At 36.2% G+C, this 54,279-nt stretch overlaps 1 long non-coding RNA gene across 1 annotated transcript; it reads left to right on the forward strand.

Annotated features, from left to right (window-relative positions):
- Positions 1 to 36,881: 36,881 nt before the first annotated feature.
- LOC116419984 lies at positions 36,882 to 51,743 on the forward strand. Its single transcript, XR_004230305.1, has 4 exons — positions 36,882 to 37,022; positions 47,956 to 48,027; positions 48,669 to 48,847; positions 50,936 to 51,743. It is a non-coding gene; the product is annotated as an uncharacterized LOC116419984 (long non-coding RNA).
- Positions 51,744 to 54,279: the final 2,536 nt, after the last annotated feature.

The raw sequence follows: 54,279 nt of genomic DNA on the forward strand, positions 1-54,279 counted from the left end.
GAAATTTGTATTCTATAATGACTCTCCCATTTGTCTACAAATTTGCTCCAATCTCCCTTACTTAAAAGTATTCTTTTGACTCTCTGACCTCCTCAAACAACACTTTTTCTTTCTCCTCACTTTCTTTTTTTAAAAAAAAAAACTTTCTTTTAAAAATTTTAAAAGTATTTTATTTTTCCAAATACATTTACCTTTGCAAAACCTGGTATTCCAAATTTTTCTTTCTCTCCTCTTCCCTCCTCTCTCTCCAAGACAAAAAGCAATCTGATACAGATTAAACACATGAAGTTCTTCTACACATATTTCCATATTCATCTTGCTGCACACACACAAAAAAATCAGATGAAAAGGGGGGAAAAAAAAAACAGAAGGCAAAAAAAAAAAAAACCCCAAACAAACAAACAATAAAAGGTGAAAATACTATGCTTTGATCCACATTCCATCTCCATAGTTCTCTCTCTGGATGTGGATGGCACTTTCCATCCCAAATGTATTAGAATTTTGGCATTTGATTCTTAAAGATGTCTTTTTAAGAATCTCCCTCCTACATCTTCATCTAAACTTTTTCCTTCTTTCTTCAGAATCATTTGCTTCTCTTTAGAGTTCCATAAACTGAACACAACTGCTTGCCATTGGATTAAAAAAATAGGGTGGACCGCCTGCAGTAGATAGTTTTTAGGCTGACTTTGTTTAGAGAACTATCTAAAAATGCCTATAACAAGCATGCATATGTACCAGTAGGCATTTATCCAACCTAGGAAGCTATGGTAACTGAAAAATAACTCCTCACAGGGATAAAAGCACAGATGTCAGCAGAAGAACAACAATACAATGTCATGCCTTGTGGAAAGGTCTTTTTCCGAGGTTGGGAGTTTAGGAGGAGAATTCTGAGCCACACACAGCTGTAATATATAAGACCTTGGCTTCCTAGCTGCCATCCAGATGGTCTTGACTGCCTTGATTCACTTTCCTGCCTCCAGAAATCACTAGACCAGTCCGATCTGTGATCCTTCAACAATAGTCCAAAAGTATGATTGAAGCTTTAAAAACTTTTAAATTTTTAAATGCCTGTTAAAAACCTTATAGGCAAAGTTAATAAATAAAACCTAGTTTGCTTTGGAAGGACAAATGGAATCAAGCCAGACTGACTAAGATAATTTGTATATATGTGGGATGCCAATAGCTAGAGGATCTAGTTCTCGAGAAAGCTAGAGAAATGACCTCCAGGACATTGAATGGATCTTTATCCCCTTTACTTCTTTGGGGATCCTTTTCCTTTTCTTTTTCATTCTCCTGCAGAGAAAATCCTCTTTTATTATTAAGAAGCATAATGATTAATCCCTTCTCACAATTGATGGTGGTGAGGTTTTGGGGAGGATGTTCAGGATAAAATAACATTATATAAGAAAAGTTCTTTTAAATGTTAGTCATGATGATTATGATGGCAAGGATGAATATTAGGGTTAATGTTTCACCCCTGTCTTTCATATAAGCCATTATCCAATCCAGAGCCTTTGTCAACTTGGTATATCCTCCCCAGTAATGCTGAAATAATGGTGGACATCAAGACGTTCAGGAAGCAAGCCTTCTTTCGGGCCTCTGCCCAACAATCTTTGACAATAATTCTGAGTGAGGATGATGAAGATAAAAGTAAGTTGCCCTTGACTAGTCTTCACCATGGGAAAAGATATTATTAGGAAAATCAGTTATCACATTTGCTTTGGGGTATGCTGGACTGACAAAGTCAGAACCCTTAATAAATGAATTAGGTTTCAAGGTTTTTTTTACCTCTTCTCCAACATTTGCCATTTTCCCCTTCTATTGTTTTAGCCAATCTGCTAGGTATAAAATGATCCCTCGAGGTTGTTTTAATCTTCATTTCTCTAATTAATAATGATTTAGAACTTTTAATGTAACTATAAACTATTTTGAGTTTTTCATTGGAAAATTGACTGTTCATATTCTTTGACCATTTATCAATTTAAAAAGTTTTCTTTTTAAAAAAATATATAAAATATAATTTTGTTTTAATTATCTGTATGGGATAAACTGAATGAAGATACTCTCATAAGGATGTGACTTCAACCCATGTCCTAATTATGAGTTGAGACTTTGCTATAACAAGTTAAGCTATAGCTAAAAAGCTGCAGGAGTTCAATAATAAACATTCTCCTCCTGTTTCCCACCACTTTTTAATGAACATTGAAGTACTTCTTTTAAAGGCAATTTATTCTTTTGTTTCTGGAATAGATTTCCATGTTTAGAATATAAGTTTGGACGACCAAAGAAAAGGTCAAAGGTGGGGGCAAGCTTTTGTTCTATTTAATCTTGTGTTTTGCAGTTTGTGCTTTGCACTCCTTTACTGACAAACACCTTGTCAGATGGGAGTTGCCCATTCTCACGAGTTCATAATAAACCCCTTTTTGCTTTTTCTTACTCTGAAAGTCTCTGATTTTAACTTGGGTTCCTGTCTCAGACATTAGCTAAGGACTCTCTTCTCCCTCTCCCATCTCAAGCTCACCCCCATTCCCACAATGAGGAAAAAAACTAAAAATGATGATATTTACTAGACATAGGGATTTTATTTACAATATTTCATTACCCTGATCTAGGGTAAAGTCTGATGGCTGCTGTGGACTAAACTCTAGGAATTGTTAACCTGGGTTTGAATCTGAGCAATAGTAGATGGCTGCTGGATTCTATTCCTGAGTTGCAGAATAAAAGTTACCCTTTAGTTAAGTTCTGGGATCTGGGTTAGACACTGGCAGTGAGATCCTGCTTTGTCCCTGAGGTCTGAGCTTGGACACTGTTGTTCTTGCTGCTTCAGCTGCTGCTCTTGTTGTGTCTTCCGAACTTCCTCCTTTCTCTGTACATAGCCCAAGGGATGCAGCATCCCTTCTCATTCCTCTCTAGATCTGCCACCCATGACGAGCTTGTGAGCCACAAAACTGCCAGGTGGCACCTGTTCCTGTTGCAGTGTGCCAATGTGGATCTGGGGTTGCCCTGGGACCCCCTCTGATGCACAGCCTCTCCTTGGGCACTGGAGTACTCTAGGTCTGACCCCAAAAGACATACTTGACTGCCTTCCTCAGATAGACTGGCCTGGACAAAGGACTCATTGGGACTTTTTCTGGATTTCACATCAAAATTTGGTCTGGGGCATTTTCTAGATCTGTTAGGAAGTCTGGAAAGAGGATCATTATTCCTACATTAATTCCTATTGCTTCTCCATCTTAGCTTTGTCTCTCAGGACAGTAAAACCTTAGCTATGTGCATAGAATGCCAGGGTCCTGTCCAGGCCATCCAAAGTTCCATTTATTCCACATTACTCTTCCCCTCCTTTTGCAATGAATTTAATTATGAGGTCATTGCAAACAGTCCCTGCCAACCATGACAAATATTCTGGGACAAGTCTAACTCAGGGTTGTCCAGTGATTTAGGCTCATGACCGGAATGCAATGAGACTCTTATGGACCATAAAATAAAATAGAAATGACTTTACTGACAGCAAAGTATAAAAGGTTACAATTCCTAAGTTTAAAAAAGAGAGAAATAATTCAAATAAAACCACTACTTATCCCTCTTCCACTTTTACTTTCTCTATGGCAAGGTCACACTGGGTTGAAAAAGTATTTCTGAAGAGTAGTAAGGATTCTCCAGTCCTATTGATATCAGTTCTGATTTTTTCAGCCTTTTATACCTCAGGTGACAAGGAACCCAAACCAATGACCTTCCTAACTCACTAAAAGGAAACTAACCCAAGCTGTATAAAACAGGTACTGTTCCTCCCATAGTCCAGGACAAAATATCTAGCTATATCCATAGTTAGGGTGTGATATAAATGATCACCTAACAAAAGAGATTGAGCAGGATTGAGCAGATGGGGGAGCAGAGATGCAAGAGAAAAGCACCAAACGTCACAACAACTTCTAGGGGAGAGTGAGTACCAGGATAGGAGAGTGGAAAGAAAAGACTGGCTTTGGTTTTGTGTGCCCCTCCTTGAGAAGACCCGGTGACATCACCAGTGATATCTTGGCTGGGACTGTAATGAGGCAGAGTTGCACAAAGTCAACAGTCTCTCTCTTGTAGAGTCATCAGCATCCAGTGACAGGACAAAAGTCAGGATGATTGGTGATGGCCCTGGATGCAGTGGATAACCTTCCGACTCTTTTAGCTGCTTTTATGGCCCCTGGAACAAATTCCACAGGGAAGGGGATGGGGGGAAGGGACTCTTCACAGAGGTAAAGACAGGGAGGGAGGGAGAAAACAAGCCATTAGCTTTGGCAATTTAGAAATCATCCACGTCTTTGAAGAATTAATTATTTCAATTAAATTAGGACTCAAAGGAAGAGGTTGATGATCAGGGGAAGATAATGGCAACCCCAAGAAAGTAAGATAGTTTGGAAGAGGGGTAGGTTTGGGAAGAAAGGTAATATAACTAAAAGTCATAATTATTTGATTATCTTGTGTTACAAGAGTAGGAAGTGCCTCACTGGGTACCCAACTGGACTTGGACAGTTGAGAAAAACAGCTATTTTCTTTTCTCTTCTCTTCTTTTCTTTTCCCTCTATCCACATAAGATATTTCTTTACTTGAGGGTGCTCTCCCTAAAGGAATGTAAATTTTGATTACTGAAATCTCTAAAGATATCTTGGGGTTTACAGGTTAGATTTTTTTCTTCTTTTCTTAAGAACTATGTCTTACAAGATAATTGTATAAATATGTATGCATATATTGGATTTAACATATATTTCTATCATGTTTAACATATATCAGACTGCTTGCCATCATGGAGGAAGGGGAGGTGGAAATTGGAACACAAGATTTTGCAAGGGCTAACGTTGAAGAATTGTTCATGTGAATGTTTTGAAAAATAAAAAAGCTTTAATAAAGAAAAAAAATAATAATAAAAGAAATATGCCTTAAACTCAAATCACTGGTTCTCATTGATTGGCCAAAAATAGACCAAGCCTCCGCCTTATTTCTTAGCTACCCTTAGACATTGATTGCATGGTTGCCTCAGTCAAAGTGAGACCTGTTCAGAGACCTTAGTTTAAAAAGCTCAAGGTCTCCCATTGCTTCCCAAACAATCTCCAATCATCTTGATCTACATCTTGCACTGGACTCAGATGATGATCAGAGGAGAAAGGGAGGCAGGTGACCTTGCACAGCCCCTCCTCCCCTAAATCTAATTCACCTGCATATCATGACATCACCTCCCAAAGCCATGGTTCTCTTTGAGAATGAAGGACAAAAGACAACATTGCCATGCCCAGGAATTATTGATTAGGATCAGATCTTAGGAATAAAATGTTGTTTTCTGTGTGAAAAAATGGATTAGAGAAGGGAGTGTCATAAATAATGGCACAGCTTTTCTACCTAAAGACAGAAAATATTGCATGGAAACTACCAGATGATTTGTTCATCACACTTTCATTCTATAACTCTACACAATACATCCTTTCTAGGATACCCTTCCTAAAACAAAACTTTCACCAGGTCAGTTTTTTGTCAAGACACTTAGTGACTTCTCATTTTAGAAAGATAGCATGGTATAATGGCTGGAATGCTGGATTTGGAATAAAGGAGGCCTGGATTGGATCCTATCTTGAATACTTTCCATACTACGTGATTATAAACAAATTACTTAGTTTCTCTGAACCTTTTCCCTTGTGAACTGAAAGAAACTTTTTCCTAATAACCAGGTCTTACTCTTAGCCAGGTCCCTAAGCAAGCCTTAATCTCCCCATCAAGATTGTAGGGGTATTCCTAAAAGATTAGGGATAATTTTCTAATACTAATAATTTTCTAATAATAATTTTCTAATACTAATAATTTTCTAATAATAATGACTCAACTCCCATTTCTGATTTATGTTCCCAGTTATTAACTGCCAGTGATTAATGCCTCAATTTCATTTATCCAATTATTATCACTCAACTTTTACAAAGCAAATTTCACTAAAAATGTATAGAAAGAACAAGCATCCCCAAAATTGGATCAAATGGGATAACATATATATTATAAGGTTTGCAAACTTCAAACAAAAAAATACTTTCCCTCAGCACTTAGGGGCCCTCTATCCCTTATACCATCACAATCCCTGGAGAAAATAGGTTCAAAATTAAAAGTTTCTACATATCATTCTCTTTTTTTCTTTTTAAAAAAATGATAATAGCTTTTTATTTTTTTAATTATTTTTCAGAATACATAGAAAGATAGTTTTCAACATTTACTCTTGCAAAATGTTGTGTTCCAAACTTTTCTCTTTCCCTTCCTCACCACCATATAGCAAGTAATCCACTATAGGTTAAACATATGCAATTCTTCTAATCATATTTTTACATGTATCCTGCTGCACAAGAAAAATCAGATCAAAAAGGGAAAAAAATGAGAAAAAACAAGCAAATCAACACAACAACAACAAAAGTGAAAATACTAGGCTATGATCCACATTCAGTCTCCATAGTTCTTTCTGGATGCAGATGACTCTCTCCATCACATATCTATTGGAATTGCCTTGAATCACCTCATTGTTGAGAAGAGTCAAGTCCATCACAATTGATTGTCACATTATCTTGCTCTGTACAATGTTCTCTTAGTTCTATTCACTTCACTAAGCATCAGTTCGTGTAAGTTACATATCATCCTCTTCATCATGTTCACTTCTAAATCCAGCATAATTGACGAATGAATCTCAGTATCTCCACTTGACTGACAGGTTGCTCATGACTTTCTTTTCTGTCTCAGCTTTTGGCAAACCCTAGCATAGAATCTAAGTCTCAGATTTCTAGTACTCATCATTTTGACCTTTGGAAGCTCACAAGGTCATAGTTGATTCCAATACTCCTTCAATCAACCACTAGCATTTATTAAGTGCCTTCTTTTTGCCCTAAAGGACCATGTAGGGTATAGTGGATAGGACAGGATAGAAAATCAAGAAGACTCATCTTCCTGAGTTCAAATCTGGCCTCAGACACTTACTATCTGGGTGACCCTGGCTAAGTCACCTAATTATGTTTCCTTAGTCTCCTTATCTATAAAACAAGCTGGAGAAGGAAATGGCCAACTACTCGAGGATCTTTGTCAAGAAAACCCCAGATTGGGTCTAGAAGAGTTGCTCACAGCTGAACAACAAAATATACCCTAAAATAAGGTTGAGAAAAATACCCAACAGGTCAAGCACAGATGTCTGTATTCAGAGACCACATCTCTTACATCAGAAAAGAAGAGCCTTTTTCTCTTTTCAAGCTTATACATGACTTTCATTCAGAAATGAGAACAAGCAAGAGTCTCTCTTTGGTCTTTTGCATTCACTCTGGTTTTGGTTCAGCAGCCAATCAACAGTCAATGTCTTCACCACATGGGTAGGAAATCTTCAGCATCATTTCTAGAATTTCTGCATGTGCTCCAAATCAAGAAGCAGGACTCTTCCATTAAGTTTCAAAAGCAGGCTCCCTTGCCTCTTCCACATGGGGACTTCCTAGAATACCACACATCTTCACCAGCCCTCTTATATTCTCTTCTATAAAAACGGGATAATTAAGCAAGTCTTTTGGCTTCTCTGAATCATGGTTTTCTCATCTATAAAACTGTTATATAAAAATAGGTCTGGCATATACTTGTGGTGAGGGACAAATGTGCCATATATCAAATATATGTAAATATTTTAAAATATTTAGACACTATTGAAACCTTAGTTGTTAATACTATTATTTCCTACGACAAGGATAGCCAATCCTTTAGGAGTGGGGGTGCCATCTTCTTGATTCCTCCCAAGGAAGAACCTTGAGAAGGAAAAAATCAAACAAGCAAAAAGGTGAAAATACTAGGCTTTAATCTATAGTCAGTCTCCACAGTTCTCTCTTTGGATGACGATGGCATTTTCTAGGCCAAGTCTATTGAAATTGCCTTAAATCACCACATTGTTGAAAAGAGCCAAGTGCATCACAGGTGATCATCACATAATCTTGTTACTGTGTAAAATATTCTCTTGGTTCTGCTTAGTTCACTCAGCATCATTTCATATAAGTCTTTCCAGGCTTTTCTGAAATCAACCTGCTCTTCATTTCTTCTGGCACAATAATATTCCATTATATTCATGTATCTTAAATTTATTCAGCCATTCTCCCACTGATGGGTATCCATTCAGTTTCCAATTCCTTGCCACTACAAAAAGGCTTCTACAAATATTTTTGTAATGTGGATTCTTTTCCCTCTTTTATGATCTCTTTAGGATGTAGACTTTGTCTTGACACTGCTGGATCAAAGGATCAGCACAGTTTTATAGCCCTTTGGGCATAGTTCCAAATTGTAGAGACTAGTTTTTTAATTGAAAAGTGAAAAAAAAGCTCATTCACTCATTTAAATTCTCTCAATAGCAAAAAATAATGTTTTCAGATATTGTGTCGAGCAAAGTCAAATCTTTAAAAATGGTTCTTTATTGCCTTTTATGTGTGTGGGAAAACCACCATTTCCTTATCTGATTTATGTTTATCCATTGATAACCTTTCTTAAAAAAACAAACAAACAAAAAAAAAAAAAAAACTTTCCTTCTTTCTGAGAACAGACTTCAAGCCCCTAAGCATTTCAATAATTAGCCATTCTCTAAGCACCAACTCTCCCTAGTAGCTGAAGTAGGGGTGAAGAGCCAATAATATAAGAATTGGGGAAATTACTTCCCTTGTTGAGAAGTTAGGTAAGTCCAGAGCAGGTGTAGGTAAACGACAAGGATCAATAGTTCCAATGACTTCAGCCAAATGTTGCCTAGCTAGTTACGCACTAGAAGTATTGTTTAATAAAGGTTAAGTTAATGAATTATATATCCTTTATTAAAAGTGTACTACATTCAAGTGAAAAGTATTGTGCTAAATGTTGGGAATTCAAATAGAAAGCAAACTCATGTCTTCCTATAAAATAAGAAATATTTTTGGACAATGTCAGTATGGAAATTTGCTTGATTATGCAAAGTCATTATTAGAATTTTATTGCTCTAACACTGGAGGCTAGGGACGGACAGACAGAAAAGTAAGTATTTGTTTGTTGAAAATATAAAAAATGAAATTAATGACAAATAGAAAAGCAAGATAGTTCTTGATCTCAAGGAATTCAGATTTTAATGGGGGAGACAATGCATATAGTTTGCAATTGCCAGTGAAATGGAAGGGTCCCAAAGGTCTGAAGATTCAGGGGCAAAACAAATGGTGCAGAATCTTTTTTTAATGTTGGTTTTATTGAATAAATCATATCTAAATCTGGAGTTGAATCATTTGGAAGTGTCGATGACCTTGATGAGAAGTTTCTTTTCTGGGTCTTCAGTAGTTGTGAAGTCTAGAAGGGCTACAGCACCTGCAGAAACCCTTTCCAGGTTGAATCTTCATTGGGGATGCTTCCCAAGATGATGGTTATGGGAACTTGGCTAGAACAAGATTTATGCTTTGGAGGGTGTTGCTGCTCTTAAAGGTCTTGGATCCTGAGCTTGGTCAGGCCATGAGTGACCAGAAAGACCCTTTCTCCATTCTCTCCTCAATGATGGCTCTAGAATCTAGGTGGAAGCAGGGAATACATTCTCAAGGCTCTTGAGTTTAAAGCCTGGGGCCATCTCCATCAAGATCTGAGAGAAATGTTGCTTTAACTTGCCTGTTAGACACATGCAGTCTCCTGCCTTTTCCTCAAGGTTTCTTGCTATTTCAGCTTGCCTATCATCACATGGCTAAGAAGTATAATATAAGATTTGAAGGCAGATCTTTCTGGTTCCAAATCCAGGACTCTATCCACTATACTCTACCACAATGTCTCTTGAAATAAGAATTCTAAAAAAATTAAAATTAAACAAAGTTGAAAGTAGGAAGGAAGTATAATATGAATGTCTGAATCTTGCTGTTAAGAAAGATTTCCTTATTTTTTCCCTTCTTTAAAGTTCACTTCTCTCAAAACGCCATGCCTGATTTGTTTTCAGAGATTTTATTTCTGGTGGTAATTTCTTGGCATCATTCCCCAAATTCAGGGCAAGGTTCTCATGTTCACTTCAGGTCCAGATATATCTCCTTTGGCTGCTGTTAACTAGTTAGGATTTTGACAATGCTCTCTCTGACCTTATAACTCTAACTGATTGCTGGTAGAGATGCACTTTTTATGCCTCCTTTTCCTGGAGATTATGAGCAAGAATTAGTTAAATAATTGATGACATTCATCAAATTCTGGAAAACTTCTTCCTTCCTTTTCCTACTCTTTCTCTTCCTCCCTTTCTGCTAAGAACTCCATCAGAGAGGAAATCCCTCCAGGAAGGGGTTCTTTCCAAAAGGAACCTTTCTTTCCAAATTGGGCAGCCCAGTGAAACTTTGAATCTCATCTGAAAGAATGTAGACAAACAGGGAAGCATTCCAAGTTAGGGCAGCCAGAGCCAGGGTAGCTACCTAGGGAAATACCTTATGGGGATCAGAAAGACAGCCTACCACAATGTCTCTTGAAATAAGAATTCTAAAAGAATTGTGATTCTAAATGCATGTGATTATGATGGAATAATATTGTGTTATAAGAAATGACAAGGGTGGGCAGAAAAACCTGCCAAGACCTATCTGAACTGATGCAAAGTGAAGTTAGAGGAACCAGGAGATCATTGTGCACAGAAAGAGCAATACTGTAATGATGATCAATTGTGAAAGACTTGGCTACTTCAATGAATACAGTGTTCCAAGACAATACCAAAGGACTCATGAAGAAAAAAATGCTATCCAACTCTAGAGAAAGAAGTAATGAACTCTGAGTATAAATTGAAGTCTATTTTCTTGCTTCTTTCCTTTAAAAAATGACTAATGTGGAAATATTTTGCATGATTTCACATGTATAATTGATTTCATTTTGCTTGCTAACTAGGAGAGGGAGGTGTGGGAGGGAAGGAGAGAATTTGGAACTCAAAATTTGAAAAAGAAAAGAATATTTAGAGCCATCTGCATCCAGAAAGAGGATTATGGGGACTGAATTTGAGCACAACATAATATTTTCATCATTTTTGTTGTTGGCTTGCTTTTTTTCTTTCTCATTTTTTCTTTTTTGATCTGATTTTTCTTGTGTAGCATAATAAATATGGAAATAAATATAGAAGAATTGCACATGTTTAACATATATTAGATTACTTGCTGTTTGGGGGAGGGGCTGGGTAAGGGAGAGAGAAAAATTTAGAATGCAGAGTTTTGCAAAAGCGAGTGTTGAACTCTATCTTTGCATGTATTTTGAAAGTAAAAAGCTATTATTTTAAAAAAGGGGGAAAATGTTTAAAATAAATAAGTAAATGTGTGCCTTTTTTTTTAAGGCAACCTAGCAGAGTGATTAGATCACATGGCTTGAAATCAAGAAGATCTGGATTCAAATTCTACCTTAGATATTTACTATCCTTAAACAAGTCATTAACCTGCTCTAAACTTTTCTCACCTGTGCAATAGGAATAATGATAGCACCTGCCTCACAAGATTGTTTTTAGGAATAAATGAGATGATGACTATAAAACCTATATGATTATGAGCTGCTATTATCATCACCATTTTACAAATTCACAAGATGTAACCAGAATTGCAATTTGTAGTTGAAAAATCTAGTGAATCTCAAGATTACCTCATCTGTGAAATGGATGGGGGAGAGGGAAGGTGGAAGGAAAAACTAAAAGTTCTCCTTAAAAAGTGGAATTCTGGGCAATTATGATAAGTAGTCTTGGTCTGAGAGGAAAAATGATGAAACATACCTTCCTTACCCAGCAGAGAGATAGGGGTCTATGAGGACCAAGTGTTGTCCTTTAGAATCCCCGAGCTCCCTTCAAGGCTCTGCTCAAACAACACTGTCTACAAAGACAGTGTTTTGATCCTCCCTCCATACTGTTTTTTATAAATGAATGAATTAATAAGGCATCTATTAAAAGCTCACTCTGTGCCAAGCATTGAAAATACAAATAGAAAAGTCACAATGCCTGCTTTCTTTTATTATTATTATTATTATAGGTTTTTATATACAAAACATATGAATGAGTAATTTTTCAACACTGACCCTTGCAAAAACTTCTGTTTCATCTTTTCCCCTCCTTTCCTCCACCTCCTCCCCAGATGGCAGATAATCTAATACATGTTAAATATGTTAAAGTATGTGTTAAATACAATATAAATATACATATTTATACAGTTACTTTGTTGCATAAGAAAGATTGACAATCCCTGCTTTTAAGGAACTCAAATTAAAAAAAAAATTTAATACACATTGCTTTATGAATCATGTTGGGAGAGAAAAATCAGAACAAAAGGGAAAAATCATGGGAGAGAAAAAAAATGGTAAAAAGAAGTGAACATAGTATGTGTTAGGAGCTTATCTTTTTAAACAAATTTTATTTTAATACATATTGCCTTATGAATCATATTGGAAGAGAAAAATCAGAACAAAAGGGAAAAACCGTGGGAGAGAAAAAATGGAAAAAAGAAGTGAAAAGTAGCTTACATTTTAATGGGGAAGACAACATATATCGAAGCTCAGTCAATCCATAAACACATATTAAGTAATTATTTTGTGCCAGGCACTGTGCTAAACTCTGGGATACAAATTTTTTAAAAAAATTACTTCTCTCAAGAAACTCTTGTCTAATAGAAGAGACAATATACAAACAACTATATTCAAACTATATACAAGATAAATTGAAAATAATTGGCAGAGGGAAGGAACTAGAATTAAGAGGGGGATCAGAAAAGTCTTGCTGTAGAAAGCAGCATTTTAGCTGGGATTTGAAGGCGATAAAGACAAAGAGGAGAGCATTTTAGGCATGGGGCAGTTAGTGAAAATGCCTGGAGTTTGGAAACCAAATATCTTGTTCAAGGAACAATAAGGAGGCTCGTGCCTCCAGTATCACTAGATCTCAGGATATGTGGGGTAGTATAAAACGTAAAAAGACTGGAAAGTTATGGTAGTGGGGTTTTGAACAATAAACAAAGGGTTTTATATTTGTTCCTAAAGATGATAGGAAGCTATTGGAATTTATGGAGTAGGAGGTTGAGAAGGTCAGATCTGTGATTTTGGAAAATAGCTTTGACAGCTGAGGGAAGGTTTCAGCTACCAGTTAGATAAAAAAAAAACCCAAAACCCGTGGACCTAAGGTACAATGACAAAGTAAATAGCAAAAGAGTGACCTCTTCTTTAAGGTCTTTTCCAGTGATTAAATCATATCAGTTGACTTAGGTGGCTCAGTGGATAGAGTGCTAGGCTGGGAGTCAGGAAGACCCGATTTCAAATCCTCTCTCACACAGTTACTACTGGACCAGTCATTTAACCTTGTTTGCCTCAGTTCCTCATCTGTAAAATGTGAATTAGAATAGCACTTACCTCTTAGTAAGGATGAAGTGAGGTAACATTTGTCAACACCCTTTAGAGTACCTGGCTGGCCCATAATGGGTACTTAAGTGCTTGTTTCCTTCCCTCCCTGACCCATTTGTCTCTGCCAAGGACTTTGATGGAGATCTTTTTTTTCTGTCTTCAGTGATTATAGCACCTGCAGGAACTGTTATGAGACTTCATCTTCTCATACATTGCTTCTCAGAATGGTGGCTGAGGACATTAGACTGGCGCAATGGCTATTCCCTAGGCTGTTGGGCTTAAAATCCATCGGAGTCTGAGGGGAAATGGTGGTCAAGGTAATAACCTGGTTGGACTGAGCAGCATGTGCTGCCTCCACTCTCTCCCTCAGGGTTCCTTGCTGCCTCACATAAACTGGCTTGTGTGTCTATCTCCTACCTATTTTATTCATTCCTACAAGTTCTCTTCCTCCCTAGACTGTATGAGCTCCTTAAAGGCAGGAACCATTTAACCTTTGTCTTTATACCTTTGGCATTTAGCATCCACACCCCTGCCTGAATAAAAGTCCAATTGATAGGTTTTATATGTTGTCATAATACAAGTCATTAATAAAACAGTTTTTTAATTTAAAAAAGTGATTGGACTAATGACCCCCAAGGTACCTTCTAACACAAAATGTCTGATTTACGACTTTCTAATCTTCTCTCTACAAATCTCTCCCACCTGTGGCTAGCACTAAGTGGGTGGGAAGGAACCTTTCAGCTCTTCCTCTTTCCACTTTTGTACTTTTTACTTCCCTCTCCTACCAGAAATCCCCATGTGTCATGGAAATGCTTTCTGCCCTCATTTCCCTTCCCCTCAGTTTTACATTGCCTGTTCCTCAATGCTACCAAATTCTCTTCCCCCATCATCCCAGTTCTGCTTCTCCAGGCCCCAGGTATCCTGTGTGTTTCTGCTTGGGCCAACCCTGAACATTTCCACCCTGATATTATGCTTTTCTTGGCAGTCACAGCTGCCCACTCCAGGCAATTGTTCACACCACAGCTGGCGAGCCCCAAAGGTGGAAACTGCTTTTCCCCAGCTTCCCTCCCTAATTGACAACAGGCCTTTAAGGTGGACGGATGAGACTGAGCGTAAGACCCCCGTGTACATCACATCTGCCGCCTCCCAGAGCCAGGGCCTGTCAGGGAGTAGTTTGGCTGGAAGGCTGTACCGCCTACAGTTTTCCCGGAGCAATTGGCTCCATTTTAGTTCAACAGTTTCTTTTGGCAAACTTTAAATGAAACATAGTTTTATTGAGTTAGGCCACCACTGGAGATGAAGCCTTGCTACTTTCTGGGTTTGAAACTTCAGACCCTCTGAGCTACTTGTCAAAAGTTTCTATCCCCCCTAAAACTACCAGATTGTATTCTCTTTTGTTTTAGAATCTAAAATCCCCCTAAACCTTCTTTAAGTTTACTAGTTTGGGGTTTATGGAGCTCACATGACCAACACAATGGCCAAATAGTTGTTTTCTAGAAACTTTTGCAACTCCCCAAATCTTAGAAAAATGGGATTATATGCCAGGTATAGCCTGGCCATGTTTGGGCATTCCCAGTTTGGCTTACATGGAACCTGGTTGAATCCCCTGCCATATGGGTGAGAGGGAGCCTCTTTTCTTTCTTTTTTTAAAATAATAGTTTTTTATTTTCAAAACACATGCAGACATAGTTTTCAATATTCCCCCTTGCAAAATCTTGCATTCCCAATTTTTCTCTCTCCCCCATTCCCCTTCCCTAGAAAACAAATAATTCAATATGCTACCTATATCTTTAAAAGTGGGGAGCCTGAGTTCTTTTCTGTCATCTTTTGGCAATGTGGTTTTTGGCTACACTTCTCAGTGCTGTGTCCAACATGGATATCATGAACTGAATTTACCTCAGCTCCAAGAAACCTATGGGGGTGGGTACCCCAGCTCCCAGAAATAGGCTTGGAGGTGTTTGTTTCAGCTCTGTATTGTTTGCTGGTTTCTGGTGCTAGAGTTGATCCCCCACCTACCGAGAATCCAAACCATGGTGATCTTGGAACTGAGATTATAGATTAGGGGTAGGGGTGGGGGATGGAGGGGTGGGGTGAGGTACAGCCAGCCTGGAAGCCAGGGTGCCTGGGACTCAAGCCCAAGGTAGGTTTTCCATTTAGACCTGCATTAGAACTCTATGGGAACTGAGCTAAGCAATGAACGTAATCCCCTTCCTTTCCCCAGAGAGTGGGAGGGGGATAATGTCTCCCATATAAATTATATCTCTATATTTGTGATTATACCTTTGGAAGTAAAAATTCTTTGAAAAAGGTTCGTTGTTACATAACGTATAGTTATAGTCAAATCTACAAGAAAAGACAAAAACTCCCTCCCTTTCCAGAGAATAAAAACCTTATTAATTAACAATAAAGAATTTTAATACTTAGAATTCTTCAATGGCCCTCCCTTCAGTTAACTCATGTGCTCTGGTCATAGCATAGTGACCAAGTGCAAGCTTATAACGTTACAAAAAACAGCAGACATTTATTTTACCTGGCAATGAAAAGAAAGAGCAAGGGAAGAAGTGGGAAGGATTGAAGCTAGAGGAAAAAAGGGGGACTCAAGCAGAAATTATATTCAGGGCCACATACTATAAAGGAAATAGTCATCAGACTTAGGAAAAGGGGACTAGAAAGTCTCTTTTTTCTTCTTAGTGATTATTCAGAACCCAGATTCAAGCAAGACAAAGAGGCAGTGGAAGGAATACCATGGGGAGAATTCAAAGAGGAAGGATTCCTAGCTATGAGTCATTGATGGGAAATATAACAGAAAAACAAAAATACCAAATTTTCAGAAGAAAAAGCCTACCTAAAATATAGGCTAGAAGCTGATAGATAAATCATCAGAGGGAATCATAAAAATATAAGGAAGGAGTGAAAAACCTCAAAAAGAAAATAAAGCACTATGAAAGAATATTCTAACATAAAGGAAAATGAACCAGTGTTATTGATTAAAAGGAATCATAGAGCAAGAAGTGCCAGAATAGTTTAGTAGAAAAACAAGACTCTTAAAGGAAGAAATCAGAAATAATTTAGAATAAAAATCAGAGTTTTGATGTAGAATTTTTTAAAAATTGAAGAGTAGGAAAAATGGAATGGATGGTAGAAGATATCTTTAAAGATGTAAAGAAAGAGAACAGCATTAAAATAATACATTAATTATTATGTGATCTGGGAGTTAAAAAGAGGGACGGGGTGAAAGGGAGAAAGGAGAGAGGAAGGGAGAGAGAGAGAGACCGAGACAGAGAGACAGAAAGACAGAGACAGCCAGACAGACAGAGACAGAGACAGAGAGACAGACAGACAGACAGAGAGGGAGACAGATACAGAGAGACAGAGATAGAGACAAAGACACAGAGAGAGATTGAGAGAGAAAGCCAGCAATGAGTAGGAATTTTGAAATACAAATACAAGGAAGAGAAATTTAAGAAAGTAAACTTATTTGAGGAACTAATTGATAATGTAGTATTAGCATTCTAATGGGAGAGAAAACAAGTGTCCTTTTAGATCTTTCTCAATTACTATCTTCAAAGGACATTTGAGGGAGTTAGATAAGAAAAACAGAGGTTTATTGAGTTAGATAAGAAAAACAGAGGTTTTAGGGGATAGGATTTGAAGGATGAAAAGAGAAAGAAGAATAAAAGGAATACACTGACATAGAAGGGGAGAAGGAATTGGAACTTGCTATTTGTCATAATTAAAGTATTTGAGAAGAAAAGTATGTAAATATGAAGAAGGGGTAGGGACATTTGATAAACCTTCTCTGAAATAATTTAAGGAAGCATGAACATACCCACACTTAGATCTTCAGAGCACACACACACACACACACACACACACACACAATTTGTTAGGAAACAAATTATACTCAAAAAGAAAACAATTGAGGATTGGAAAGTGGAGGTGGAGATTAAGAGATAAGATAATATGGTGGGAATAGTCTGAAATAAAACATGCTTTCTGATCCAGAAGAGGATATTTAAAAAAGAACAAAAAGGAAAGAATAAAAATCTAAAGAGTGTCTGTCAGCTGGAGAATAGATGAACAAATTGTAGTATATAAACATGAGAGAATGTGATTGAGCCTTAAGAAATGATAAAAGAGATCATTTCAAAAAATCTTGGATAAGAACTTTATACAGAATGAAGCAAATATAATGAGAACAGTTTATACAAGGACAGCTAACAGTAATGAAAAACATTGTTGAACAACTTAAAAATTCTGATCCAGGCACATTGACATATCTCCAGAAAATCAATGAGTGTGTTGCTCTCTTCCTTACATAGAAATGATGGACCCAAAGTGCAGAAAGAGATATGTGCATGGTTGTCCTGTGGATTTGTTGTGCTTGATTATGCTTCTCTGTTATAAATTTTTTTCTTCTTCCTTCCTTCCTTACATTCTTTCTTTTTTTATTTCTCTTTTTTCTCCTCCTTCTCCTCCTTCCTCTTCCTCTTCTTCTCTTCCTCCTCCTCCTTCTTTGCTTTCTCTCTCTCTTCTTTGCTTTCTCTCTCTCTCTCTCTCTCTCTCTCTCTCTCTCTCTCTCTCTCTCTCTCTCTTTCTCTCCTTCCCTCCCTCTGTCTCTATCTGTCTGTCTGTCTCTCTCTTTCTCCTCTTCTCTCTCTCTTTCCCTCTCCTCCCTTCCAAGAGTTGGGGCAGGTACTTTCAGTAGGCTGAGTTATGAATTGCATGACTGACATGTGAGAGAGTCTTGAGTTATGGGGAAAAAAGATTTTTATTTATACTGCTTCCAGTGCAATGACCTTGGTCTGGCTCCAGGACTACAGCTTAGAAAGAATCAAGCTGGATGATTAAATTTACTCTACTTTGGGATGAAGTCCAATGAAGGAATTTTGCTGATGCTTTCTGCCGTTTGCAATCGTTTGCAGGGCATGTTAGGACCCATCAGAGATATTACATATTCTGCTTATTGATTAATATGATTGACATTCTTGAAATAACAGCATGCATTAAGTCAATATAACCATAGAGACCAACGTGTTATGTTTTAGTAGTTGTAGGACCAGATCATCCCTTTAACTACAGGTGTTGCAGTCCAGTAACTTTCTTCATGCCAGTTGAAGCACTGGTCTTTGAATGATCATTATGTTATGATGTCATGTTATTCTAGACTTTTTAATTTTTTAATTGATCATATTAGGCTTGTCTTCTATCTCAGAGTAAGAGGTTTGCCCTCAGTAGTTTGAATTTGACAGTTATTCAGGATATGGGATTGCAATACAAGTTGTCTGGCACTATGAAAGCTAATCTCAAAACTCTCACAGAACATATCCTTTTTTCTTATGAACCTCCCTTATCATTGTCCCTGCTCAGGCACTGATTTTACTATAAAGAAGGTTCAAGATTGGGTCTATTACCATCTTATTTTCCAGTTTTTCCATCTTCACTGGAGTTCTTTACAGGTACCAAAATTTGGTTGCCCTACTGGGACTCCCAAGGAAGCAGGAGGCTTTAGCTGGTGAGCCAGGGAATGGAGTGAGTGACAGACTGGGTTCTGATATCAACTCATGACCTATGACATGTTTCATAGAAAAGGACTATAGCTGCCTTGCCACACGTGACCTGTGATGGGAACTTGAGACGGTGTTTGAGGTATCATCATCATCACTGTGGACCTGACATATCTGCTATTGCTCCTAGTCACCATCACTATTTTACATCAGGAGACCTGCTCTGAATTGTCCCTAGTATTACTCCCATTATATGAAATTTTTTCAAAGTTTTCTTATGCTTTTATTATTTTTACTGAGCCTTTCCTAAGCAATGCCTATGCAAAGATTGTTTTTTAATTATTTTAATAGTGGAAGGTCCTCTGAACATTTTAAAACATTATTATCAAGAGGTGGGATGTAGTAGGAACAGTACCTGATTTATATAAACTTATATAAACTATTTTCTCTCTAAGATAGCAGGAAATCCATTCTTGGAGTTATCATTCTGGGTTTGGCCTCCTTGCTATCTGAGACATTAAAAAGTCCAATCTATGGAGAATTACTGTCAGAAGTTTTAGTGGAGTTTCTGTTCTCTTTTGACAACATCTTTCTGACCTGTTATAGTTGCCATAAGAAAGAGGGGGCAGAAGGGAATAGCCATTTTATTTGAATTGCTATCTTATTTTTTTCTTCTGAAGAATGACATCCTTTTTATCTCATATTATTAGTAAAATAATTTTATTACCTTTTATAATTCATAACAATCTCACTGTATTCTAATCTGAGCCTGAATCATTTAAGTAACCAAAGTTAGGCTTAATTCAAATTTATTTCTTTTCCTCTTTTGGTACCTTCTCTCAATCAGTGACTTGAGTAACACATGGATTTAGTTATGATCTCTATGCAAATGTGTCCCAAATGTATACATCCAGCTTTAATCTCTCTCCTCAACTCCATTCCCACATCACAAACTGCTTCCTGCAGGACATTTTCAATTCCCATGGATACCTTAAACTCAACGTATCCAAAATAGAACTTATCTTACCCTCAAAACCTTCTCTTCTTTTGAACTTGCCCACTTGTGCAGTGTACAAATATCTTCCTACTTACTCATGTTTTCAGCATTGGTATTCTGCTTTTTACTTTCCCTCACCTTCTATATCTGATCAGTTGCAAAGTTTTTATTCTTTCTTCCATCACACTTTCTCTCACATCTGTACCTTCTCTGTATTCATAAAGCTACCACTTTAGTTCAGGACCTCTTCACCTTGTATTTGGACTACTACAATGAACTTCTATTTATTTTTTCAGCCTCATCTTTCCCCTATCCAATCTCTTCTTCATACAGCTTTGTACAGCTAAAATGATTTTCTTAAAATTCATATTTGACCATGTCACTTCCCTACTCAGTAAGTCAATGGCTCCCTATTAACTCTAGCATCAAATATTATATCTTAATATCATGCATTTTTAAATGTCCACTTTCAAATAAGTTTTATAGTGTACATAATTATTAGTACAGTAGTATATTTATAAAATTTACAAATAAGTCTACATATATTGTAGGTATCTGTGCTGACAGTGATGCTGTGAATTAAAAAGTTTGGAGAACACTGAACTATAGGAATGCCAACAGTTTTTCATAATTGACTGCTTTGTGCTAAAGAAAACTTTCTTCCAGAGTCAGGTAATATCACCATCCTTTATTAATAGGCTCTGAAGGCATAATCATAGGAAAGCTCAGACATGCATAAAGTCCCAATTGAGAATGGATGAGTTTTTGCTTAATTATTTCTATTGAGTAAATAAAAACATTTATTGAGTAATAAACATTTCACTAATTTTTGTTTTTTATTTCATTTTGAACTTAACAAATATCAGATAAAAAAGCATGTCCATATATGAAATATACCAGAAAAAGAAATTGCAAATGTTAGATACAACTGCCTTTTATTTTTAAATATAATAAATTATTTATTTTATTTTATTTTAAATTTATAGAATAAAACAAGCATTTCTATAACATAATTAAAAACAATTGCACAATGAACTGCAAGTATATTATGTACAACTAGCTATTCGTTTTACATTTATAATAAAGTTATCAGGTAAATTTTTGTAACTTTCAAAGCTATCTTGTTTGCTTTTCTTCCTGGAATATCTTCTGTTCTCTTGTGTGCATTTTTCAAAAAGTACTTCAATGGCCTTCTTTTCTTCATCTCTCCCTTGCTTTCTCTTTCTTTTTTATTCCTTCCTCCTTCCCACCCCCCTCTTTCTCTTTCCTTCTTTCTTTCTTTCTTCTTTTTATTTTTTCTCTTTCTTTCTTTCTGACAATTTTTAAAAAGCAATCTATTGTCTATACACAGTCAAATATTATCAGATGGATCATCTGATCTATTACCAAAATAATCTATTTTTTGCACCTAGACCTGGACACAAAACCAAAATATAGAGAACATCTTTTATACCCTAAAGGCCGAATGAAAGAATCCCCTTCAGGATCATGGGAACATTAAAAATGGAAGTTTCTTCCTGAAATATTTTTAATAGATCTTTCCCGTATGGTTATGTTATGAGGCAAAATGGATCACAGAATCCCTTCATTTTATGGATGAGAAAAATGAGGTCTAGAAAGATAAAGGGATTTGAATCTAGATCCTCTAACTCCTAACGTGGTGTTTTTCTTATGTGCCACTTTGGAAGGCTTGTGGTTGTCTTGATCCTACTCTGAACTTTGGAGAAAAATATACATCACTTAAATCTAGACCTCAGATGGAAGTATTGGTGGCAAAATGTAGTTCTGAATGGAGAGGAAAAAATGTCACCCACAGAATTTTTAAAAATCTTCATAATAACATGTTTGTATCTGGCTTTCTAAAATATTCAGGTGTAACATCCCACCCATCACAAGATGAACAGATGTTCTGCTAAGTTTCCACTTAGATTAATGTGGCATTAGTCACTGTTACAAAGATGCCCACCATTCTCATAGTTTTCTTATACTTTTCTTATTTATCTTTTAATTACGAAGGATGTCTTTTGGAGCCAACAGCTCTAACAACCTAGTTTCTTATTGAAGCCATCTATTTGCTCATAAGGAAGCTGAATGAACTTGTTCTGGATCACTGATAGTAAAAACCAGAATAAACTATGTACAATTTATAGATGGGGGAAATGTCAGATCACTATCAGGAAGAAAATCTCTAACAAATAGAATTGTCCAAAACGGGATAAACTGTTTTAAATGTAATGAATTACTGAGGGACAGATGATGAAACACTTCTTTCCTCTCAGAAGGCAAAACCTATGCTATCACATGTGGTCTTGGTCTCCGCCGGAGTTGTTTTAATCTGTATTTTCTATTACAAGAGGTATGTGTGTTTTTACAATATGTATGCACATATACATGGATGCAAAAAAGTAAATATCAAAAACGAACAGATTCAATACAGTTTTTTTAAAAAGGAGTTAGCTACTCATTACTGAAAATGTTCAAGCAATGACTATGACTATCCTCTCCATTTACTTTGCAATCAATAACCTCTAATAACACTGGCTTCCATTCTGTTTCTTGGACACCATACTGCATCTCCTAACTCTGAGTGCTTCCCCTAGCTGTTCCTCAAGCCTGAAATAGTTTCCCTCCTCATCTTTACCTTCTAACTTCCCTGGCTTTTTCAAGTATCGGCTAAAGTCCCACCTTCCATATGAGGCTTTTTACAGAAAAAGGCCTTCTATCTCAGATTATCCCCCAACTTAATCTGATATATGGAAATGCTGATGAACAGCCAATGAGTTGTGCAACAAAACAGTAGAGAGTATCCCTGGGACATGGCAACAGGGAACAAGATAGTCCTTTAGGAGCAGAGTCTTTGAGGAGTGTTATTAAAGCTGACAATAGTATTATATTCTAAAAAAAAAAATACACATAGCTGACATTTATATCACACTTGAAGTATACAAAAATTATATTTGTGTATTCATTTGATCCTCATAACATCTCGGGAGTAGTACTACAAATATTATTTAAATATGTTTTAATGCTGGGAAAATGGAAGTGTTACCTGTGATCAAAGAACTAGCAAGTGTTGAAGATGGGATTCAAGTCTTTCCTAACTCCATAGCAATGGAAGGAATTCCAGTTTTGGCTAATAATACAAACTGAATGGAAGGAGGCAGCCTGGGTCCCATACCCACCTATTCCAGCAAAAGCCTAAAAATAGCATTAGACTGGATAATGATTAAGAAATCCAATAAGAAACTATTGTGAATGACTTTAGCCATTCCAAAACTGCATGGAAAGTCAGTCAGAAGCCAATGAGCCATAGAAAAAGGCTCACTAGAAAAGTCAGCACCAGCTCAGGAAAGCAAGAGAAAAGTCTCCCAGAGAGATCAGGGACAGGCTGGAGATGCCTTCATCTTGTAAGGTTTCATCCTGGGAGCCAACAAATTCAGAAGCTCCCATGAGAAAGTCCTAAGGTAACTGGGAACCCACACCTTGAAGTTTGGAAGTAACTATGAGTAGCAGCAACCAAGCCATGTACAGCAGTACTCAGAGTAACATCCCAGGCCCAGGGCCATACAGTGTCCTGAAGATTTTGCCTTCTGAGCCTTGGAGAGGCTCAAAAGGAAGGGTGGGGAAAGTAAAACCTGCCAGAACTCTTAGCCGGGACACACCCTGGGAAGTGGAGATCACTCAAGAACCCAAGCAAGGTAAACTATTTCACCTAAAAGTGCATCAGCAATGTAATCTGACTTTAGCAGGAAATCCAATTCAGGACCTAAGGCTAAAAATGTGAATAAAGAGAAGACACTTTAAAGAGTTATAGGAGAGGTGTGTGGAAGAAGGGAGGGAGAAAAACATTTGGAACACAAAATTTTGCAAAGGTGAATTCTGAAAATTATCTATACATATGTTTTGAAAACAAAAAGCTTTAATTAAAAAAAGAAGTCATTCCACAATGTCTACAAGCAGACTCAACAGAAAAAAAAATAGATTTTCCTCAAAGATTAGATGAATAGCTGAAAGAAATAAATCAAGGTTAGAGATAAAACTTCTAGAGGCAAGATGTGGAGTCTAAGTAACTTAGAACAGAAAATGGTAAAACTTAAGCAAGTAAAGAACTCTTTGAAAGATTAAACCAGAACAAATAGAAATCAATGGCTCCATTAGGCAAGAAAGATTAGGGGAAAAAAAAAATCAAAAGATTGAAAAAATAGAATAAAGTGAAAACTATCTCCTTAAAGACTTATCTGATAAAAGAAGTCAAGGAAAGAACATTTAAGAATTATTGAATTTCTTAAGACCAAATAAGAAGTGATAGAGAAGATTACAAAAGGTAAAATGAGTAAGTTTTTTTTTTTTTTTTAATCATTACAGCTTTTTATTTACAAGATATATGCATGGGTAATTTTTCATCATTGACAATTGCAAAACCTTTTGTTCCAATTTTTCCCCTCCTTCCCCCCACCTCCTTTCCCAGATGGCAGGTAGACCAATACATGCTAATTATGTTAAAGTATATGTTAAAATGGATAAGTTTTATTGCACAAAATTTAAAAAGTTTTACCCAAAGAAGACCAATGCAGACAAAATGAAAAGAAAGACAGGAAACTGGGGAGAATATTTATAGTAAGTTTTTCCAATAAAATTCTCATTTCTTAAATATATGGGGAACTGAGCCAAATTTATAAAAATAAGAGTCATTCCCCAATTGATAAATGGTCAAAGGATATGAGCAGCAGTTTTTAGGAAAAGAAACAATAGTTATTTGAAAAAATGCTAATCAGCAATAATTAGAGAAATGAAAATTAAAACAACTCTGAAGTACCACTTCATACTTCTCAGATTGGCTAACATGACAAAGAATTAAAATGACAAATGCTGGAGGGAGTGTAGAAAAACAGGTACCTTAATGCAATTTTGTAGGAGTTATAAATTGGTCCAACCATTCTGGAGAACAATTTGGAACTTTTCCAAAATCTATAAAGCAATGTCTACCTTTGACCCAGCAATACTTCTACAAGAAGAATGTTTACAGTGTTCAGGAAGGACTAGCACCTGATGTGGAAGAATTGCTGAGCCCTCTTCAAGGATGCTTGTCCACTTTTCAGTACCTTCTTCATCAAACTCTCTCCTGTGGCTGCAAGAAGCTGTAGCAGGTACTGTGGTCACATTCAGTGAAATCATCTCAGCTGCATCAGATTGAGGGTATCTGATAGGCTTCAAACTCACCAGTGAAGTAGGGAGGTTTCTGCCTCAAACATACGAAGACCTCCCTGTGCAGAATACGTGCATTAAAGCAATTTGTTCCAATGGCCATGAAGACATCTAAAGGAGATGCTGTAAAGTGCTTAGAAGTTGCTCAGATATTGAAGACATTCATTGCATCCCATTGCCGAAGTCACCTTGAATTTTGTCCCATTACTTCACTTCAATGACTTTGGAAGAGCGAGGCTGTTGATTCTGCAACTCTGCTTAACAAAGTGATATAAATGTTTTTATACAAGTTGTCTTGGATTATTTGTCCCCATTTAAATTTTTAGTTATTCTCTTCCTCTGAACCCACCCCATTTAAAAATAAAACAGCCTTCTGGAATAGAAATGACCAAGTTTTGGAACGCAGGGTCTTCTGAGTACTGACTGGATAACTTTGGACTTCACTTTTCTTTTTCTTTTTTTTTTTCTTTTTTTTCTTTTTTATTTAATAGCCTTTTATTTACAGGTTATATGCATGGGTAACTTTACAGCATTAACAATTGCCAAACCTCTTGTTCCAATTTTTCACCTCTTACCCCCCCACCCCCTCCCCCAGATGGCAGGATGACCAGTAGATGTTAAATATATTAAAATATAAATTAGATACACAATAAGTATACATGACCAAACTGTTATTTTGCTGTACAAAAAGAATCAGACTCTGAAATATTGTACAATTAGCTTGTGAAGGAAATCAAAAATGCAGGTGGGCATAAATATTGGGATTGGGAATTCAATGTAATGGTTTTTAGTCATCTCCCAGAGTTCTTTCTCTGGGCGTAGCTGGTTCAGTTCATTACTGCTCCATTGGAAATGATTTGGTTGATCTCGTTGCTGAGGATGGCCAGGTCCATCAGAACTGGTCATCATATAGTATTGTTGTTGAAGTATATAATGATCTCCTGGTCCTGCTCATTTCACTCAGCATCAGTTCGTGTAAGTCTCTCCAGGCCTTTCTGAAATCATCCTGTTGGTCATTTCTTACAGAACAGTAATATTCCATAATATTCATATACCACAATTTATTCAGCCATTCTCCAACTGATGGGCATCCATTCAGTTTCCAGTTTCTAGCCACTACAAAAAGGGCTGCCACAAACATTCGTGCACATACAGGTCCCTTTCCCTTCTTTATAATCTCTTTGGGATATAATCCCAGTAGTAACACTGCTGGATCAAAGGGTATGCACAGTTTGATAACTTTTTGAGCATAGGTCCAAACTACTCTCCAGAATGGTTGGATTCGTTCACAACTCCACCAACAATGCATCAATTGGACTTCACTTTTCACATACATAAAATAAGGAAGTTTTGTACTAGATGCATTAAAAAGTCCTGTGGTACTAAATTTTTCTCTTATTCTGAGCACATTGGATTTGAGCTATTATAGACTATTACAAACATCAGTTTCAAATTATACTTTTAATTAATTGTGTAGGACTCATTTAAATAGAATAATGTACTATGATTCTATTTTCTCTATTTCCAAGAATTCATAAATTACTACAAAAGAACATAGCCTTGCTGAAGAATATATTTTGCTCTCATTTCAGATTATGCTCAATTAAAATAAAGAAAAGAAACTTTCCAAGAAGATCTGGACTATTAGAAATCATCTTGGGGGCGTAGCATCTTGATCTCTGGCTCTTTAACCAACTTTCTACCATACCAGAAGGTTTTCTTTTTTTTTTTTTTTAGACTTTATAGTATTTTATTTTGTTTTAATTACACAAAAAAGATAGTTTTTAATATTCAGGTTTGTAAGATTCTGAGCTCCATTCCCTCCCTCCCATCTTTACCCCTTTCCAAAACAGCAAATAATCTGATAGCTGCTATGAAGGTGCAGCCATGTTTTCCACATTAGTCATGTTTTTTTTTTTTTTTTTTAATAGCCTTTAATTTACAGGACATATACATGGGTAACTTTACAGCATTAACAATTGCCAAACCTCTTGTTCCAATTTTTCACCTCTTACCCCCCCCCCCCCTCCCCTAGATGGCAGGATGACCAGTAGATGTTAAATATATTAAAATATAAATTAGATACACAATAAGTATACATGACCAAAACGTTATTTTGCTGTACAAAAAGAATCAGACTCTGAAATATTGTACAATTAGCTTGTGAAGGAAATCAAAAATGCAGGTGTGCATAAATATAGGGATTGGGAATTCAATGTAATGGTTTTTAGTCATCTCCCAGAGTTCTTTTTCTGGGCATAGCTAGTTCAGTTCATTACTGCTCCATTAGAAATGATTTGGTTGATCTCGTTGCTGAGGATGGCCTGATCCATCAGAACTGGTCATCATATAGTATTGTTGTTGAAGTATATAATGATCTCCTGGTCCTGCTCATTTCACTCAGCATCAGTTCGTGTAAGTCTCTCCAGGCCTTTCTGAAATCATCCTGTTGGTCATTTCTTACAGAACAGTAATATTCCATAATATTCATATACCACAATTTATTCAGCCATTCTCCAATTGATGGGCATCCATTCAGTTTCCAGTTTCTAGCCACTACAAAGAGGGCTGCCACAAACATTCGTGCACATACAGGTCCCTTTCCCTTCTTTATAATCTCTTTGGGATATAAGCCCAGTAGTAACACTGCTGGATCAAAGGGTATGCACAGTTTGATAACTTTTTGAGCATAGGTCCAAACTACTCTCCAGAATGGTTGGATTCGTTCACAACTCCACCAACAATGCATCAATTGGACTTCACTTTTCACATACATAAAATAAGGAAGTTTTGTACTAGATGCATTAAAAAGTCCTGTGGTACTAAATTTTTCTCTTATTCTGAGCACATTGGATTTGAGCTATTATAGACTATTACAAACATCAGTTTCAAATTATACTTTTAATTAATTGTGTAGGACTCATTTAAATAGAATAATGTACTATGATTCTATTTTCTCTATTTCCAAGAATTCATAAATTACTACAAAAGAACATAGCCTTGCTGAAGAATATATTTTGCTCTCATTTCAGATTATGCTCAATTAAAATAAAGAAAAGAAACTTTCCAAGAAGATCTGGACTATTAGAAATCATCTTGGGGGCGTAGCATCTTGATCTCTGGCTCTTTAACCAACTTTCTACCATACCAGAAGGTTTTCTAAATGGCTTTTAAAAGTTTCTTATACTTATGAAATCTAGACAGCAAGCAGTTTTTCCTTTTGTAAATCAAGAGAGGAAAACTTTTTGTATTTAAGAAAGCAACTGAAATATGGGCGGATCACCCCAGACCAAGCCACCAACTTCTCAGGTGACATAGCCCTAATGCTGCTTCATAGGTCATAAAGCACGATTAGACAATGCACAGAATTCTTTCCTGTAAAACATGAGGATTTTCTCTGGGAATTCCACCTTCCAGCATTTTCATTTAAGCATGCAGTATAAACAAGTGTGTACAGTCATTCCTGGGTGGCCAGCGGAGAACAGGAACCAAAAAAAAATGGATGGTCTGGCATTCACCCAAATGAATAAAGAATGGAATAGGGTGGGGCTATGTCAGTTGAAGCAACAGTCATAGAAGCTATGTCACCCCAGCAACCAAGAAGCCTTCAAGCACTTTCAGGCAACAAAAGCCAGGGTGATTTCTAGTTTGAAGCAAGTCCACTCTCTGAGCTCTGATCAGAAAGCTCTAAGGCCAGCTAATCACATTTGCTCTCTTACCCTTTGCTCTCTATTCCCTATAGGTCACTAATATAAAGATGGGGAAGGGTAGGTGTTTTTTAATAAGGAGCAGACAGTAACACAAGTTTTTTGGGGGGAGGTGTGATGGATGAGTAGCTGGACCTAAGAGTCCAGATTGATATCCTATATTTCATTTTCTATATTCATATCATAAATTCAACTCTTACTTCTGACATTTAAGTATGATCCTGATCCAAGTCAGTTTCCTCCTCCACAGGTGTATAATAATACCTATTGTATCTACCTTTTGACCAACACTTGAAGGAGATAATGTATGAAAAGTGCTTTGGCAACTCCACATGCAATAAAAGTACCAGTTATGAGTATTATTGCCATTATCAACTTGGAGAAAGTAAGTGAGATAGAATAAAGAGTGAACCCAGGTTAACAGACTTTGTAAATGAGAGCATATATTGTGTGTCTGTGATCTCATCACTGTGGATTCTCTGTGGTAATGTAAATGGCAACCCATCCATACTTGGTAGCCTGTGAGCCGCTGGTCCACCCCCTTCCATAGATTCCCTACAGATCATCCTCTGTACGTACCACAAACCTTCCTCACTTTCTCTTCTTATCGAGAGTTCATCAGTAGGGCACACGGGCTGTCCATTAGCTCTCACCCATTCTGCAGTATGTCCAGCTTGTCTGATAATTCAAAGATATGTTAGTAACAGGCTTCCCTTTAGTTCTTCATGGTTCTTTGTCTATAATGCAAGGCAGTCTGCTCAGACTCACCACCCACTTCTCCATTGCCCTTTGAGTGATGTTCACATAAGGAGGTGGGGATGAGGGATAACCAATAAGGGCTCCATTCTGGGGATATGTGAGCTGGTGATTGATAATGGAGGGTCTTGCTCTCCATATCAGAGCATGTGGAAATATTCTATGTCTATTTCTAATTTGACAATATGTGGGAAAAAAATGAACTTTTGATTGGTTGATGAATCAGAATTAAGTATGCAAAATGAGCCTTTCTCTTCCTGCCTTGGGGTGAGAAATGCTCATGTAGGCCTCTGGATGGGGAAAGCTAGCCCCACTGATCTACTCTCTCCACCCAGGTCAACAATTTCTCACTCAACTTCCACTTACAACTCATTTTTAACTCTTTAACAACTATTACAGCTCACCATGCACAGCCATATAGTTGAATTAGACAGATGGAACTTTGCATGATTTTTTAATGACTAAAAAGCAAGGTCTATGGGGGCTTTATACAGAAGAGCAAACATTACTTTCAAAGCTCTCATCTACTATTATAAGTTAGTTAGAGGGACAGAAACTTTGATATCTATCCTTCATTGAGGGCCTTTTTTTTTTTTTTACTATAATGTGCAACTTCCAACCCCAGTCTTGCTTGGTTCTATTCCATAAATTCTACTGATACTGTAGAATTACAGTTTATGACAAAAGATTTTATCTTATGACTGCCTCAATGTGCTTCATCTTTATTTTCATGTATAAATGATATCCTATAAACAATAACAATTTAATAAAACAATAAATCTCCATTGTCTAGTCAAGAAGATCTTAGCAAATCTCCAGTTTAACTATTCCTATCCCAGAGCTATGTTCTCTAGACTCAGTGAGTCACAGTGACTGATATCTGGAATAAATTTACTTTGTGATATGATTATACATGATCTGGATCGGGGGAGTGGAATGTTGGGGTTCCCCATAAACAAGTCTTATATTCTTATAACTGGAATGATGTCCAAAAAGTATAATTCTTTAATAATAAAGATTTTTATTTAATAATAATAATGACACTTTTTAAAGACAACACAGAATTGGTAGTGAATTGGTGCAATCAAAAGTAAAATTACATCTTGATCACTAGGAGAAAATGTCCCTGCTTAAACTTGCTAGTCCATTGATCTGTAAAAGTGGTCTTGATACAGTTGCACCTGTATGTGCAGTTTTTGAAAATGCCATCTGAAAATACAATTTAACACAATCCCCCCCAAACAATAAACCCTTAAAGAAACAATACTAGAAACAACTCTGGTAGGAAAAGAAAATCAAACAAAAAGCACAGATTTTTAATAGGGAACTGAATACACATCTATGAGCAGAATACTATGAGATGAAATCTGATATCTCTAAAGAATGAAGCAGAAGCTTAGTATTTGCTTCAGTGAGCCAAAAAAAATCAAAAAACATGTGAGTGCATGTATATAGTTAGTGTAACCCAGAATGTTTCATGAACCATAACACAAGCTTTAGGCTTAGGCGTTACAAGCATAGCATTTGTGCAAATGCAATTTATTTTCATCTTGAGAACAAGGGATATATACATATCTATCATCTCTGGCTATCTATCAATCTATTTATCTGTCTGTCTGTTTGTCTGTCTCTCTTTATATACCATGACTATGTGTCACTGGATTTGTAGTGCAAAGATCTGGGTTTGGATCCTGGATCTAACATTTACCTTTGACCATGGGAAATTATTTCAACTTTTTGGGTATGGTTTCTTTGTCTATAAAATTAGAAGACAGGACTAACTGAAGCCCCAGAGGCATCTAGGTGAAATAGTAGAGCACTTCGCTTGAAATCACGAAGACTCAAAATTTGGAAAGGCTAAAAGTTGGACTCACGTATATATTAGTTTTGTGGTCCTAGTTAAGTCAATTAACCTTTATTTGTCTGTCTCAGTTTCCACAACCATAAAATGTTGATAATAATAGCAAATAACTCCCAAGATTGTCTTGAGGATCTACTTGAGGATTTACTACAAATAGTAAAGTGTAAGCTTAGTCATAGTGCTTAGCACATAGTAGGTACTTAATTAATTTTCCCTTCCAGTTACAATCCTATGAATTATAAAGCAGTAGTGTCCAGTAGGTTATCCAGTAGTTTTTACTGTTAAAAACTGATGAATACAAGTGAGCCATTTAGTTTTTTAAAATGCTTGAAAAATAATGAAAATTGGAACTTCAAAGACACTAGTGCTCTAGAGAGACGATTTTCCCTGTGTGCCCCTTCAGCCCTGGCTGCTCTCCAGGGTACTGACCCCACATTGCTTTGACGTGGATGAGGGGAGTGGAGGAGTGGAGGGAGAACATCTCTATTTTGAATGTTCCAGCAATGTCACAAAATCAGCATTCAATAGAATGAAATCTCCTGTAGCAGAGATTTTATATTTTCTTTTATTTATTCTTATAAAATATTATAAATATTTTATATTATTATATTATAGATAAAATAAAAATATTTTATATTTTCCACACCCACCCTTATATATAGATAGAAAGGTTATGATAATGTTGGATGAATAAAATTCAATGTCCAACATCAACTTGATTTTTCCCCCAAAAAACTGTTCTTCCATTTGATTTCATCATGTCTATTCATGGCACCATCATTTCTGGCTGTTTCAGACTTGATGTTATATTTGATTTTTCTCTCTCCTTCACTTCCTGTCTTATTGATTTCTCTTCTGTGATAGCTACTGCATCGGTCAACCAACCAACTAGTCAACAAGTAACAACAATAATGTAATTACTGCAGATAGGTGTGCTGGACTTGGAATCAGAAAGATCCAAGTTGACATCTGGCTTTAGGGTATTACTAGCTATGTACTTTGAGCAGGTTATTTAATCTGTCTGCCTCTGTTTTCTCCTCTGTAAAAAGGAGTTAATAGTAGCATCTACCTTTAGTGTTATCCAGAAGATCAGACAGGATGACATTTGTAAAGCTAAAACTTAAAGAGTTATGCAAATGGTAGCTATTATTTTTGTTGCGGTTATTATTAGGCACCTGTGATATAAAGTCAAAAACATCTAAATAGTCCCTGCCTTCAAGGAGCTTACAATCCATAGGGGACACAAAATGTACATGCAAAGTATCCCCAAAGTCTTAGTTCATTCAGTTTTAAGCCACTAAAGCTATTATTCTTTTTGTTTAACCTTTGTTCTCAAAGAGGAATATGATATCAGGGATATAATGCCATGATATGCGAGTGAATTGGATTTAAGTGAGGGAGAGCTGTGCAAGGGTACCAGACTCACTTAAAGTTTAAAACTGAAGACTTTTGAGATACTCTCTATATAAGCAAATGCTGGTATCTCTTTAAGAGATTCTGAGATTAAAAGGGCTGGCAATCAATCCTGGGAGTCTCATCTCAAAGCAGTCACTATCTCTGTTCCAAATCTAAGGTAAAATTCCAGGGAAATATCTAAAATAAATTTTATATATTACCTGTGTTGAAAGTTTTCCCATATTATAGTAAGTAAAAATGTCCCTTTCCCTTAAAAGTACCCAATGTACAATAGATTCATCAAATGTGATACAGCCTTCATTTCCTCTACTATGGAAATGGCATAAAATGCAGAGGACTGCTAGGGTGACATAAATAAATGCAAGAAGCAGACATCATTCAAATAGCCCATTTTGTTTACTAGATTCCCTAAAGATATTTAATATTCAACTAAAATTCCCCATTCACCTTAGGCCTTCCCTCCTAAGCAACTATTGGAAGGGTGACAAAGACCAACCTGCTCTGTGGTGACATTGCTTTTTAATTCTCCCAGTATAAGGTGATTCTGTTAGAAGTCCTTTTCTCCTTTTTTGAGAAGCATACTATTATTGTAAATAACAAATTGTTTCTGTACTGGCCAGAAATTCTGAAGGTCTTCCTCTCCCAGACTGATTCTCTTATGAAGGCAGACTAAGCTACCTTTTGCCTCAATTCTTACTGAGATTTTAATTACTGAATGGCTATTGCCTCAGACAAACTAAGACCTGGAAAAGACTTTAGCTTAAAAAGGCCAATATTTCCCATATCAGTTGGGGTCATCTCTATTTATCCTCATCTATATCTTGCAACTGAATTCTGATGGCTTTGGAAGAGAGTGAGGTTGATGACTTTGCATAGTCCTGCCTCACTTAAGTACAACTCATTCGCAAGTCAAGACATTAGCCTCCTGAAGAATGTACAAAAAACAACAACAAATAAGAAGCATACTATTAAAAAAAAACCTTCTGAGGCAGCTAGATGGCTCAATGGATAGAGCACCAGCCCTGAAGTCAGGAAGACCTGAGTTCAAATTTGACTCAGACCTTAACACTTCCTACCTGTGTGACCCTGGGTAAGTCACTTAACCCCAATTGCCTCAGCAAAAAAAAAAAAAAAAAAAAAAAAAAAAAAAAAAAAAAAAAAAAAATCTTTTGAAGATTAGCTTAACTTTTGAACTCAGGATTCTAGGGACTTTTAAACTTTGTGGAATATCCCTAAGGCTACAAAAATCCATTCTTAGGATTCATAGTCTCTGACCTGGGCTCAGAAAAGAAAACAAAGTCAAAGAAAAGTAGACAGGACTATGAGGTTCAGGAGCTCATCTCTCAAGCAGCACATACAGTTATCTCTTCTACATTGTGGTAGGTAGGAGCATGGTACCTCCACGATCTGGAAAATCTGTGTAAAATATTTTTGGTCCTCCTACTCCAGAGAAGTTCTGAATTTTTTTCTTTTTCTTTTGTGAGATGTTTATAGTAACTTGTAAAATTGTGGGTATATTTATAGTATTAAAATAAAATATGTTGATTTTATATAGTGTCATATAATATTTTATGTATTTTTGAGTTTTGAAACTATTTCCTGTGTCATCTTCATATGTTGTATGTGGCTTCTGCAAAACTCCCTCCCAAAATTCACATTTAATTTCTTATGTTGGCCCTTGACATATTGAATCTATGATGGGGAAAGTTGTGATGTAGAAGGGATAACTGTAAACACATCTACCACTGCTATATTCTTCTGCTAATCCTTTTGGGGAGAAGGGGAAAGGGAAAGGAAAAGGGGCAGGGGGAAAGAGAGAAATTCTTTCTTGGCTTCTTGCTTCACTAAGGTCTGAAAGTCCAAGAGAAAGAAAAATATCCAGAAGTCAATCACAATTCAATCTTATGCGTCACAAGGAAGATTCCTCTGAAGAGTCTGTCCATTGAGTTCTACCAATTATCAAGGGGTAGCTCTAGTCATTATGGACTAATAAAAAGAGCTTTTTGTTTCTTCTAGCTCCGTGGGAGATGGCCTATTCCAACAAAAGCTCATGCCCTGTAATTTTATCACATCGATTTTGTAACTCCACAAATTGATCAAAGGTTCTCCTGACCAACTTCCATTACACAAAATATATACACAGTAAATATGTGGTAATTTCAGAATGGGGGAGTTCCAGTAACTTTGGGAGTTGAGGAAATGGCTCATTTAGAAAGCAATATGTAGGCTGAGTCTTAAAGGAAGAGAGGATCCTAAGAGTTCATTGAAGTAAGGAAGGAATGCATTTTGGGAGGAAGTTCAATAGGCTAGTCTAGCTGGAGCATAGAGTGTGTGAAAGGGGTGAATGAATAATAAGCCTAGAAAAGTAGGCTGGAATCTAGGCTTAAATGTCAAATAGAGATATTTGTATTTGATCCTAGAACAAGAGGAAGCTATTGAAGTTTTCTGAGAAGAGGAGTGACATGGTAAGTAAGATCTTTGCTTTAGGAATATCACTTTCAAAAATAATTATGAAAAACTTGAGAATGCAGATCAATGCAATGACCATCCGTAATTCTAGACAACTAAAGCTAAAGCATGCTACATACATCCTGACAGAGATCGTGAGCTTAAGAAGCAGAACGAGACATGCATTGGTGGACATGACTAATAACAGAATGTGATTTGCTTAACTATATATATTTGCTTAGAGGATTTTCTTTTTATTGTTGGTGTTAAATTGGGAGCAGAGGTAGTGGAAGAGAGCAAAAAATATGTGGTAATTGATAAACACAGTAAAATAAAAAAGTAATATGTTGACAGCTATATGGAATATATACAGAAGAGAATTGAAGCTGTATAGCTAATTAAAAGGCTATTTTTAATAGTTCAGGTAAGATGTGGTGAAGACCTAAATGAGAGAAACTGCTAAATGAATGAAAGGAAGGAAATAAATAGAAGGGATGTAATGGAGATGAGATGAGACGAAGCAACTACTTAGAAATATGAATTAAGGAAGAGTCAGGAGTTAAGTATGGTGCCAATTAGTGGTCAGAGGACTAGAAAAATGTTAGCTAAGGCTTTGGATATAAATAGGGAAATGCGGAACATGTGGAGTTTGAGATGCCCTTGGACTATTCAGTTGGAAATGTCCAGTAGGCAAAAGATAATGTAAGACTGGAGGTAAGGAGAGAGTTTAGAACTGGATATAAAGATCTGGAAATCATCTGCATGGAGTTGTTCATGAAACCCATAGAAATTGATGAGATCACTAAGAGAATGTCACTAGTCTCCATACCTTTGCCCGAGCTAATTCTCATGCCAAAGAATGTAAGTAGAGACTGTTAGTTTTTGTTTTGTCTTCCCAGTACCCTGAACAAAGCAGGCATTTTATAAATGTTTGTAAATGGACTGATCAAATATTTTTGTGTTGTGTATGTATCCAGACCCATCAACAACTGCTTATTGGACATTTCCAACTAATGAGTCCAAAGGCATCTCAGACTCCATACATTCAAAACAGGACTCTCCAGCTTTTCTCACAACAAAACCAAATGCTATCCTTCTTCCTCATTTCTCCTATTTATATCAATGGGGAACTTTGAATCCCAGAAAGGCAAGAAATCTTGGTCTTATTTAAACTTTGTATCTTCCTTAGCATCTAGCACTGTATTCTGAATACATGTCTGTAGAATTGGATTTGGCATTCTTTTGCAATTTTAGCTTTTCTTTCAGCTTTTCTGAGAATTAAAATTGTTAGCAGAGTTTGGAAAATAAATGATTTATTCACAATTAAAGTGTTAAACATTTTTTCCTAAGAAAAAGTTTCTAGATTTAGGTATAAAAAATACTGAATAAAATGTGAAGTTTTAAATGTATTAGGAGTCTTCTTAAAGGGTATAGATAAATGGTTCACTAATTTTTTGGTCTCAGGACCCTTTTATACTCTTAAAATTTACAGAAGGAAGAGGAGGAGGAGGAGAAGGAGAAAAAGGAAAAGGAAGAGAAGAGAGAAGGAGGAGAAAAAGGAAGAAAAAAATAAAAAAGAAGAGGAGGAGGAGGAGAAGGAGAAAAAGAAGAAGAAGTAAAAGGAGGAGGAGGAAAAAGAGAAAAAGGAAGAGGAGGAGAAAAAGAGGGAGGAGAAAGAAGAAGGAATGGGTGGAGGAGGAGGAAAATGAGAAGGAGCAACTGCTTAAATAAATCATGATACCTTAATATAATGGTATACAATGATGAATTCAGACCAACAGGTATGAGATATACAAGAAAATCTGGAATGACTTTTATTATGAAATAATACAAAGGCTATTGCATACATTGTAAAATGAGGTTTCTCTGTGGTATTTTTTTTTTTTTTACTGAATTATTTTTCTTTGTCATGAGGGAGAGTTCATTTTGGAAGAAGTAAGGATGAGAAATGACTGTCACAATTAAGAACTATTAAGAACAATAGGCATCAGTGAAATGTATCTTAAAAATCCAACATGGATTATTTTAGAGATAACTTTCTCATAATCATTTCAATGGCTTGTCAAACTATGTTGTATGGAAACTATGTTGTAGGTACAGGGTACCTAGCCACTCAATCCTGTCTAGGCTGGATGCTAAATAAATATAACAAAGTTTCTAGCCCAAAGTAGATTTGGGTTAACTCTACTTCCAGGTCTGGAGGCCTCACAATGTCTCCCAGAATTTATTTTCTGCTCCAATTTTCAAGTGAGAGATCTATGGGCTATATCTTCTTCCCTGAGTTAAGGGAACTCCTGCTCTGAGTACATCCTAACCTCTACTAAATCCTCTGGGGGATTTGTTAGCTTTTCTCTCTGGCTTTTAGGCCATACTACAAGGGCTTTAAATATGTTTCATTCATTGTTCTCCTGGAAATGTCTATAATAATCAGGCCCCTGGAAGTTCTCCTTTTACTTCTGAGATAGCCAGTTCATCTGAAACACCAAGAGGCTATTTCTACTATTCAGGATTCAGGGTATAGAATCATAGATAGTGTTTGGTCTTGGAATCAAAAAGGTGTGGATTTGAATCCTACTCTTGATCTTTACCCAGTTGTGGGACTAGGACTAAATTATTTAATCTCCCTGAGCCTCAGTTTATTCACCTGTAAGGTGGGAATAACAATGATATGGTACCTACATTACAGGTTTGTGGTCAGGTACAATGTAAGTAAAGCCTTATTTCAATGTCAATGACCTTTCAGGGAAACTAGGTTTTCTGTTGAAAGCTAGTTTCTATACTACACGATGAAATTATGATTTCAGAGGATCAATAAGTATGTACATTGCTTACCTCTTGACAAAGAGGGAATGGACTCAAGATGCAGAATGAAATATACATTTTTGGAAACATCCAATTCAAGAATTTGTTTAGCTTCACTATGAATATTTATTACAAGTGTTTTTTTTCCCTTTTCCCCTAAGTGTGGAGGGGATAGGAAGGAGATAAAATTTTAAAAGTTTTATTACAAAATAAAATAAAATAAAGATCCCATGGTCATCAAAGAGACTGAACATAAAAAGGGCAGCTAGGTGGCACAGTGGATAGAATGAATGCTAGCCTGGAGTCATGAAGTTCTGAATTCAAATTTGACCTCAGACATTACTAGCTGTGTGACACTGGGTAAGTCACTTAATCCTATTTGCCTCCATGTCCTCATCTGTAATGTGATCTGGAGAAGGAAATGGCAAACCAGTCCACTTATCTTTGCCAAAAAAAACCCAAATGGAGTCACAAACAGTCATATATAACTGAACTGAACAGTCCAGAGAAAAATAATAAAAATCACATGCATTTGTAGCATCTTTATGATTCACAAAGTACTTTTGCAGATATAACCCCTATTTGATCCATCACAAACTCTGAAAGGTAGGTAGGACAATGACCCATTGACCTCTATTTTTAGAGCTCAAGAATCCAAGGAAGTGACTTCCCTAAAATCAAGTGGGCAATTTGGGATGTAAACACAGATTCCCCTCTTTCTGGTTCATTATTCTACCCATGCCACTTCTCAATGTTTTCTGAACATCTCAGTGGTGCTTAAAAAAAATGAATGTAAAAAGCCTATCTGTTCCCCTTGGGGTCCTTTGATGACTCCTAGCAGCACTGGGGGTTTATCTGCCTCTTCCTGCTACTGGTCACAATCCCACCAATGCCACCCAGACAGCCAGAGGAATCAGCCAGCACTGGCCTTTGGAAGGTTTGCCACGCTTGCTTCCAAGCTATTGGATGCTTACTGCTGTTGATTCCAAATTATTGGTGTTGGCCAATTCTAGTCAGGCTCCTGTGGTGTCCTTGAAGCATTTCTTCTGTTAGCTTCATGTAGGATTGCTCTCCTTCCGTTTGCCAAGCTCTATTTGCTTTGGAATTCAGCCTGCAGCTATCTGCCTCTCAAGACTTGCCAGAAAAGATGAGGAATAATGAGGGGACCTCCTCTGTTTAGGCAATCTCACCAAATTCCAGGACTTTATGATTTAAATATCTTTTATAGGGGATGTTTAGGAAAAACTTTTTTGAAATGCTGGGTTTCTACACTCTAGATGAAGGAGGGATCATGTGAAGGAGACATTATTATTATTTAAAATCTGGAATGATATCATGAAAAGATCACCGACTCTGGAATTGGGGACCTTGAACTTGCATCTTGTCTCAGATACTTACTAGTTGTGTGATCCCGGGCAAATCACTTAATCTCCCTAGGCCTTAGTACCCTTTTTGTAAAATAAGAAGTTGGACTTTTAAACTTCTTCCCAATTTTAGATCTAGAGTCCCAAATATTTGAAGGGCTGTGATGGGGAAGAGAAGTTAGACTAGTTTGTTGGGTCCCAGAATGAGAAACAATGGTCAGAAGAGGTAAGTTTACTGTCAGAAAAGTCCTGGTTTAACTGGAGCTGTCCAACAGCATCCACTTCAAGAGGTGGTAGGAAAGGTTCCTCCTCTATGGAGGAGGCCTGTAGAGTATTTTATAGAGGAGCTGCCTTTTAAGTATAGGTTAGACTCAGTGGCCACTGAGCTCCTTTTTTTCAGCTCTGAAAATTCTGTGATTCTATCAATCTCACAAGGACACACTCAAGAGCAGCCGACCTAAGGAGCTAGCAGTAAACGAGGAAGAAAGGAAGATCAGGAGGTTAATATGAAGAGAAAGTCATAAAGATTTTTGGCAACTGATTATATGTGAGACAATAATATCTAGCATTCACATAATTCTTTAAAGTTGCAAAAAGTTGTAAATAGTTATCTCTTGATCTTTAAAAAAAAACCCTGTGAGATAGGTCTTATTCTTTTATCCCTGCTTTATGAAAGAGGAAACTGAGGCTGAAAGAGGCTAGTTGATTTGCTCAAAGTAGACATCTAAGAAGATGTTTAAGGCAGAATTTAAAACCAGATCTGCCTGCCTACAGATTCACTCACCTATCTGCCTAGTGAGAGTTTAAGTGGTTATATTTAACCACCAGTCACAATGTCTACGTGTAGCTTCTGTCTGTAGCTGTTTTCTGGTCCTTCCTTTCCTGTTCTACCTAGAATCACAGACTCAGAATTGGGAAGGACTTCAGAGCCCTTAATCCAGCCCATCTATGAAGAAAATTTCTATCTCAATGACTTTCAGGAAGAGGGAACTTACCGACGACCCATGAGACAGCTTGTTCCACAGCCATAATTTTTAGAAAGTTTTTTTTTCTGACATCTAATCTAAATTTGTTTAAATTCCCTGATATCAAACCTGAAGTTTATGTTGCACTCATTGTTCCCAGTCCTGCTCTAGAGTCAAGTTGTGTTATTGTTGTTCCTTCATTCTTGAAGAAGACTAATGACATCATGAAGGTGATGAATTGACTTGCATGAACTGGGTTTAAGGGAGGCAGATCTGTGCAAAGTTATCCATCTCACTCTCTCCTCCAGTCATAGGAATTCAGTAGCAAGTCAGAAGGCAAGATGACTATGGGTGGCCCAGGATGCAGTGGATGATCTTGGTCTTTTTAATTCAAGTTCTTTGTTTGAGGCAACACCCACTCGATGACAAAAGGCTGGGTAAGAATTGAGGCAAAAAGTGGCCTAATTTGCCATCACAAATACATCAATCTGGGAGGGGAAGACCCTCAAAGTTTCTGTCCAGAACAGAAAACAATAACTCATTCTAAGCCATCTAATTCTAAATGATGAGTTACAGAGTCAATTAGGATTAGTAAAACTGGTCTTACACAAGAGAGCCCTTCAAATATTTAAAGGCAGCTATCCTATTCCCTTCTAAGTTTTCCTTCTTCCAGGCTAAATATCCAAAGTTCCTTCAACTAATCCCTATGGATGGTCTCCAGCTTGTCAGTGTGTGTCCTTGTTAAAATATACAATACTTCAGATATGATTTGACTGGAACAGAGACCATCACTGCTCTAATCCTGAGTTTGTAAAGATTCTCAAGTTCATGAATGACATGCAGGTCATTTTCAGATGCATTGGCATCTGTACTTTCCCTGCCTAGAAGCAGCTAGGCAACATGATTGATTGAATACTGGATCTGGAATCAGGAAGATCTGAATGCAAATCCACTTAATTCCTGCCAGTCTCAGTTTCTTCAACTAAAAAAATGAGAATAATAATAGCATCCACTTCTCAGGGTTGTTGTGAGGATCAGATTATTTGCAAAGTACTGAACAGTGTCTGGACTAATTCATGGGCTCATGAGTACTTGCTATAGGTTGGTATGAAGGAATAAGACAACAAAAATAAGAGTGCCTCCTCTCAAAGAGCTTATACAAGCTGAACTAAAAGTCTTTGCTCAGTTTTGCACTAAGACTTTTGGAACACCCCGTTCCTGTGGGTAAATAGTAATACAAATATAGGTTATACAAAATAAACGCAAGGCAATTACAGAGGAAGCACATTATATAGGAAGAATCAGGAAAGGCAGAAAAATAAAAACTGATATTGAGCTGAGTTTTCAAAAAATATAGACTTTCTAGAATTTTCCCCAAAATTACATGTAAAAACAATTTTTAACATTGATATTTTAAAATTTTGCTGTCCTAAAATACTAATAGGTTGTTTTTGAAGTTGTGAACTGATCCAACTATTCTGGAAAGCAATTTGGAACTATGCCCATGGGGCTATAAAATCATGCATCTTTGATCCCAAAGTCTCACTACTGGGTCTGTATCCCAAAGGGATAATAAATAAGGGGAAAGGACCCATGTGTGCAAAAATGTTTATAATGGCTCCTTTTTGTAGTGGCAAGGAAGTAGAAATTGAATGGATGCCCATTAGTTGGAGAATGGTTGAATAAGTTATGGTACGTGAAGTTAATGGAATATTATTATTCTATAAAAAATGCTCATCAGGCTGATTTCAGAAAAGCCTGGAAAAAACCTACGTGAACTGAAGCTGAGGGAAATGAGCAGAAGTAGGAGAAAATTGTAGACAGCAACAACAGAATTATGTGATTATCAATTGTGATGAACTTGGCTCTTCTCAATAATGAGGAGATTCAAGGCAATTCCAAAAGACTTGGGATGGAAAATGCCATTTGCATCCAGAAAGAAAACTATGGAGATTAAATGTGGCTCAAAGCATAATATTTTCACTTTTTTCTTTGTTTTTTTTTTTTATCGCATGTTTTTTTTCTTCACTTTTGGTCTGATTTTTCTTGCACAACATGACAGATATGGAAATGTTTTAAAGGATTGCACATATTTAGCCTATATCAGATTGCTTGCTCTCATGGGGAGGGGAAGATGTAAGGGAGGGAGGGAGAAAAATTTAGAATATAAAGTTTTACAAAAATGATTGTTGAAAACTATCTTTACATGTATTTGGAAAAACAAAATACTATTAAATTTTGTTTTCCAAATACTCTTTCTCCCCCATTTCCCTCTTCCTTCCCTAAGATAGTAAGCAATTTGATATAGATTAGCAAGTTTCATTATGAGTCATTTGGATTTGTTTTGGATCATTGCATTGCTGAAAGTAGTCAAATCATTTTCAACTGATCATTGTACAACATTGTTTTTATATTACTCTGCTCTGAATGTGCATAATTTTAAGAAGCTAGAAAAGAGCCCTATTTTAGGTCATTCTTTTAGTTAGGAATCAATTCAGAATGTATACATTTTTTCCTTCCCATAAAATGAGAATATGAATTTTTAAGTTTGGAAGGTATATTAAGGATCATTTTATCCAAATCCCTCATTTTATGGATGAAGCAACTGAGGCTCAGAGAGGTGAATCAATTGACCCAAGGTCCTGAGGGAAAGAAAACAATAATATACATTAGTCATTGCTCATATTTATGTCTATATTAAGTCCTCATAATTTTGTGAAACTGAAGTAGAACAATTATTAAATTCAACTGAATTCAAGTAAAATTATTAAGTACCTTATTCATATAAGACATTAAATTACACTATCTCTATTTTTTGTTATTGTAATTTTTCATTAATATCTGACTGTGAACTTATGTTTGTGTTTTTTGATCAAGATACTGCCGTATCTTCTTCATCTCATTTTACAGATGAGAAAACTGAGGCAAGCAGGGTTCAGTTTCTTGCCCAGGATCACATAGCTAGTAATTGTCTGCTGAGAGATTTGAACTAAGGAAGATGAGTCTTTCTGACTCTAGGTCCCTCATTCTATTCTCTGTGTCACCATGAGAGGAAATTGATATTTGGAGAAATAGATCACAGATTTGGTATACGCAGGAAATAGTTGAATTACTAGGATTAAATCATATAGGTACTTCTGGAGAAAACTGAAGAAATCCTCTAGTTCAAATGAGCATTTTATAGATGAGAAAGATTATAGCTCAGATAAGTTAAATGTCTTGTCCAAGGACATACCAAGAAAGTGATAGGGATAGAATTAGAACCTTGGCCCTTATAAGTTTCAGAGAAGGTGCTAATCTACACTCACAGAGGACATTTTCTCCTCCCAAGAATTTCTTATATCAGTGAAATCACAAATCTACTCCCTATCCTTAGACTTCAAATCCCAGACAATTTGAAGGTATTCCAACTGGTTTAATAAGTAGCTTCAAAGCTGTTCTCTCCTACTAGGTACTCTCTCCTACAAAGGTCTCTTTTTGAAGAAAAAAAAAAATCAAACACCAAATAAAATGAGCATTTGCTTATAACAAGTGGAATGAGATACATGAGACTATGGAGCTCCATTTTATACATAGTTTCCTTTTCTTTTAAAGAACTTTATAAATTCAACAAGTAACTTTCAAAGCTGTTCTGTTTGTGTTTCCTTCTGGTCTACCTTCTGTTCTCTTCTGTTGGTTAAAAAAGGCTGTAACAACTGACCTTCTTTTTCTCTCTTGTCTTTTAACTAATTTTTGCCTTCTGTTCAAATATCACTGAAGTTACTGAAAAAATGACTGAATAACTAAAAATGAAGACAGTTTGTCACAGTGTCTTATATGTATTAGGTGCTTAATAACTGTTAGTTGAATTCAGTTGAACTTAATAGTTGTTCTACTTCAATCATTACAAATCAATATGTGACACAACAACCATGCCGTCTAAGTGACTATTACTTAGATAAATTGTTCTTACTCCTAACACTGAGTGTATAATTCTTTCTGATAGAATTCTGGGAATCTACTCTGGTACTAAGGCAATCAATGAGTAAATTCTGATATTTACTCATAAATCACTAAATTTGAAATCTTTCCTTATTAATAACATAGCCGGCATTTATATAGCTTTAAGGTTTGCAAAAAGCTTTACATTATTATCTCATTGCATCTGCCAAAAAACTCTGGGAGGTAGGTGCTATTATAACACCTTTTTTATAGATAAGGAAATTGAAGTTGAGAGATATCAATTGACTAGCCCTAAATCACACATCCAGGGAATGTCTGAGGTTGCATTTGAACATAGGTCTTCTTAACTCCAGGACTAGTGTTCTTCCTACTTCTATTATTTATTAAATAAACTGGAAAATCTTCTTCTCCATAAACTTTTGCTTAGAGTAGTATTTCCTCTTTGCATGTAAGTCTTACATTATTCCTTACAACTTCCTTATTCTGCTTTATCACCTCATTCACTTTATAGCTACTGAATTATACTGGATTTGCCTGAGATTGTACCTTGGTGACAGCAAACCTGGAATTTAGAAAAATTCCTGCCTCCAGGCTGGGAATTATCTGATTTGGGGGTTTCATTGGATTTTTTTCCCCTGTTGGAGAGCTATTGGCTTGTCTGTCACTATATTCTTCTGGTTTCTTTTGAGTAGTTGAGAAAATTAGAATATGAACATTTATGTGGTTTGATAACTAGCTGCACTGTTCCCCTGCCTACTGAAATCGACTTCTATTCTGGTTTATTTTGTGCTATTTATTTTTCTCAATAGTATTTCATTTCCCCATATACATGTAAATATAGTTTTCATGATTCAGAGTTTATATTGCAAATTTTTTCTCTCTTCCTCCTTTTTCTTTCCCCTCTCCAAGACAACAAGCAATCTGATATAGGTCAAAAATATGAAATCCTTTTAAACATATTTCCATATTTGTCATGTTGTGCAAGAAAAAAAACAGACCAAAATGGGGGAAATCTTGAGAAAGAAAAAGTAAGCAAATAAATAAAAAGCTGAAAATATTATGTTTTGATCCACATTCAGTCTTCATACTTCTCTCTGAGGATGACATTTTGCATTCCAGTCTATTGGAATTGCCTTGGATCTCTGGTTTATTTTAAAAAGGAAAATAAACCCTCCAGGAATTTCTTTGGAATCTTAGGAAGAAATACCCAGTGTATAAAATATATAAGCAAGTATGTACATACAAAGACAGTACAGTCATTTTGGGGGACTCTATTGGTTTGGCTCTATCAATCACATTTCAAAGGAGAAATAATGAATAGCTATTATCATGGAGCAGTTACATGGTATTTCAGAGTTGAAAAAGACTTCACAGGCCATATATGTTAACTTATATATTGTTTCTCCCAATAGAATTTAAAGCACTTGAAGAAAAGAAAGTTTCATTGGTGCCTTTGTATGCCCAGCACCTAGGACAGAGTTGGGAGCAGCAGTTACTGTCTTTGTGCATTGTTTGCCTGACTTGGACCTAAACAGGAATCCTCTTTACAATATAATCAGCCAATAAATAGCCTTTTCCTGAAGACTTTTGGTGAAGTGAAACCCATTACCTTCCCTTCTACTTTTGGACAGCCCTAATTGTCAGGGTTCTGTGCTAGGCCCTTCAGAGAGAAATGTTAAACTTTTTTTTTTTTTTTTTTAATAATTATAACTTTTTATTGACAGAACCCATGCCTGGGTAATTTTTTACAACATTATCCCTTGCACTCACTTCTGTTCTGACTTTTCCCCTCCCTCCCTCCACCCCCTCCCCCAGACTTCATGCAGTCCTATACATGTTAAATATGTCACAATATATCCTAGATACAATATATGTGTGCAGAACCGAACAGTTCTCTTGTTGCACAGGAAGAATTGGATTCAGAAGGTAAAAATAACCCAGGAAGAAAAACAAAAATGTAAACAGTTTACATTCATTTCCCAGTGTTCTTTCTTTGGAAGCTGCTTCTGTCCATCATTGATCAATTGAAACTGAGTTAGATCTTCCCTTTGTCAAAGAAATCTACTTCCATCAGAATACATCCTCATACAGTATCGTTGTTGACGTATATTATGATCTCCTGGTTCTGCTCATTTCACTCAGCATCAGTTCGTGTAAGTCTCTCTAGGCCTCTCTGTATTCATCCTGCTGGTCATTTCTTACAGAACAATAATATTCCATAACATTCATATACCACAATTTACTCAACCATTCTCCAATTGATGGGCATCCATTCATTCATTTTCCAGTTTCTAGCCACTACAAACAGGGTTGCCACAAACATTCTTGCACATACAGGTCCCTTTCCCTTCTTTAGTACCTCTTTGGGGTATAACCCCAGTAGTAACACTGCTGGATCAAAGGGTATGCACAGTTTGATAACTTTTGGGGCATAATTCCAGATTGCTTTCCAGAATGGTTGGATTTGTTCACAACTCCACCAACAATGCATCAGTGTCCTGGTTTTCCGGCATTCCCTCTAACATTCATCATTATTTTTTCCTGTCATCTTAGCCAGTCTGACAGGTGTGTAGTGGTATCTCAGAGTTGTCTTAATTTGCATTTCTGTGATCAATAGTGATTTGGAACACTTTCATATGAGTGGAAATAGTTTCAATTTCATCCTCTGAAAATTGTCTGTTCATATCCTTTATCAATTGGAGAATGGCTTGATTTCTTATAAATTAGAGTCAATTCTCTATATATTTTGGAAATGAGGCCTTTATCAGAACCTTTAACTGTAAAAATGTTTTCCCAGTTTGTTGCTTCCCTTCTAATCTTGTTTGCATTATTTTTGTTTGTGCAAAGGCTTTTTAATTTGACATAATCAAAATTTTCTATTTTGTGATTAATAATGATCTCTAGTTCATCTTTGGTCACGAATTTCTTCCTCCTCCACAAGTCTGAGAGATAAACTATCCTATGTTCCTCTAATTTATTTATAATTTCGTTCTTTATACCTAAATCATGGACCCATTTTGATCTTATCTTGGTATAAGGTGTTAAGTGTGGGTCCAGAGACATGTTAAACTTGATAGAGTTTACAACCCATATATAAATGACATTAATAAATTGAGCAAAACCTAATATATCTGTAAAAAGACTAGATAATAATTTGCTACATTTGTCAAAAGTGAATAAATAAATGAATAGTTGTCATCAATCAATAAACATTTATTAAACACATCATTTGCATCAGCCAATGTGTTAAATGCTGGAGTGATAAATAGCAAAATAAGACAGGCCCTATTCTCAGGAAGATTACAATTTAATGGGAGAGATAGCACACATACAAGGTTTCAGCTGCAAATAAGATGGAAAAGTCTTATGATGCTTTGGGTACAGTAATAAAGCAGATGGTAATGCTTCTTTAATGTCATTGCCATTAATAAAATGTTATTGGTTTCTTATATTGAGCCCTTTAATGGTGTTGAGGTTTTTGATGGAAAGAACATTCTTTCTGGAAATATTTTGTAGCATATGGAACCCAAAAGGAATGATAAAAGAAATTGAATTAATTATTTCTTTGTTTTTATTTTTTTTTTAATTTGGCAAGGTTGCTGATTTATTTAATTATAGCTTTTTGTTTGTTTTTTTCTTAGGGACATTTGGTTCATTCTTGGGCAATTTACAGAACTATCCTGAGTGTTGACAGATTAAATGACTCATCCAAGGTAATGTAGTTGGTTTTGATCAGAAACAGAGTTTTCCCCATGTCTTCTTGACTTCAAGTTGACTCCCTATCCAAGGTCATTTTTCTAAAATACTTAGGACTTCCTGGATTTCTGCTTTTCAAAGAAGCATAATGAAGGGAAAAAAATAGAAATTAAAGCGGATTCTTCTTTTTTAAAATTTCATAATAAACTGAGACTAAACACTATCCCATATCCTTTGTAGTTACAAACTTTGTCTTTAGAAAACCTAGATGACTGGGCAGATTTAACCTGTTAAAGGTATGGCATAAAAAATGTGGTGTTGGGGGGGGGGAGTACTGTGAATTTGGTGTCTGAACATGTGGGATTAAGCTCCAAATTGTTTAATAGCTATGTACTGATGGTCAAGTTACTTAACCTTTGGATGAATATCAGTTTCCTAGTAGTGGATCACATGTGACTTGAATTCAAAAATTTCTGTGGTTTTGTTTTGTTTTGTTATTTTTTCATCCTTAGTGCAGAATATGGTTCTTTGCACATAGCAGGTGCTTAAGACATAATTGTCAAATTGAATCTGAAAATTTATACTCTCTGATTAAAGGAGATACATTTATATAGTGTCTTAAGATTCACAAAGCACTTTATAACTTTTTTTTTTTTAGTCCCTACATGAGATTCCATTGGTACGAGCCATCATGGGTGAAGAAACTCCCTCATTCTAAGCAGATAAGCAACTCTTCTGCAATTTATATAGTTAAGACTGTTGCCTGAGTCTCTAAGAAGTCAAGCATCTGATTTCAAAAAAGCCTGAAAAAACTTCCATGAACGGATGCTAAGCAAAGTGAGTAGAACCAAAAGAACATTATAGAACAACAATAAGACTATATGATGATCAACTGTGATGGACTTGGGTCTTTTCAATAATAAGGTGATTCAAGGCAATTCAAATAGACTTGTAATGTGATGGAAAGAGCCATCCACACCTACAGAGAGAACTATGAGGACTGAATGTGGATCAAAGCAAAGAATTTTCACCTTTTGTTGCTGCTGCGGTTGTTGTTTGTTTGCCTTTCTTTATTTTTTCCCCTTTTGATCTGATTTTTCTTGAATAGCATGATGAATATGTTAATATATTTAGAAGAACTGCACAATCTATATTGGTTTGCCTGCTGTCTAGGGGAGAGAGATGGGAGAGAGAAAAATTTGGAACACAAGCTTTTGCAAAGGTAAATTTTGAAAATTGTCTTTGCATGTATCTGGAAAAATTAAAAAAAAACATTTTATATATATATATATATATATATATATATATATATATATATATATATATATGTCTAACATCTGCCCTGGGATCACAAAACCCGCTGTATTTATATCCCGTTCTTTCTTACTTTGAAGAAGTCTCTCTCCACTATGCCATTGAGTTATTATAATCATTATGTTTGCAATTAAGTCAATGACTATTTCTATGCATGTAAGTCTTGCATTCTTAACTCTTTTTGTGTCATAGACCCCTTTTAGAGCAATCTGGTGAGGCTTAAGGATCCTCCTCAGTATTATGTTTTTAAATGCATAAAATTCAACAGATAGGATGCAAAGGAAGCAATTGACAATGAAATACAGTATTATTAAAATATGTAAATAAATTATATAGAGTATATTAAAAATAAAAAATCAAACAAAAAGTTCATAGAACTTGTTTAGATTAAGAACTGCTGACTTTATAAGAGCTATAAAAGCCCATTTTTCTTGCTGAAATTGTCAAAAGTCATAGTTTATTCATTGGCACCCACCTGGTCTGCTTTGCCATTCCCTGAACAAGGGACTCACTTCCTCCTGTACTTTTGTATAAATAATGCCCATTTCTGGAATGTTAGGATTCCTTTAGAACCCAGCTCAAATGCCATTCACTCCCTTTACTCCTTATCTTTTCAGCTAATATCCTCTATATCTTGGAATTACTTTGTACCATGTTTTATTTACTTTGTATTTAATTATCTATGTCCAGGTTATATTTCCCTAGTAAGAGAGAAACTCCGGAAGAGCATTAATAGTTTTGCTTTTGTTCGTTTATGGGTGCCTTTGTATCGCTAGTGCTTAACACACAGTAGGTACTTAATCAACGTTTATTGGCTGTCTGCCTAACATATCTTGAATTTAACTTTACAGAAACCTAATTTGTTTCCTTCTAGGTTTAAAAGTAGAAGCTCAATTTCTCAAATGGGTTGCTGTTTTGTGTGTGTGTGTGTGTGTGTGTGTGTGTGTGTGAGAGAGAGAGAGAGAGAGAGAGAGAGAGAGATTTATTGGTATTTATTTTGCAAAATGCAATGATAGCATAGTTACAATCTGGGGACAAGGGAAAAGGAACAAGTTTATATTTCTATAATGAATTAGGAAAAAATACAGCAAAATCCTTTCACACTTTTCTGGGGGCCTAGAGATCTTGTATTAATATGGACTTAATAAATTGGGATTTCTGCTTTAATAACTGAGAACAAGAAGTTTATGTTACCCTTTGGATAAAACAAAAGAATTACAAACAAAAGCAATTAATAAATAGTGTAAATAAGGTTATTTGTTTCTGCTTTCACAATAGAGAGCTAACAAGTAGTTTTTAAGGGAGACTAAGAGGAGATTTATATTTAAATAACAAATGTGCTAATTCCTTTCTCTTTATCTGTTAATGATCCGATAAGATTGTTAAAGAGATAGAACTAGGAATCCCTCTAACTCATGCAGATCAGAAAGGTTTCCCTGAATATAAGAAGGGTTTATTGAATATAAAAAGTATTTCCTTCAAATTTTTGGGGGGGCTCCACACTTCTCACTTCCTTCCTTCTCCAAGTAGACCAACATGGTTTTATTTTAGCAAGCAAATGTGCAAGAAAAAATTCTGATTTTTTTTTTTTTTTTTTTTTTTAACACTCAGGTATTTAGAGTACTTAGGAAGAAAACTTTGGAACTATTCAACTTCCTCAAAGCCAAATTAGAGGATTTCCCTGAGGAATGTATCTACCTTGGTCGCTTGTTATTTTTATGAATGATTTATGGAAGGCTAAGGAGTCTAGAGTCGAAAGTTAAACAAACAAAACTTGATGCCTTCTTAGACTATCAACAACATCAATAAACACTTATTAAATGTATTTGTGTGTGGCTTGCTGATTAGCACTATGCATTAAAAAAAAAAGGTAAATGATAATCTCTGCCCTCAAGGATCTTCCAACTTAAAGACTACATTAAGGGAAGCTGTATCTGGAAAATCAGGAGTAAAAATCCTGTAGTACTCTCAGGTGAGCTAAGTTTTTATAGTATTGTGTTTTATGATGTTTAGGTTTAAGAATGTCATTGATAAGTCAGACAGCATATTAGGGATGGGAAGAAGCCTGCATTGGTAAAGGACCTTTTAATGTCATTTGAGAACTGGCTTAAGGAACTGAGCATGTTTGATCTAGAAAAGAAAATGAACTGAGGGAGCAGACAGAGAAGGGCATGATAGTTGTTTTTAGTGAATTTGAAGCGCTGTCAGAAGAAAGAGTAAAGAGCAGAATTAGAACTAATGGGTAAAAATTTTTAAAAGGCCACTTTAGTCTTAAGGAAAAACTCCCCAATAGTTAGCACTTGCTTTCCCTTCCATAAAGGTCTTCAAGGAGATAATGGACCATCACTTGTCAGGTTCTGTGTTGAAGGAAAAGGATTTTTGTTTCATTATGTATAAAGTCAGTCAAAATCGAGCTCCAACTCTGAGATTCTGGAGCACTCTCAGAAGGAAACTAACACACTTTAAGAAAAAACCTTGAAAATATAGAAGGAAAAGTATGGTGAAAGATGAGGATGCTGTTGTTCATCAGTCTTTTTCTAATTGTGTTCAACTCCTCATGTTCCCATTTGGGCTTTTCTTGGCAAAGATACTGGAGTAGTTTGCTATTTTCTTTTTCAGATCATTATACAGATGAAGAAACTGAAACAAACAGTTTTAAGATTCTTGCCTTGGCTCATACAGTTATTAAATGTCTGAGGCTGGATTTGAACTCAGATTTTCCTGACTCTAGGATCATTACTCTTTCCCCAAATTGCTTGCAACAGTGGATGTTACTATCTGATTTATCATGTCCAAATACAATTTGCTATATTTTAGTTCTATTTTGCATAGGTTGAATACTATAATTGAATACTATAATACCTATATTATGTGCATATATTCACACCAGAAGAGTTATTATAGAAGTTTTAGTTTGCTAATCTATAAAATTAGGAGATCAGGGAGAACAATCTACACAATAGCACAGATGTAAACAAAAAACATGAAGGGCAATAATAGATCTCTAAATGTGTTATATTTTTGAGAACCAAAGATAAAACACACTCTTTCCTCTCAAAGAAAGCTGGAATACTTTGGTCGTAAAATATATACTGTTTGGTTTGTCATTAGAAGAGCTAGGATATAATCTAACCCCCAGCAAAAAATCCCAACAACTATGCCATAAAAGGACAATTAGTAGATAGAGCACTGGGCTTGGAATCAGAAAAGCTGATCTTTATGAGTTCAAATCTGCTGTCAGGTACTTACAGGTACTTTTCTTTGTGGTTCTGGGCAAATCATTTAACCCTATTTGACTCAATTCTTCATCTGTAACATGAGCTGGCAAACTGCTCCAGTATCTTTAGAGCATGAAGAGCCAGACAGAACTGTCATTAATACTTTAAAAAAATGAGGGAGTTGGATTGGATATATATGCTGCTCCTTGGAACAACAGGGTCCTCCCTAGCGTCAGTCAGGATATAGAATCATTCCAGAGGAGCAGCCAGTGCTAACCAAGAAGGTTAAATTAATCTGAGAAGACAGCTGTGTAATTGCTGTGTACCTATCCCAAGCCATGACATTGTAGACAATCAAAGGTGGCTTTCTGGAGAGCAACAGAGGAACATGACATTACCCTCTGTGTCACACAAAATTATCATGGAACCATAAGCTCTGAACTAGAAAAATAAGCTGAGCCTCAAAACCCAAAACAAAACAAATGAAAAACTGAAACCAGTCTGGGAACACAAAATTCAATTAAAATGAGAGATAGGATCCCTAGTGTCTCTGTTGTATTTTACTTCAGTCTAATGATGCTCTTGGGTATAAAAGGTTTTCTTGGTTCTGACATCAGTTGGTTTGGAAAAAGGCTGAACAAGTAAAACATTTTATTTTTTTTTTTAAGCAGGATTGCAACTTTTCCTCCCCTAAACAGTTTGTGAGGCTGATCAATGTATCTTCACAACAAGTCATTCATCGGACAGAAATTCCATTTTATAAACAAACTTTAAATGTGAAACTATACATACTATTTGCCTTGTGGGCTTTGTAGAATCTTTCCTCATTAGGAATTCACATTGAAGTAGCAACTTTAAGTGTGCCAAGAACACTGTGGAACTCCCTCAAGGTTTGGTAGGGACAATAAAAACCTGGGGAAATGGAAAAGAGAGACTATTGTGGAAAGAAGGGGAAAAAAGGCCACTGGCTTTAGAATTAAAGGCCTTTTGTTCAAATCCTGCTTCTAATCCTCGCTGTGTTTGGACAAATTAATTTTCTTCCCTGGCCCTTCAAATATAAGATAAAAGTTTTGGAATAGCTGTTTTCTAAGATCTTTTTTAGTTCTGGATTTAGGATTGCTAGTTCATGTGTATGTATGTGTGTGTGTGTGTTGTGGAGGCAGTGGAAAAACTTTTGACTTGGCTTCTAATAATGCAGAGAGCAACTCTTAAATTTACCTTTTTAGGATAGATTCCTGAGTGCCTTAAGACGTCAAGTGACTGGCTACAGTCACAGCATTGTGTCAGAGACAGAATTTGAGCTCAGGCCGTCCTCTAATACCTACACCGACCTTAGTTAAGTTACCCTGCATTTCATAAAGAGGAAAAAGAAAAGAAAAACTGAGCAGGAATTGGGACCATGCTGCTAGGAGAAAGTCTATATTCAAAGGAAGTTAAAGGGAGGACTATTTTATCAAGCTTAATGTATCTTTTTTTCTTCATGAGATGATTTTCTGCACTACTTTGGTTTATGAACTGCTTATCAACCTGAAGAGTGAAATGAAAGCTGGATTTTATGCCTGGGTCTATATGGCCAAGGAAGTCACTAAAACTTCTCTCCTCTAAGAGCGCAGGATCCCCAAGCATCCTTTTGCAGCCATAACCCTTGATTCTTCTGGTATAAACTAGTCAAATTCCAGATGACCTATTAGGTCATTTAACCTTGGTAAGACTTATTACTGGAAGTGAATTCATAAT

The sequence above is a fragment of the Sarcophilus harrisii genome, chromosome 6, assembly GCF_902635505.1.
Source record: "Sarcophilus harrisii chromosome 6, mSarHar1.11, whole genome shotgun sequence".
NCBI lineage: Eukaryota > Metazoa > Chordata > Mammalia > Dasyuromorphia > Dasyuridae > Sarcophilus > Sarcophilus harrisii.